This window comes from Lactuca serriola, chromosome 8 (genome assembly GCF_051521515.1).
Source record: "Lactuca serriola cultivar US96UC23 chromosome 8, Lser_US96UC23_V15, whole genome shotgun sequence".
Taxonomy (NCBI): Eukaryota; Viridiplantae; Streptophyta; class Magnoliopsida; order Asterales; family Asteraceae; genus Lactuca; species Lactuca serriola.
Window position 1 is genome coordinate 98,601,824 of NC_136415.1, and position 72,089 is coordinate 98,673,912.

The window sequence follows — 72,089 nt, forward strand, 5'->3', positions numbered from 1 at the left end:
TCTTCTACAATTTTATTACTTTGTGAAACTGAAACGTAGTGCATTCTTTTTCTCATTCATTAACCAGTACACATCTTTAAACAGTGATCTAATGCTTGAGAATTGAACTTTGACATTGTTATCTTCCAGTGTTGATAGAGCCCCCATATATAAGAAAGGTAAAATGCAAACCCCATCTTGAGACTTAATTGGGCTTTTTACCTTGAAAACAGGAATCTTGACAAAAAGATATTATACCATTCAACATTGACATGCCTTGAATCTTGATATATATAGGCTGATATGATTATATGCAAAGATACAATGTTATGCAACATGATCATATATCATGATGCCATCATTATGAGATATATAACCTCTATCAAAGAAATAAGGGCTCAAAGCAACAAATAACAACTACTTTCATTGACTTGGGAATTTTTTTCTTTTATAACAGATGTTTCTAATGGAATACATTATTATTCTTTTTTTATCAAACATGTTTCTCATAAAATGCCTCTTATTCTTTTTTACTGATCATGAAAAGTCATGAATAGCAGAACATGAATAGAAGAACAGGGGATAAAAGCTTGTTATTCACACGCCAATCATTTTGACAGAATTTGATATTATGGAAGTTATTCTAAAAGAATTTATGATCCCAAACATGAAGGTGTGTGGGATGAAGATAAACAATGGTCATTGATTTTTCTAAAAGAAAACAATGTTCATGTCTTATTGCTTTCAAAATGTATCATCACATATATTCTTTTAAAATGGATCAAATTTAGGGGCCGTTTGATAGTTGCTAACTGGGTTAGAGCTGATTGAGTTAGAAGTTCTGACTGGGTTAACTTCTGATTGAAACTTGTTGTTTGATTTTGCATCTGACTGATGTGCAAAATGACTATATTACCCTCAAACAACATTTTTAATAATAATTTCTTTATGATTTACCATTTAATTTATAAGATTTCATTTTTTATAAATGCACAATACCTATATACTACTACTTTTGATCAACTAATTTTCTAATTAGTGGTTGGTGCATATTCATTGAATTCAATTTATCATTGCCCAACAGCCCATGTTTGTTTAAAATATGATGTTTACATAACCATCTATATATGCTTTTTCAAGTTAGGATTTTCAAGATACTTGATCTTTCTTGATCTGCAATGATTTTTTTTAATATTTTGTTTCATTATGATTGTTTTTACCTTTTTTAATAATGTCACATTTTGTTTCATATATGGATGCCACAATTCTTCCACATAAGCTGTGGTAAAAAGAGATTACAAAATTTTATAAAATAAATGATTTGAGATAAACACAATTTGTTACATCACAACAATTTCACTGATCTATACATAAAGATCAAGTGATGAGATGCTGAAATGGTCTACTACTTTTGTATACATCTCATGGAATTGTGCTCTGAAAACACAGGGTTCTTGCAAATGTCATTATGCACTTGGCCTTGTTGTTGTAGTTCATGTTCAGGAACATCCAGATTTGTTAAATGTCTCCTTAGCTATGCCTCTCGAATCTAAATATAAAAAAAAATACAAAAATAAGAATTAGGGAATTAATTCATTGATTTAATTTTTAAGGGTTAAATGAAGTTAAAACAAAAAGGCCAGAATTCAAAAATAAACATCCAAATTCACACCTTGTTTTTCCAATAAAATCAAGAAACTCAAAAACAACCATTGCTTTTTTCCACATCTGTAGTCTGCTCCATTGATATACAATTTACAGGTTTTCTTCAATAATGATGCAGATTATACAACAATCATCCAACTAAAACATTTAATTTTAATAAGTTGAAACAATTTTACCTTTTTTAACATTGTAGCCTGAAGATTTCAAGAAAGGAACCATTTTCGATTCAATTTCATCATACCTACAAAAACAAGCAGAATTTTAGTAAATACAAGAATTAGATTCAGTTATACACGAGATAAAAAATAATGGTTGACTAAAACACCTCTCTTTTGACCAGTTAACAGTTGGATCATCCATTTTATTGACATCAACCAACAACTTAGTGACACCCAAAGTCTTTGCAAGCTGAACAAGTTCACAAGTTTGCCTACCTCTCTCATATCCAGTTTCAAATTCCCCCTTTCGAGTAGATATGACCTAGTAAATAATGTGTGATAACAACTAACAAACATATAATTAAGTTAATTTATCATACTTAAATTGGTTACACATATGGAGAATTGAAGCCTACCGACTAAAGAAAGAAAGTGTTGGGGTGGCGGCTGATGTGCACAAAAGTACTCACTAATTTTAATATTTATAACCTAACAAACTTAACTAACTATGCACTTATAGGCAGTGTACCTAGTCAGATTATAGTATAGCTTGGGTAAGTCGAGTGTCGATCATAGGGAACGGTGTTTTAATTAATTTACTTACTATTAAATTAACCTAATTTATTAACAAGTTTAAAAGGGGTTTTACCTGATTTTACAAGATCAGATGAACTTAAATTCAAATTCAATAGATAAAAACACACTCTTGTTTAGTTTGAATCCACTTCTCCCTTATGGCTAGCTAATGATTACGGATTATTAAGTTGGTTTTTTAGTTGTATTAGTAATTTAGTTCTAACTTTACCAATAATTAACTAATTCATATCAAACCATGTATGTTCACACATAATTAAACACAAAACTAATTATGAATGTAAATATGCTATGTAAGATTTGTTGTATAAACGCAATTATGATCACAATACACGTTCTCTAGCACAGCTAAGCTTATTTATTCTAATTACTAACTAAGATTGGTCAATCCTAGCTCTAACAATTCAATGTTCACTAAATCATTATGTAAACAGGTTCATGCAGTTTAATGGTCGCTAAGGTACACAGAACATGCAATCAATCAAATAGATAAACAAGCAATAGCATGCTAGGTTATACAAATCAAACACAAGCAATTTTTACCAACTAAACTTAATCCATAAGCATATAACTATTCATAAGTTTAAAGCTTCATCTAGCTAAACAAGAGTAGCTAGATTCAGCTGCTCATCATGGCAACTAAACCAACACAGCTAAAAATAATGAAATACATGTTCTTATTTAACTAAAATATAAACCTTTACTTCTTTTGGTGTTGAAAACCCTCTTCTAGAACCTTTCTTTTGCTCTTAATCGTCTCCTGGAACTCTTTTCTTCTGCCAAAAGCTTCTTTCTTTCGCAATAATCAAGAGGACTTATATAATCCTCAAAAACCCGTGCCACGTCGTGGCCAGATGTGCCACGTCGTAGGCTTCAAGCAATCTGTATCCTTCAAGGAAATCCTCCGCATCGCGATGTTTATCTTCTGGAACACCCGTGCCACGTCGTGAACTTCATCGCCACGTCGTGAATTGAGTGTTTATCGTGAATTTATTATTTTCTTGTCTTTCAAGCCTCCCATGTTCCACATTTTGGCACTTTTGGTCCCTCTCTTCGAAAATCCTTTATATTGACTGAAAATAACAATTTAAAGTCATAAGTATCATTATTCTAAACATATTATCAATTTATTAATAAAAATGTACTTAAATATGGCCTAAAAATAAGTATAAATATGGCAATATCAAAATACCCCACACTTACGCTTTGCTTGCCCTCAAGCAAATTTAAACTTAATTCTTAATTATTAACACCACACAGAACAATCCGACTCTAGTTCAACCATTATGCCAAGACCTCAACGCATGCTTTTGTGTCTAAAAGTTTCCTAAAGTACCCCCCCCATACTTTAAATACTCACAATCTTCATAAACACTCGCCCACTTTTTCCGAACAATGCTCATTTTATGCAACCCTCCGAATCTATCCTCAGAAAACCTCCTTATCCTCAAGGTATTTTTAGTTGAGCAACCTAAGCATATATAATCTAGAATTACAATTTTTCGATACCACTATGGAGCTCTTTTGGAATTCTTTATTTCTTTGGCATTTTATCTCTTTGAATTCACCACCTTATTTGATTTGATTTCTGGTATCTTCAACTTTTGAATTTCTTGGAATTTTCATCTTTTGATCTTCACTTTACTTGCTCCAAAATTCTTAACATTTTTCTCGTAATTCTCTCTTTTTTTTCTTTACATGTACCTCACCTTTTTTTCACTCAAACCTACATGCTTAAGCAGAGGCGCTCAATCTCAACCTTTATTGGTTAATGATAATAATTTTCCTGGATACATTTCAGGTTTAGGCTGCTAAACATATTGCATCCCTCAAACCAAGCGGGATTGTGTTTTTGTTCCATGATTTCACTAAAATAAGGGAGGCCACAAATGCACTATAACGTATATTGGCTCAACTAAACATTTGAACTTTCATCGGATCATCCCACATAATACTAGCAATTATAGCTCAAATTATTATTACTAGATTCAATTATTAAAAATTCAAAATTTTCAAAATTTTCAATTTTTTACTATCAAATTCTATGATTATGTAGCAAATTTTTACTTTTTCTACCCCTACCCCACACTTATTTCATACAATGCCCTCATTGTATTCATAAAAATAAATCAAAATTAAAGAAAAGGGAGAAAAAGGAACAGACTCCCCTGGGATAGTGGCGTGAGCATCTCCAAAAGTGTGGAAAACGTGCAATTGGACTTCCAAAAATAGAAACTCGTTGTAGAACTGGTTGAATATGTAAATAAACCACGAACATGACTTGCAACTTCAATTCTTCAAAGTGGGTGTTTGTAAGGAAAAATGTGGGCAATGATAAACTGGGTCACGTCGTGGCAGGTGACTGGCTACGTCGTGATATGGGTTGAAAGCGCGAACACCAAAATGCTGATATTAATACAAACTGCAAGAACACCACGACGTGGTATTAACGATTCCACGTTGTGGAAACTGGGCATCAGCAGAAAATAGCTTATTTGTTTTATTTACTCTAGCAACTTTGACCAATGGCTAACTAGTTTCAGACGCTTCTTTGCAAATATATTTCCCAACTGTAACCTTTCTCCTAATATACCCCACACTTATCATGAATTGTGGGTTCCAACTCACGACTCTAAGCTTCCTTGACTAGACAAACACGACTCGAAAGTTAACCTTTTATGCTCCTTAGAATTCCAATGCTAATCTGAAAAATGGAACAACCCAAAAGAAATAAAGATTAACATCATAGTTTAAGAATGTTTTACATTACACACCAAATTCAACATAAAAAAAACTACTCAAAAACAAAACAAAAGAAAAAGAAATAAAATCAATCATCATCTTGATCTTGTGCTCCACTTGGCCCTGCCCTGTCATTCTGCGGACGCCATAGCTCCTCCCATGTCGGAAAATAGGGATACTGTGGTGGCATAGAAGGTGGTCGGGTCACACCCAAATGAGAATAAATACCCTCAGTAAGCTGGGTATGGTAAATGGCATGCCCCTGCAGATTATCCAAATACGTTCCCACCCGACTCTGAAAAGGGTCGGTGGGCACTCCCTGCACATACTGCGAAGTAGCACGTTCTCTCTCGACTTCACCTCTATCCCGCACATTCCGACGCCGCGGTTTTGCTGGTGGTTGTTGTCCTGGCTGCACCTCCTCCTGCTCGTCATCTATCGGTGGTATAACAAAACGACCCCCGATATTCACCACCGCTCGCATAACACCCAAGACTTGAATGGTCAAGTCTGTGTCCGGGAATCGAGTAAGATTCCTCACAAAGTCATGGGTCAAAATATGATATGACCTAGCCAGGCGAGTAACCAAATGCCCCCCCAGTAATCGGGCTCCCAGGCCTAGAATTGGCCGCTTTCTTCTCCATGAACCTCGCCAACATATAAGGTAAATCACAACAACCTCCCGGGGTAATAAGAGTCCATAAATAAAATAGATTATGAATGGGGACTTTATCACCATGATGCCTGTGATTTATTGAAAAAGTGATAAGGCGGTGCAGAAATCGGAAAATAGGATTCCGAATTTGTGACTCACTCGAGTCACGAATGTTGTACTCATGGTTAGAAATGCCCCGCCAGAATTGCACATCCAAAGTACCGGGAGCAAAATCTCGAACACATCCAAGAAAGAACGGAATGAAAAACGGAGATTGCGTCTCCACTTCTGTATAGAGCCCCATACACCAAGCAAATTCCCGAAGACTAAACTCTCGATATACACCACCCAAACGAAACACAAGTACCCGGCTGTAGGTGAAATCAAGGGTGCGTTCCTCGAAGCATACGGTAGAGAAAAACTCCACCGATAATTCCCGGTACACGGGTTCTTGAATGGCAAATAAATTCCTTCACCCGTGACAAGTGAACGAAAATTGATCTCCAACATAAATCTTTGACCAATAACGTTCCAACTCAGCTACCATTCCCACTCCACCAAGCCATCCCCAATCGATAATTGGGGCTATTGCAAACTCCCTATTATACAGCCATCCAAGCCGATTCTCGTACGTAGTTAGCAACGGTCGGGGAATGTTTTGAGGAAACTGGTATAAGGGATGTATGCTTGCTACATCTATCGGGTTTTCCTCCTGTGGAACAACTCGTCGTGGTCCTATTTCTGCATACAAAAACAAACCAAAGCAGCAAACATCCAAAGCATTAAAACATATTAACGGGTCTGCCAGAGGTCACGACGTGGCCAGGCTACGCCACGTCATGGGCTGCAGTCGCAAACAACTTCTGGATCGGTCATTTTATAAGCGATTTCTACCAAAATTAGTGATTGGGGTTTATTCCTATGGACATTTAAATGACATGCAATCTAAAATCAACCACTAGATTCAACCAATTTCGTGAATCATACAAACCCTAACCATGAAAACTTGAAATTGGAAGAACTAACTACAAAATAATGAGTAAAACACATACCAAGTATATTAATTGGCAAGATCTTGCAAGGAAATTGGAAGTAGATTAAGAAATTGGTTGTGGGGTTTTGTTGTTCTCTTTCATGCAGCAGCTTCTAAATATGATTGGGGCTTATTGGTCAAAGGGTTTTAAGGAAATGGTCCCCCATGATTTTTAGAGGCCATGACATGGCTGGCTATGCCCACGTCGTGGACCTTAAATCCGCTTTATAGTCCCGTGTTTCCATTTCGACCCACGTCGTGGAAACTGCCAAATGCCAAATTTTAATAAACTCTAACATATTAACTAATTACTTTGCATATTATTCATTATTTAAAGTTCCCCACAGCTAATTGTTTACCAATTATCAGTTTTTAGATGATGAATTGATGTCTTTCCTAATTAAAAGCTAAAAAAAAAAATTTAAAAAAAGAAAATGCAAACCAAACTCGGGTTGCCTCCCGAGAAGCGCTTCTTTTTCTTGGAGTCTTGAGCTGGACTCCGTGCCTTCTACGTTGAATCTTCGGAAGTGTCTACCACCAGGATCTTTTGTTCCTTGAACCGCCGTTTGTAAGCTTGAACTCTCCTTTTATACGCCTTCTTTGAATTCTCCTTTTTAGCTTTTCCATCTTCTTCAAGCTTGCGTTTTGTGCCCTTCGTTTGTTCCTTGCACTCCATAGCATTCTCCTCTTCTTTCACCACTGGCTTTGTTACTCTTGAAGTGACCTCCTCTTCATCACTTGTCATTTCATCATCCTCTTTGCTCACCCAAGAAGGCGGACTCTTGTAAGCTATGACTTCAATCAAATACGAAACAAATGCCCTCAGTTTTGTCCTCTTGACTTGATGAACCGTCTTTATCTCTTCTTCCATAAGCTTTTCCAGTTCTTCTAGTTCATTCTCTTCATTAATTGTGAACACCTCTTCTTTATCTTCTTGAAAGTCATCTTTTATCCCAAAGACTTCTTGTTCATCTCCAACCCTTAAAGTGAGCTTAGACTCGCGGATATCAACAAGGGCTCCAGCAGTGTTAAGCAATGGCCGACCAAGGATTATTAGAACATCCGGATCTTCTTTCATGTCTAAGACTACAAAGTCTAATGGAAAACAAATTTTCCAATTTTCACCAAAGTATCCTCCACGATGCCGCGGGGTTGTGTCACCGAACGATTCGCCATGTGAATCTTCATTTTTGTAGCCTTCATCTTCTGAATCTCTAATTTTTGATAAATTGAAAAAGGCATTAGATTAATGCTAGCCCCAGAATCGGCTAAAGCATTAACCTTCATTCTATTCCCAAACTCACATGGAAGAGTAAGGCGTCTAGGATCCCCCATCTTTTCTGATGTTTCTCCTAACACAGCTTTTGAAGTTTGTTCACTTAGAATCACTGTAGACTGCTTCTTTAATTGCCTTCGAGTGTCTATCAAGTCTTGCAGTAATTTCTAGTTCTCGGGAGCTTTGGATAAGGACTCGACAAAGGGGGTATTAATTGGGATCCCCTTCACATGCTTTACAAACTCTAAATGCTCCTTCTCCAGTTGACTGAGTGTAGGTCGTGGCTAGAGGAGTGCCACGTCGTGGCGAGCCTGGTTCAGCAATTTTTCCACTTTTGATCCTTGATTTCTTGGGCTGTTGCGGTTCTTCTTCCAATGCCTCCAGGAACTCAGATATTGCATCTTCTTCAGTATCGATGGCCATTACGAGAGATTGGGTCTTTACTTCGGGATTCTTTGGGGACAATTTTTCATGAACTAGAGTGACTAGTTGACCAAATTGTACTTCAAGGTTATGGATGGAGGCTTTCTGGTTCTTTATCAAAGTTTGTTGTTCCAAAATGGCGGAATCAGTGGCATCGTGTCTTTTTTCTGAAGCCTCTATAAACTTCATCAAAATGGTCTCTAGGTCGGGTTTCTTCTCGGCCGATGGCTGCTCCTTTTGATAAAGGCCTCAACCTGTCTGCCTATATTTCTCTTCTTTTTGCTTCTTATACTCTTCATATGGCAGCCACTCCTTCTTCGGTTTCCTCCAGTCCTCATCAAACTTATCCCCACTAGAGTATCACACTTAAGCTTTTCTATTCCCAAACTCATCTACATGGCAGTCCTTGGTCAAGTGTGGACCACTGCATCTCTCGCACCCCACTCTTATGACATGTATCGACTGGTCCATTTGTGTTATCCTACAATCCATGTTATTCAGCATGGCCATGACAGCTGCAATTTCTTCAGTTTGGGCCCCTCCACCGCCTTTGATTCCATCTTGCCTTGGGTTGTGGTATTCGCGAGAGTGTTTTGCGAATTCTTCAATTAGCTCCTTGACCTCCCTTGGATTTTTCTTTGTCAACGGTCCTTGAGAATCAAGGAGTTGTCTTGTCATCACATTGACCCCATCATAAAAGATTGACATCTCTTGCTGCACATTTAGGTCATGTTGAGGGCAATTTCTGAGCAAGCCCTTGTACCGCTCCCATGCTTCGTATAGTGAATCCCCCGACTGTTGCTCAAAGTTGGCTATTGCCTTCTTGAGTTTGGCTATCTTGGATGATGGGCAAAACTGGTCTGGGAATTGCTCACGCATTTGAGCCCAAGTGGTGATTGTACCCGGTGGGAGTGCTTTCAACCACTCCTTAGCAGCTCCTTTGAAAGTGATGGGAAGCATCCTAAACAAGACTGTGTTTCTGTTGACATTTGGGACATTGAAGTAATCCGCAATGTCGTTGACTTCATCTAGATGCTTAAAAGCATCCTCATGATCTTTCCCGAAAAATGGGATGTCCTTCAGTGCGGTCAATATGTGTCCCTTCAGCTCGAATGTGGCAGTGGCAGGTATTGCGGGGTGGACTAAACCGGGACCCACATCTTCTCGGATCCGCTTCTTGTAAGCTCCTATGGACATTTCCTCAATCGCTGCCATCTCGTTCCTTGGCTCGTTCTCGGGTTCGCTCGTGTGTTCTTCAAATTCTGGCTCGGTATCGCTTTCGGACTCGGTCTGGATGGGTGTATGATCCGAATGCTCAAGATTGCTCTTGTGCTTTGCTGATGAACTTGACTCTCCTGTCTTCTTTCCCGACTTCCTAGAAAAAGTTGACTTCAATTCTTGCAAGGGCGTCTTTTTCTTGTGAAGTGCAGACTCGGGGTCTTCAAGTGGTGGCAGCAAGTGTATGTTTGAGCTTCTGGTCATGAACTCCTGCAACTTGCTAAACTAAAAAACGTAAAACTGAACTAAAATAAGAAAAACTAATTTCAAATTAAAAAAAAATCTAGTTTTTAACTGTCCACGTCGTGGCCAGAGTAGTGCCACGTCGTGGACTCTGTGAATAACAGAAAAATTATTTTGCTGAAAAATTAACTTTTTTTGGGTTTTTACTCCACAAGAAGGATCGATTAATTTAATGCAAATAAATGAGCTAAAAACTCAGCCGTTCCCCGGCAATGGTGCCAAAAACTTGATGTGCACAAAAGTACTAACTAATTTTAATATTTATAACCTAACAAACTTAACTAACTATGCACTTATAGGCAGTGTACCTAGTCAGATTACAGTATAGCTTGGGTAAGTCGGGTGTCGATCACAGGGAACGGTGTTTTAATTAATTTACTTACTATTAAATTAACCTAATTTATTAACAAGTTTAAAAGGGGTTTTACCTGATTTTACAAGATCAGATGAACTTAAATTCAAATTCAATAGATAAAAACACACTCTTGTTTAGTTTGAATCCACTTCTCCCTTATGGCTAGCTAATGATTACGGATTATTAAGTTGGTATTTTAGTTGTGTTAGTAATTTAGTTCTAACTTTACCATTAATTAACTAATTCATGTCAAACCATGTATGTTCACACATAATTAAACACAAAACTAATTATGAATGTAAATATGCTATGTAAGATTTGTTGTATAAACGCAATTATGATCACAATACACGTTCTCTAGCACAGCTAAGCTTATTTATTCTAATTACTAACTAAGATTGGTCAATCCTAGCTCTAACAATTCAATGTTCACTAAATCATTAGGTAAACAGGTTCATGCAGTTTAATGGTCACTAAGCTACACAGAACATGCAATCAATCAAATAGATAAACAAGTAATAGCATGCTAGGTTATACAAATCAAACACAAGCAATTTTTACCAACTAAACTTAATCCATAAGCATATAACTATTCATAAGTTTAAAGCTTCATCTAGCTAAACAAGAGTAGCTAGATTCAGCTGCTCATCATGGCAACTAAACCAACACAGCTAAAAATAATGAAAGACATGTTCTTATTTAACTAAAATATAAACTTTTACTTCTTTTGGTGTTGAAAACCCTCTTCCAGAACCTTTCTTTTGCTCTTAATCGTCTCCTGGAACTCTTTTCTTCTGCCAAAAGCTTCTTTCTTTCGTAATAATCAGGAGGACTTATATAATCCTCAAAAACCCGCGCCACGTCATGGGCTTCAAGCAATCCGTATCCTTCAAGGAAATCCTCCGCGCCGCGATGTTTATCTTCTGGAACACCCGTGCCACGTCGTGAATTGAGTGTTTATCGTGAATTTAATATTTTCTTGTCTTTCAAGCCTCCCATGTTCCACATTTTGGCACTTTTGGTCCCTCTCTTCGAAAATCCTTTATATTGAATGAAAATAACAATTTAAAGTCATAAGTATCATTATTCTAAACATATTATCAATTTATTAATAAAAATGTACTTAAATATTGCCTAAAAATAAGTATAAATATGGAAATATCAGCGGCACTCATGTCTAGTGACCAGATATAATCGTTGGTGTGGCAGCGCATCATAGATGGAATAACGGATGAAGTCGTTAGAATGGGGGAGATGGAGAAGAGAAGCATACTCGACGTCTGACTGTAGAAGGGGTTCCATCGGAGCTGGGTGTCGCTGGAAAGTGGTGGACGACGACAACGGCAAGGGAGGATCGAGATGGGAGGAGATGCTTGAATGATCAAGGTGAGAGGAGTCTGAAGAAAGAAAACGTTGGCAAGAGGGAACTCTTGTTGCTTCGTCGAGGGGAGGTTATCGAGGGGAAGGAATCGACGTGTTTTTGGTTTTTTTCCTCTGTCCATCAAATAGAAAGCAAGGACCGAGTTTGGTGTTTTTATTGGACTGAGTCCCCATATTGGACCAAGTCCTAACATCTATAATCCCTATCAAACATGCTAGTTGGTATTTTATGGACTCAGTCCCTCTTTGGACCCAATTAGATACTATATCAAATGAGCCCTAAATCTTTTAGAATGCATCATCAACATATTCGTATTTTTGTCTGTGTATTTTACTTCGATAATGTTTATTTGGTATCTCCTTCTTCAAGAATGCAAAATAAAAATTGTTCTTTCAAAGATTTTTCAATCTCATAGAATATCATTTTGACATAATTTGATATTATGGAAGTTATTCTAAAAGAATTTATGATCGCAAACATGAAGGTAATAAAGAAAAAGGGTGCATGAAGGGTACGAAGATAAACAATGGTTATTGATTTTTCTAAAAGAAAACAATGTTCATCATCTTATTGCTTTCAAAATATATCATATAACATATATTCTTTTAAAATAGATCAAATTTAATCTTTTGGTATCTCATTCTTCAAGAATGCAAAATAAAAATTGTTCTTTCTAAGATTTTTCAATCTTATAGAATATCGTTCTAACAGAATCAGATCGTTTATGATTAAAAAAATATGTTTGAATTGATTTAACTAAAAAAATCATAATTTTTAAAATTAAAAAATCAATTATCTCTTAAAATTCGATAATTTCCATTTTTAAATATAATTGAATTTAGTAAAAATGCTTGGACCACAAAGAAGTTTTACATCCGCAAAATATTTACAATCCACATTATATATATATATATATATATATATATATATATATATATATATATATATATATATATATATATATATATATATATATATATATATTTTGAATGGACTTGCAACAGTTTAAAATGAAATTAAGAATTTCAATTACTTGGCGGTCTATGTCATTTGCAAGAAAAAATTAAAAGACCAAACCATCCTCCGTTGTGATGGTCTTATCTTTGCATCTTTAATTTTATGTTCTCGTTCAAAAGTCTAACATGTCGTATCATAAAAATGGTGTCTCGCAAACCATTATCGTGTTTTATTAGATGATGACCTTGAATTTATTATAAACTAGAAATCGTTCATTTTCCGCTTGGCGGGGACGCATGTCAAAAGTCTTTTTATGTCTTCTTTGTGGGGGGATAATCCATAAATTTTTTATTAGGCATGGATCACTTTTTTAATGTTTTTTACACATATGGACCATTTGTTGTAATAAAAAACTATGCATATGGACCTATTATGTAAATTACAAGGATAATTTTATAATTTATTTTCTATATATGGACCAAACCCGCCAACATATAAAGGTCGTGTGGCCAAAGTCTAAAAAAAAAACATCGACATTTTCTATAAATTACAAGGACAACTTTTATAATTTATTTTTTTACGACCAACTCTATCAATATACAAAAGTGTAGAGGCCTAATTCCAAAACTCAAATGTAACTTTTCTGTAAATTACACCTTCTAATTTATTTTTTAGATAAGGAACAAACCTACCAACATATTAAACTATTATAGTAAAAATCTAACATCCAAAATAGTTATGGCAAAAGTCTAAAAGACAAGTAAATTATTCAGCTTTTTATTATATATAATAATATTTCACGAAAATTAAATTAAAACGCTACTAGTTTATTGGTGTTCCCTTTTATCACACTAAGAAATAAGAATACACACGAGTTCACAATTCGTGTTTATATATTCAGTAGTTGTGAGTCCTATTTTAATAAAACAAAAAATTAAATACTAAGGTTAAACAAAATTTTATTTAAAATTGAAATTTAAGATTTGAAATTTAAATTTAAAAAACATACAACCTCCTAATATGGTATTGCAAGGTTCGAAGTTTTTGCTAAAAATTGTCTACTTTCTCATGTGTCATTAATGTTCTCTCCGACTTGTTATGCTAGAATCATGCTTTTTAACTCTTTTCTCTAGATTTCTATACAGACAAAACTGCACAAATGGTTCCTATGGTTAGCTAAAAATTGTCATTTTGGTCTAAAAAAGTTTGAACTAGCACCAGAGGTCCAAACTTTTCATTTTGTTGCGAGTTTGGTCCGATTTGCTTTGAACTATTTTATAAAGACAATTTTGTCCTTGCTTTTTGTCTTTTTTAGTTTTTTATTTATTTAAATATTTTTCTAATTAAAAGAAAATTTAAAAAAAAATTGAAAGCCGAAACTCTCTCTCTCTCTGTCTCTCTTTCTCTCTCTTCACCACCACTTCGTTTCTTTTCAAAAAAAAGTACAATCCATGAACACTACTTCAAAAATCCATGAACACCACATTAGAAATTAGAAATCCATGAACACCTACTTCAGAAATCAAAACACATATTTATAGTTATGATTTTCATAAAAATAAAATATCACCACCACCATTGAAGATTTGAACTAGATTTAGGGGAAAGAAATCGATATATTGTCTTCAAACACGAAAACACGCATACATGAACAGATCTCGTTTTGTCTTCAGATCTCGGAGCATATATGACGAGGTAGAGAGATGGATTTTGATTGACCTCCGCTGGTTTGTCTTCTCCGAACCACGACGTAGACATGGAAGACAAAATGATGATAAAATTACATTCTTCTGCATAGTTTCATCTAAATCGATCTCGAAGACGAACTACCGTCAATCTAACCCTTGTCGAAGCCACCTGTTAAAGCAATTCCTACCACCAAAAACCCATCCCTTCACCTCAGGTCTCTCCCCTTGATTTCCAGTCGCAAAACACCGCATCTGAAAACCCTAGCCGGCAAAAAACCCTAACTTCAAATTTCGATCCCCTTTCTCTTGTCTTCGACTATCAAAGTTCAAAGGGAGGGTAGAAACGATCGAAGTGGGTGTTTGGGTTGTTGCTACCTGAACGAAGGGAGGCATAGGGGTGTCCAGGCGGACGCCAACCGCCAATTTCTTCTTCTTTGGATGGTGGTAAGCAAGAAATAAGAAAGAGAGAGAAAGAGAGAGAGAGAGAGAGAGAGAGAGAGAGAGAGAGAGAGAATGGCGATGATGAGGGCTGATCAGGGATGCAGACGACTTGCCTAATTTTTTGTTGGAGATGGAGATGCTCTTTGAGGGTATCTCTTGGCAACAACAGTGAAACACAAAGATGGAAGATGGATGGGGAAGACGGTGGGTGGAGAGAGAGAGAGAGAGAGAGAGAGAGAAAGAAAGAAAGAAAGAAAGAAAGAAAGAGATTGTATATTTTTTTTATTTTTTTTTTTATAAAAAATTATTAAAGTAAAATAGCAAAGACAATTTTTTTCTTTTAAATAGAAAAACATTTAAATAAATTAATAAACAAAAAAAAGTAAGGGCAAAATCCTCATAATGAAAAAGTTCAAAGCAAATTGGACCAAACGGTGGTGTTACTCTGGAGAGAGAGAGAGAGAGAGAGAGAGAGAGAGAGAGATTAAGTAAGTTATTAGGTGCAAGCGGTAGCTGGTGGGCGTTGGTTTTCCTACAGTAAGTGTGAGTGAGAAATAGAGTGATTGTGTGTAAGTCCTAAAAATTGTTTGTGTATCAATCAGATCTAATTGATGGTGCGGAATTCCAATCAATTGGATGATGTCAGATCAATATAGAAGAGAAGGAGAAGAAGAATAACTTGAATCTAATGTATTGATGATATGATTGTTGTTCCTCACAATAGATTCTCACACACACACACACACACACACTTCTTCTCTCTAACTTTCTCTCTCTTCTCTAGCCACTTCTCTTCTTAACTGTACACTCCCACATGCACTCCTCTATTTATATGGACCTCCAGCCATACACATGTGTACAGCCGCACACCCTGTGTACGGTCGTACACACAAACCGCAAACACATACAACATTACATAAAAATATATTTCCCTAGAAAAGCAAAGTATAAACCATATTTTTGACCCAACAAATCTCCTCCTTGGTTTATAGCTTTTTTTTTATGAAAGGGCTATTGTGCGAGGTTGTTGCTTGCGAGGCCGAGGATCCGAGGCGAGGCGAGGCTGCTGCGAAGCAAGGTTGCGATACGAGGACGAGGACCGCACACCGGGTCCGCACACCGAGCCGTATACTCCGTGCCACACACCGAACCGCACTCTGAGCCGCACACACCGAGGCTGCTGAGCCGCACACCTTCAACCAGCCGCACTCCTTCAACCGGGCCGCACACCTTCAACAGATTCGCAAAAAAAAACGACGTTTTTCACCCTTTTTGCTCCAAAACTCGATCAAAAACTCGTTTTTATGAAAAATGCAAAGAAGTAACCCCCCTTATTTTTGCGAGATCTATCCAAAAACACTATTCTCTTTTCAAAATAAGATCAAATAAGCTCCAAATCTGAAAAATTGATTGATACAACCAAACTCTGATACCAATTGTAAGTCCCCAAAATTGCTTGTGTATCAATCAAATCCAATTGATGGTGCGGAATCCCAATCAATTGGATGATGTCAGATCAAAATAGAAGAGAAGGAGAAAAAGAAGAAGAATATGTCACACCCCAAAACCAAGAACGGCGGAAACGTTCTGGGGCGGAGGACGTCATTTATAGTATCACAACACAGTAAATGTAAATAAGCAAACAACATCATCCATTGCATTAAATATATAATTTTAATACAAGCGGGTTCCGTACAGTTTTAGACACCAAAAATATAATGTAAATCAAAATAATATGATGAGTCTTGAATGCGCTCCATCTTCTCAAAAGCTGGCATCGGTACCTGTCTACTGATGACCTGAGAATACAAGTTATTTTGAAAGAGTTTATCAGCATTAAGCTGGTGAGTTCATAAGTATTTTAGTGTCGGTGTTTGTTATCAAAACGTTTGAACGTGTCTCAAGTATAAGTTTGTAAAATGTATGTAAGTGTTTGTAAAAGTTTGAATCTCTCAGAAAAACCTATATTTTCTATTAAAGTAGCCTTCTACCAAGGCTTAACTGTTTTGTATGCTCGTTTGTTGTAAAAGTGTGTAATTTCCCAAGTGTAACTATCATTTAACAAATATAGTTTGTACATTAATGTTTAAGTGAGGTTATCACTAAAAATATGTAATGGGTAAATCATTGTAGTATTGTAGTTTTGTATTATAGGAACTACTGTTGTACTAACTACCTTAAACCGGATTTATATTAAGGTATAATGTGATAATTGCACCATACTATCGACTGGTAACAACGACATACGAATGGTCGCAATAACAGAATGACGTTTGGCACCCGCAGAACTGCAGGTCCGGCTGTAGCTAGCAGCAAGGTGTAGGATAGTCAATCCAGTATAGATCTATACGCAAACTCACGCTCTCCCTCCAAGAGAATTATGGCTACAACTCGGGCCATGACATTTAAGGCATGCTCCGATCCAGTGGATCACAATTGTTATCGTATTCTTGTATGTGTAATGTTTCTCGTTCTAGTATAGTTGTATATGTTCTCCTCCTAGTATAGTTGTATATGTTCTCTTTCTAGTATAGTTGTATGTGTTCTCATCCTAGTATAGTTGTATATGTTCTCTTTCTAGTATAGTTGTATATGTTCTCATAGTAATGTAATGTATAGACTCATGAATGAACTGACTCATTGATCTAACAGTTGTAGTAGTATGATCCTGTGTTACCCCGATGGTAACTTACTAGTAATGTGTATAGTACGCATGAATATGGAAGTACTTTTATGTCTATATATGTATAATTGATATATAACTAATATTGAAACGACCTTCGGATGGTCACCTGAAATCCCACCAGACCACATCCAAATTGAGAAAAAGGAAATAGGGCGGATGGCCTTCCTAAGCCCTTTAAACATTGCTTATATATCTATGCATATATGGGCATGCAATTTATAAGAAGTATAACAAAGTTTAAATAAAAGTATTTGGTAAGTAAAAGAGTTTATAAAACATTTTGAAGTAAAGCAGTTTGATAAACAGTTTGAACAGTGATAAAATCATTGGTTTTCTAGTTATTAATCACATGCGATTAATGCAATCACATGTGATTGATTTCAATAACTATAAGCATTGAACTTGTATTCCCCCCCCATAAAGTATTTAAAACATTTAAAAGTATTTCAAAGGTTAATTAAAGGGGTATGAACTCACATGTGGTGAGTGGTTTGGATTGTAGTGTCAGATACCGTGCTAGGTGGCAAACGGAGACTTGTTCACACGCACGAGCCTAGTTATCATATAATGAGCATATATATAACTTATTAGCCAAATAATAACTTAATGAAATAAGTTGGGACACTCAGGAACATGTAAACACTTGGTATAAGTGTTATAGGTCCTAATGGTTGCATCTAAGTTGCTACGGGACAAGGCTAAAGGGGTTTAATGTACCAAATGACCTTGTATATGAGTTTACCACCCAACAAACCCCACCCTTGGAGTTTACGATCGTAAACCCTTGAGTTTACGGCCGTGAACTCTTGACTTGGTGGTTTTGGGTGTTTTAAAGTGTTAAATGATTTCTAGAATAAGCCTAGCATTGGTGGTTTAATCCTTTAGGTAGTTTAGGGCCTTAGAATGCTCCTTTGAGGATTTTACGGCCTAAAGACCATATACCCTAGAGTTTACGGCCGTAAACTCCTATGGGGTGGGTGTTTTAATTCATTTAAGCCTCTTGCACACAAAGGATAAATTCTAGACTTTTGTTTAAGGCTAAAGGGGACTTTAGGCACACTTTGGTGCCTTTACTTGGAGTTTACGGCCCAAGAGCATTTCTTGGCCATAAACTCCCTTTTAGGGATGATTTTGATGTGATTTACTCCCCATTCAAGCTACAAGTAATAGAGGGTTATTGTCTTAAAGTCTTAGGAGTGTTTAGGGCACTTTAAGCCCTTGAAATTTGGTGTTTACGGTCCAAGAAACTCTTGGGCCGTAAACTCCTAAAACTAGGTGTTCTTGGTTGTGTTCTAGCTTTAAAAGATCATACATAATGTCCTTAACTAGCTACCTAACAAGGAAATGGGACTAGATAGCTCTTAGGCTTCGTTTTGGAGTTTACTCCCCAAGAACGTTCTTGGGCGGTAAACTCCCGGATCTTACATATTTGACATGTAAACTATGTTATTAAGCATAAAACAAGTAATAAAACACAACTAGGGAAGTGGACTCACGACTTGGGATGAAAACCCGAAGATCCGTAAGAGAGAAATTGGCTTTTCTCTAGTTGGAAATGTGAATAATGAATAATTTAGTTCAGAAATCTATTTATAGTCCTGAAATATTTTGGCAGAAAATATTTTATTCTGGAATTGGACTCTAACATGATGAAGTGTTGAAATGCTCAAGTTTCACAAACCCATGAGCATCCTCTCTCCTGATATCTCCTTAAATGTAAACCCTAATGTACACAAACTTATTCGGAAAAGTCTGAAGTTCATTGAAACTGGACTAGCTTCTATTGAATAGTTAGTGTTCGTACAAAATGGAAATTTCGGGTTGTCACATCATCCCCCCGTTAGAAGGAATTTTTGTCCCGAAATTAGAATTTAAGCAAACAAGAAGTTACAAACAATTAAGCGAAAAGATGAGGGTATTTCAGTTTCATTTGATCCTCGCGTTCCCAAGTGAATTCCGGTCCTCGCTTGGCGTTCCAGCGAACTTTCACGATAGGGATACGGCTTTGCTTCGTCTGCTTGACCTCGCGGTCCATGATCTCTACTGGTTCTTCCACAAAGTTGAGGCTCTCGTTGATCTAGATCTCGTCAAGTGGGATTACAAGAGTCTCGTCGGACAGACACTTTTTCAAGTTAGATACGTGGAATGTAGAATGTACGTTACGAAGTGCGTCGGGTAGGTCGAGTTTGTAAGCTACGGGGACGACTCTTGCAAGAATCTCGAAATGCCCTATGTACCTCGGATTAAGCTTCCCACGCCTTCTGAAGCGTATCAAGCCCTTCCAGAGTGAGACTTTGAGAAGGACTCTGTCTCCCACCTGAAATTCCAAAGGTTTTCTTCGTTTATCAGCGTAGCTCTTCTGTCGGTCTCTAGAGGCTTTTAATCGTTCACGGATCTGAACGATTTTCTCTGTCGTTTCCCGAATGATCTCCGGACCGGTGAGAGTACTGTCGGAAGCTTGCCCCCTGGCTAATTGGGTATCACCCACCTCAGCCCAGCACATAGGAGATCTACACTTTCGGCCGTAGAGAGCTTCAAATGGAGCAGCCTTGATGCTCGTGTGATAACTGTTATTATAGGAAAACTCGACAAGGGGTAAATGAGTATCCCATGCCTTCCCAAACTCAATCACGCAGGCTCGCAACATATCTTCCAGTGTTTGGATGGTCCTCTCACTCTGTCCGTCGGTCTGTGGATGGTAGGCTATGCTCATGTCTAGCCTTGTTCCTAAGGAATGTTGTAGTGATTGCCAGAATCTTGAGGTGAACCTACTATCTCTATCGGAGATAATGGACATAGGTACACCATGAAGCCGTACGATTTCCCTAATGTATGTTCTCGTAAGTTTCTCCATCTTGTCAGTTTCTTTGATAGGCAGGAAGTGCGCAGACTTGGTCAATCTATCGACGATGACCCATATGGTATCAAGTCCACCCGTTGTCTTGGGCAACTTGGTTATGAAATCCATAGTGATCCTCTCCCACTTCCATTCTGGAATCTATGGTTGTCGCAGTAAACCAGAGGGCTTCTGGTACTCGACCTTAACCTTTGCGCAAGTAAGGCATTTACTTACGAAGGTAGCAATCTCTGCTTTCATATTAGGCCACCAGTATAGCTTTTTAAGATCCAGATACATCTTATCTGAACCTGGGTGGACGGAATACTGAGTGTTGTGCGCCTCGGTCATGACCAAGTCTCGGAAACCACCGTGTTTCGGTGTCCAGATCCGGTTCATGAAATATAAGGCTTCGTCACCCTTGGCTTCTAAATTCTTGTCCATTCCTCTAAGGGATTCACTCGTCACATTTTCAGATTTCATGGCTTCAAGTTGAGCCGCCTGAATTTGCTTAGACAAGTGTGAATGGATGGTTATTGATAATGACTTGACTTTGCGACCATAGTATTCCTTCCGACTTAGGGCGTCTGCTACTACGTTGGCTTTACCCGGATGATAAAGAATATCGCATTCGTAGTCACTGAGTAGCTCGAACCACCGTCGTTGTCTCATGTTGAGCTCCTTCTGATCGAAAATGTGTTGTAAACTCTTGTGGTCGGTAAAGATAGTGCTTTTCGTTCCGTACAAGTAATGTCTCCAAATCTTCAGAGCAAACACCACTGCTCCTAGTTCAAGATCGTGTGTCATGTAGTTAACCTCGTGTGTCTTCAACTGTCTCGAGGCGTAGGCGATGACCTTACCTCGCTGCATCAGAACACATCCGAGCCCTTGATTCGATGCATCGCAATAGACTACGAAGTCTTCTATCCCTTCGGGGAGGGATAGTATTGGCGCGGTGCACAAGGCTCATTTGAGCGTTTGGAACGCTCTCTCTTGTTTCTCCTCCCAGTCAAAGGCCACGCCTTTCTGGGTCAAGGTTGTAAGGGGTTTCGCTATTCGGGAGAAGTTCTGAATGAATTTGTGGTAGTAGCCAGCGAGGCCTAGAAATTGACGAATTTCAGTAGGTGTCTTGGGTGCTGACCAGTTCTCAATGGCTTTAATTTTGGATGGGTCCACGTGGATTCCCTCTTCGCTTACCACGTGTCCTAAGAATTCGACTCTTCGGATCCAAAACTCACATTTCGAGAACTTCGCATAAAGTTTCTCCTTCCGTAATGTCCCTAGGACTTGTCGCAGGTGATCGCCATGCTCTTCCTTACTTCGGGAGTAGATCAGGATGTCGTCAATGGAAACGATGACGAACTGATCCAAGTAAGGTCGGCATACTCTATTCATCAAATCCATGAAGACTGCAGGCGCATTGGTCAATCCAAATGGCATCACCACGAACTCGTAATGTCCGTAACGAGTTCGGAAGGCTGTCTTCGGCACATCCTCCTCTAGTACTCGTAACTGGTGATATCCGGATCTCAGATCAATTTTGGAACAATAGTTCGCACCTTGCAGTTGGTCAAAAAGATCGTCTATGCGAGGCAGAGGGTAACGATTCTTGACCGTCAGTTTGTTGAGTTCTCTGTAGTCGATACACATACGGAATGATCCGTCTTTCTTCTTAATGAACAAGACTGGTGCTCCCCAAGGTGCGAAACTCGGCCTTATGAAGCCCTTACTGAGCAGTTCGTTAAGTTGACCAGAGAGTTCCTGCATCTCAGCTGGTGCTAAGCGGTAGGGCGACTTGGCTACTGGGGTAGTTCGTGGGACTAAGTCGATTTTGAACTCGACTTGTCGTTGCGGAGGTAATCCAGGTAGCTCTTCTGGGAAAATGTCGGGGAAGTCGCTCACTACTGGGATGTTCTTTAGTTCTTTCGTTTCGAGGCTCGTGTCGACAATGTGAGTAAGGAATGCATGGTATTCTTTACGCAGATATTTCTGTGCTTAAATACTTGATATAATACGAAGATTCGCACCAGGTTTGTCGCCGTAGACTATAAGAGTTTCGTTAGATGGGAGGTTTAGACGGACTGCTTTCTCGAAGCACATGATGTCGGCGTGATGAAGACTTAACCAATCCATGCCGATGATAACGTCGAAGCTTTTAATTGAGACCGGCATGAGGTCGATTGGAATGAATGGTTATCTAGAGTTAGGGTAAAACCTAAGTATATGCTATTCGTACTTTCAGTTTTTCTATTAGCCATTTCTACTGTGAATAGTTCTTTGAGTGCGTGTGGTGGTTGTTTAAGCATGCGAGCAAATTTATGGTTTACGAAGCTTCGCTCCGCTCCACTATCGAACAAAATGCATGCATATGAGTTATCGAGGAGGAACGTACCAGTCACCACTGTCGGGTCAACAACTGCTTCCCCGTGGCCTATAGCTAGTACCCTCCCTGCTCCACCAGCATTCTTTGCTTTGGGGCAGTCCCTCTTAAAGTGGCCTGCTTCGCCACATCCATAGCAGGTCGGGCTCGCGCCAGAGCCAGGGACCTGGGTGATCGGTTGTGCCGGGAACTTATAGAAACGGACAGTGTGTCCTTTCCTGTTGCAGTTAGAGCACTGCATTTCACGGCAGGGGCCGTTGTGGTGGTAGTTGCATTTGTTGCACTTGGGCAAACTTCCAGCATACTGACCCGCCGGAGCAGTAGTAGCAGCAGCAGCAGGGGTTATTGCGGCATGCATTGCCACAATTTGTTGCTTTTTGGCAGCCCGTTGCTTCTTCTTTTCGTCCCAAAATTTCCGCTTAGTGTCAGCGGGTTTGGAGGGTTCCGGGATGGCTAGGGTTGTTGTTGTTGCAGGGGTTTTGACTCCATGGTCAATGAGTCGCTGTGCCAGTCGTTTGGCACTGTCGAAGGTAGCGGGGTTTGATGCTAGGACATTCCCCTGATACGGAGGCACTAGCCCCCATATGTACCTTTCGATCTTTTTCCCTTCAGTGGGAACCATATTGGGGCAGAGGGCCACCAGCTCGCTGAATCGGGCAGTATAAGCGATTACGTTGGTGCCCTTCATAGTCAGGTTCCAAAGTTCCTGTTCCAGTTTCTGGACTTCGCCCCTCGGGCAGTATTCCTCAATCATGAGGTCTTTCATTGTTTCTCAGCCCATGTCGTTGGCTACGACGAGGGTTAGTGCTTTAACGTGGCCGTTCCACCACGTCAGGGCTTTTCCCTCAAAGGTGCATGCGGCATATTTGACTTTGCTCGCCGCAGGGCATGAACAAATTTCGAAGACTGATTCAGTCTTCTCGAACCATTACGAGAGGGCAATGACTCCGCCGGTGCCATAGAAAGGCTTCGGCTTGCAATTGGTGAAATCCTTGTAGGAGCACTCTCTCGAGCGCACAGGGGTTTCAACCGGAATTGATTCCACAAGGGTTCTACCTCTGCTGGCATCAGATGAGTGATACTGAGCCATGGCAGTTGCCACTGCTGCAGCTACGGCAACATTCAGGGCTGCAGTATCGATGACCGGAGGCGGAGGAGGCGGTGGAGGTGCAGGGTTATTCCTGGGAGATTTGCGAGGAGGCATCTTTCAACTATAAGTTTATAAAGATAAGAAAAATGGTAAGAATCACTTTGTAAGCAACGTGAAAGTGTCACATGGACTAACTAACCATAGCCCAACAGTTGAATGAGTGTTTGAAATCACAACAAGGAATATTAGTAGGAAAACACAAGTGTGCAGATTTTTCCCACAGATTAGATAGATTTCAATAATACTGGTATTACTGATGTAATAAGTTCAAGGAAAATCGACCTATCAGTAGGTCTTACATCATACCATACAGATAAGTTTGACAGTTCTTAGATTCCTAATTAGGGTACTGAAAGTTAGGAATATTTTACAGACAAGTGCTACATAGAGCACAGATGTTAAAGGCTATTCCTTAACCAAAAGACAGAGATGTACTAGGCATCATCTAACGGCGATGGGAATTTCTCGGGCGAGACCTGAGGTCGGACACTTGACGAAACACTTCTTGAAGGTGTCACTCCTGAGCCCTCTGACGGGTTCGAAGTTCCAAGACTTCAGCTCGTGAGGCAGCCATCTGTTGCTGCAGGGTTTCATTGGTTCTCCGGGTCTGTTCCATGTCTTCTTCAAGACGGCGGATGTGGACTGTGTTGACACCTGAGTTGGCATCAATCTCCATGACCCGGTCGATGGCTGCTCGACCTTGCTCAGCATTACGAGCTATCCTGCGGATAATGACGGGCAGAGCTCAGTCAGCAGAGCCACCTTCACTGACGTTGTAAAAGCTTCGGTCCCAAAGTATGATGGTAAGGGTTGACCCTGTTCATCACTCCAGCGATTCAAGTTGGTTGCCCATAAGGGAGTAGGACCTGGAAAAGCTGGTCGGGGGTTGTTGTTCGGGGCTTGACCTACTAGCGGTAGGTTGTTGACTTCAGGCTCGAAGTCGGATCCATCAGAAAAGCCTTCTGCGAGGTGATCATCCTAAGGGATTGGATGCTCATCTTCGGGCTCTTCTTCGATCCACCCGGCATTGCCTTCGTTTGGAAAGTACGGGTCGCCGTGATGGAATCCAGCCATTTAAATCTATGCGAGAAGAGAGGTATAAGAATATAGTATACATGTAACTAGTAGTACAAAATACACCTATAGTATTTTAAGTTTACGTTCTACTGATCTTCTTGTGGTATTGTTGGTAAGTTTTTAGACTTGTTAACACATCACAACCATTCTAGGTCATATGCTAATCACTCCTCGGACCAGCATAGTTGATCAGGCTATGTCATTCCCAGAACTGACCATACATCCCTGAGCTCACTTGTGATATTTAACAATCGTAATACTTTTGTTCTTGTCGTTGTGACACTGATTTTAGTATGAATGCAGACTAGTATACTTAATTAAATATTTTAATATTTAAAGTATAGACTCTGGGTCAGAGTGCTTTAATCCCTAATGGGTTTATAGTTTAGTATATCTTTTATGGGTTGATATACTTGATTCACTATAAACAATGCTCTGATACCAATCTGTCACACCCCAAAACCAAGAACGGCGGAAACGTTCTGGGGCGGAGGACGTCATTTATAGTATCACAACACAGTAAATGTAAATAAGCAAACAACATCATCCATTGCATTAAATATATAATTTTAATACAAGCGGGTTGCGTACAGTTTTAGACACCAAAAATATAATGTAAATCAAAATAATATGATGAGTCTTGAATGCGCTCCATCTTCTCAAAAGCTGGCACCGGTACCTGTCTACTGATGACCTGAGAATACAAGTTATTTTGAAAGAGTTTATCAGCATTAAGCTGGTGAGTTCATAAGTATTTTAGTGTCGGTGTTTGTTATCAAAACGTTTGAACGTGTCTCAAGTATAAGTTTGTAAAATGTATGTAAGTGTTTGTAAAAGTTTGAATCTCTCAGAAAAACCTATATTTTCTATTAAAGTAGCCTTCTACCAAGGCTTAACTGTTTTGTATGCTCGTTTGTTGTAAAAGTGTGTAATTTCCCAAGTGTAACTATCATTTAACAAATATAGTTTGTACATTAATGTTTAAGTGAGGTTATCACTAAAAATATGTAATGGGTAAATCATTGTAGTATTGTAGTTTTGTATTATAGGAACTACTGTTGTACTAACTACCTTAAACCGGATTTATATTAAGGTATAATGTGATAATTGCACCATACTATCGACTGGTAACAACGACATACGAATGGTCGCAATAACAGAATGACGTTTGGCACCGGCAGAACTGCAGGTCCGGCTGTAGCTAGCAGCAAGGTGTAGGATAGTCAATCCAGTATAGATCTATACGCAAACTCACGCTCTCCCTCCAAGAGAATTATGGCTACAACTCGGGCCATGACATTTAAGGCATGCTCCGATCCAGTGGATCACAATTGTTATCGTATTCTTGTATGTGTAATGTTTCTCGTTCTAGTATAGTTGTATATGTTCTCCTCCTAGTATAGTTGTATATGTTCTCTTTCTAGTATAGTTGTATATGTTCTCATCCTAGTATAGTTGTATATGTTCTCTTTCTAGTATAGTTGTATATGTTCTCATAGTAATGTAATGTATAGACTCATGAATGAACTGACTCATTGATCTAACAGTTGTAGTAGTATGATCCTGTGTTACCCCGATGGTAACTTACTAGTAATGTGTATAGTACGCATGAATATGGAAGTACTTTTATGTCTATATATGTATAATTGATATATAACTAATATTGAAACGACCTTCGGATGGTCACCTGAAATCCCACCAGACCACATCCAAATTGAGAAAAAGGAAATAGGGCGGATGGCCTTCCTAAGCCCTTTAAACATTGCTTATATATCTATGCATATATGGGCATGCAATTTATAAGAAGTATAACAAAGTTTAAATAAAAGTATTTGGTAAGTAAAAGAGTTTATAAAACATTTTGAAGTAAAGCAGTTTGATAAACAGTTTGAACAGTGATAAAATCATTGGTTTTCTAGTTATTAATCACATGCGATTAATGCAATCACATGTGATTGATTTCAATAACTATAAGCATTGAACTCGTATTCCCCCCCCCCCATAAAGTATTTAAAACATTTAAAAGTATTTCAAAGGTTAATTAAAGGGGTATGAACTCACATGTGGTGAGTGGTTTGGATTGTAGTGTCAGATACCGTGCTAGGTGGCAAACGGAGACTTGTTCACACGCACGAGCCTAGTTATCATATAATGAGCATATATATAACTTATTAGCCAAATAATAACTTAATGAAATAAGTTGGGACACTCAGGAACATGTAAACACTTGGTATAAGTGTTATAGGTCCTAATGGTTGCATCTAAGTTGCTACGGGACAAGGCTAAAGGGGTTTAATGTACCAAATGACCTTGTATATGAGTTTACCACCCAACAAACCCCACCCTTGGAGTTTACGGTCGTAAACCCTTGAGTTTACGGCCGTGAACTCTTGACTTGGTGGTTTTGGGTGTTTTAAAGTGTTAAATGATTTCTAGAATAAGCCTAGCATTGGTGGTTTAATCCTTTAGGTAGTTTAAGGCCTTAGAATGCTCCTTTGAGGAGTTTACGGCCTAAAGACCATATCCCCTAGAGTTTACGGCCATAAACTCCTATGGGGTGGATGTTTTAATTCATTTAAGCCTCTTGCACACAAAGGATAAATTCTAGACTTTTGTTTAAGGCTAAAGGGGACTTTAGGCACACTTTGGTGCCTTTACTTGGAGTTTACAGCCCAAGAGCATTTCTTGGCCGTAAACTCCCTTTTAGGGATGATTTTGATGTGATTTTCTCCCCATTCAAGCTACAAGTAATAGAGGGTTATTGTCTTAAAGTCTTAGGAGTGTTTAGGGCACTTTAAGCCCTTGAAATTTGGTGTTTACGGTCCAAGAAACTCTTGGGATGTAAACTCCTAAAACTAGGTGTTCTTGGTTGTGTTCTAGCTTTAAAAGATCATACATAATGTCCTTAACTAGCTACCTAACAAGGAAATGGGACTAGATAGCTCTTAGGCTTCGTTTTGGAGTTTACTCCCCAAGAACGTTCTTGGGCGGTAAACTCCCGGATCTTACATATTTGACATGTAAACTATGTTATTAAGCATAAAACAAGTAATAAAACACAACTAGGGAAGTGGAATCACAACTTGGGATGAAAACCCGAAGATCCGTGAGAGAGAAATTGGCTTTTCTCTAGTTGGAAATGTGAATAATGAATAATTTAGTTCAGAAATCTATTTATAGTCCTGAAATATTTTGGCAGAAAATATTTTATTCTGGAATTGGACTCTAGCATGATGAAGTGTTGAAATACTCAAGTTTCACAAACCCATGAGCATCCTCTCTCCTGATATCTCCTTAAATGTAAACCCTAATGTACACAAACTTATTCGGAAAAGTCTGAAGTTCATTGAAACTGGAATAGCTTCTATTGAATAGTTAGTGTTCGTACAAAATGGAAATTTCGGGTTGTCACAGAATAACTTGAATCTAATGTATTGATGATATGATTGATGCTTCTTACAATAGATTCTCTCTCTCACACACTTCTTCTATCTTACTTTATTTCTCTTAGCCTTATCTTCTTTTTTTAACCGTACACTCCCACATGCACTCCTCAAATTATATGGACCTCCAGCCATACACATGTGTACAACAGCACACCCTGTGTACGGCCATACACAGGGTGTGCGGCCGTACACACGTGTACAGTCGTACACACAAACTGCAAACACATACAATATTACATAAAAATATATTTTCCTAGAAAAGCAAAGTATAAACCATATTTTTGACCCAACATTGTGTTATAAAGAGAGAGGTGTAGGTTAGTTTGGGCCATTACTATATATTTTTTAAAAATCTAAAATTAGATAAAGAATTAAAAGAAATTGAAAACAAAAATAATAAGGGTAAACAAGTCTTTTCAAGTTCGGTCTAAATTTTTAGGGACCAAATATGCATCGAAATTTCAATTTTGGACCAACTATACATAAAACAAATTAGACTCAAAATATATTTTTTGATAAACCATAGGGACTAGTTTTATAATTTACTCAAAAATAAAACATCTCTCTTTCACAAACTCCAGGAAGTCAAAATGGATGTTTCTGAAGTACAGGAATCAAAATGTAAATATACGCTACAACTCCTGACCTCCACATCTCTCTTGTTCATTATCCGATGATGAAAGCATAGCAATTTACAAAACCCCCTTCTGTGGTTCTGAGAAAGAACCGAAAACATGGTTTCTTCTTCATCTTCACTGTGGTCCGCAAATGGCAATCTTCTTCTCCAACAACAATCCTGTTCATCTTTCTCCAACTATCGACACTCTGCAACACCAACCAGGTAAATTCCACAATTTCCAGTCTCCAATTTCGTCGAATTTTGTTGCTTTAATATTCGTTTAAGTTTTCTTGACTCTGTATGGTTAATTTCAAGAAAAGAGTTCAGAACACAATCGGGTATTCTTGAAATGTGATACTTTTCTTAGCGCATGAAAATTTTATACACAATTGATTAGTTTCCAGTTCAAAATTTTATATCACATTTCAAAAATTATGCTCAATTGATTAGTTTCCAGTTCAGAAATCATATATGTAAGCGTCTCACTAAGCTTCATCTTATAAGACAAGTTTACCAATTCGTGATTTTGAAAGAAAATTGACCTAAAACATCACATATTTTAAGAACTCGTACTAAGAAATCTGCAGGAAGAAAGATACATAGAAAATGGCTCAAACCCTAGAAAAGGAAATTGGTTAAAGTGGTATCTTTATATTAAAATTTATGAATTCTATCTTTTTTTCTTTTTGATTTTTTCCAGATGGGGTTTCAGAAAAGAGATTGATTTGGGACCTGCCATTCGTAGAACCAAAGATGAAGCATTTCGTGTAGCTAATCCTAATGTATGTCATTAAAAACTATAAACCATCATAAAAACGACACACGATGATTAGATTCATGTAATTTGTTGTCTATGGTAGTTTTTAATCAACAAATATATAATGCATAATTGAACATAACTCATTGATCATTGATCTTGAACACGTTATAGGTAAGATAATTTCTAATTTTGGAGATTAATATAGGTTTTTATACATATTTGTTTCTAGAAAATAGTTGTTTTTTTTTTAAATAATGTAGGTTACAATAGCAAGTGGAAGGTCGAGGAAAGAAGTGATCATGGTTGATCCCGTTGAAGCAAAACGTTTAGCCGCTAAACAAATGGAAGCCATTAAAGCAAAACAAAGTTTTCAAGTAATTTTTTGTAATTATTATACACAGTACACAGTATACAGTACACAGTACACAGTCATGTTCTGATAAAACAATGTTGCAGAGGAGACGACAAATAGAAGCCATAAATGGAGCGTGGGCTATGATTGGCCTAACCACAGGCTTAGTCCTCGAAGGTCAAAGTGGAAATGGCATTTTGGCTCAGGTGAGCTCGTTGTGGTTTAGCCGTTTAGCCAGTCGGCTCGTAAAACATGGTTAACCGAGTTTCTTGGTTCATGCAGTTGGCTGGATATTGGGCCACCTTGGTCAGCTTTTTTGTAAGATAATGCACACGGGTTAGGGTTAGCCCATATGGCGTTACATGAAATATATGTTATTTTGTTTATGATACATAGAAGAGGAACCATAATATCATTACACATTGTCACAAAAGTAAAATGTTTGTGATAGGTGACTGCTTTGTGTCGAGGGTAATTTGGTCAAGTACTTTGCTTTGTGCCACCCCTTTGTCATTCACTATACAAAAGATAAAGATTGGATATTGATAAAAGCGAATAAAGGACCCCATTGTTTTTATGTCGATAACTTGGATTTTGGTTAAGTTTATGTTTAATTTGATTTCTCAAGCAAGGTCATTTTCGTCATAGACTTTGAGTAGTTTCCCCGTGTTTGATTGGATGACAATGAAAAATCATAATTTTTTGAGAGATGGTGGAAGATCTGACAAACAATTATCAAATACAAAATCCAGAAAAATCGAAACTTAGATAATAAAAATTATTAGGACCATGTCACTCATCTATGAGACTTTGAGGTAATTTTGACTTCCAATTTGTTTTTTATGTTAAAATTATTGGGTTCTGACTTCTGAATGGTTTTTTATCGGTTTTCAAAGTCTTTAAAGGTTTTACAAATTGCAAATTTGGTTCTGACTTTGGGTGCTACTCCATAGTTCTTTTTAGTTTTATGATTAATTAACCTGAAGGAAATAGGGAGATAACGTTGTCTTTTAATATGTAATTTGGTAAATTTGTGGTTGATAAACTAATTATCGAATGCCAAACTTGGATTTAAAAGTCAAAGATGAAAAAATGGAAGACCTCATCTATGGATTTTTGACCTACCGAGATTCCTGTAGCTATGCGACTTAAATCCCAATTGCTAAGTAATGAAAATGGAGTGATGATGTATTATAGTTATGGTTATAATTATGTAGAAAAGCTAAATTTGTATGGCTAGGATGTTGCATTTTATTTTATTTTATTTATTATTATTATTATTATTTTTTGTTATGAAAATATGTATATTGTTTTGAAAATAGAGTAGAAAGGTAAAATAATCATGTTTATCAAACAACACTTAATAGATCAAGTTGGATTTCAAACCATGTTTCTAACTCAATTAGATTTGACATAATAAACAACTATCAAACAGTCTCTTAGTATTTACTAAATGTTGTTAGTTTATTTTTAGTTTACTAAAATAGGGTTAGTTCAATTGATTATGAAATTTCAGTTTGTAAAATATGATTATTTTGTTTATGTGTTTCAATTTGATATGGTTTGAAAATTATATTGAGCTCATCTTACAAAATGACTAGACTCGTTATCTTTGAGTTATATCAAGGAATATGTTTTAAATGTAATAATGCTTTTACTTCTTATGTCATAATTGTTCATTATCGATAAAATCTCAAAAATTACATATTATATTTACTTTGTCGTTTAATAATTGTTAACTGAGTTAGTATTGACTAAGTTAGAACTCCTGATTGACTCTGTATCTATTGAAACCATGTTGTTTAATTATATTTGTGAATGTCTGTCGTGAATGATGAAAAATGATCATATTATTCTTATATATCTATAGAGCACTTATTGATTAAATTCAACTTCCGTATATATCAAATTCTTCGAAAAACTCATAAGTCACAATATACACATCAATACCACACCCGCTCTACATACAACATTCATACCTCTCTCTCTCTCTCTCTAGATTCTAGTTAAGAAACTATTGGATTTAAAAATTGTTTCTTATCCCAGCTTTATGTAGATTGATTTTTTTAAGAAAGACAAAGAATATATGAATTAAAAAAAAAAAAAAACTAAACTAGCAAGATGCTAGAAATGAAGGTTCAACCAGTTGAAATGAAACTTACACCTACTAGAACACCAAATAAAAGAATGAGAAACTATGTCATCAAAAAAAACTATGTAGATTCATTTAGTTTCCTTGTTTATAACTTAGTTTGTTCCTTTGCTTTGAATTTAAGTCTTTGCTTTTATTCCTTGGTGAATAAGAGAAAATATACATATGATAAAATTTTACATGGTATCAAAGCGGGTTTAACCTAAAAACCCTAAAACTTCATCATCGTCCTTCTCCACCCTGACCGGTGATGAATCAAGATATGTCATAGGTTCGAAGAAGGAGATTAGTCCTAATGCTAACTCTCCACTCTACATACACCCCTTAGATTACCCAAAACAGATGCAGGTTAATGGTGCTCTCACCGATAACAATTACACCGACTAGTTATAGGAGATCATGAACTTCCTGTTTGCCAAAAACAAAGTCGGTTATGTCGATGGGTCCATAAAGAAACCAGAGAAGATGGATGCAAATTACATGGCATGGATGCGTTGTGACGCCATGGTGAAGGGATTACTAACAACAACCATGGAAAAGAACATCCAGAACAGTGTGAAGTATGCAAGCACCGTTAATGAAATATGGAATGACCTTTTGGAATGTTTGGGAAGGAAAGTGCCCCTAGGGCATATGAATTAAAGTGGATTCTATAAGGAACACAACAAGAAGGGGCCTTTGTTTCTGCTTACTACACGAGATTACGAGGAATTTGGGACGAGATGCTAGTGGTACTAGCCATTCTACGATGTGCATGTAATGGTTGTACATGCAATATTAGAAGGAAAATGGTGGAATTCAAGGAAAAAAAGAAAGGCTTTACGAGTTCCTCATGGGACTCAACAACGAGTTTTCAGTCATCTGGACACAAATTCTTGCCATGAATCTGTTTCCCAGCTTGGAAAATGCCTATCACCTTATTGCGAAATATGAATGACATAGAACAATATCTAACTACAAGAAACCCACGACCGAATCTGCTGCCTTCAAAACCTTCACTCAGAAACCGAAAAGAAGGCAACCCTGGTCAGTAACGAAATGTATCCTCGGCCAAAGACAAACGCAACGAACCAGAAGAACATTGTACCTTCTGCGGAAAGGATGGCCACAATCGGGAAGGCTCTTTCAAACATGTTGGATATCCTGACTAGTGGCCAGAGAACAAAAGGCGAGATGAAAACAAGCCAAAGGCAGCTTGCATGGAGACTGGTATGAGTCCTATTCCAGGTTTGACCAATGAGCAGTATGAGACTTTCTTGAAACACTTTCGAGACAACCCTAAGACCACAAAGTGTAATACTACTCTTACTGCCTTCATGACAGGTAAAACCTACTTTGATCACGATTAGGTAATCGATTCAAGGTCCACCGAACATATTACACACAACATCAAGATCCTTGAAAACATAGTCCAAACTAGCAATGAAACTCCTGTTATCATTCCTAATGTAGAATTCATACCCGTCGAAGGGAAGGGTGAATGCACCTTAACAAGAGCGACAAAAATAAAAGATGTTCTTTATATTCCCAAATTCACTTGCAATCTTTTATTAGTCAGTCGACTAAGTAAAGACTTACAATCGACTATAACCTTCTTTCCTGGTTTTTGTGTTATGTAGAAGCTACATACGAGGAACTTGATTGGTACAAGTGAGTGCAGAAAGGGTCTTTATCGAATGGGGATGTTTGGAAATGAGAAGAAGACTTTCTTGGCAACCATAGATGTTTGGCACAAAAGACTTGGTCATGCCTCTAGTGCCAAACTCACCCAAATTTATTTTATTAAGAATGTTTCTTTTAACATGCTTTATGAATCTTGTTCAATGGCAAAACACGATAGATTACATTTTAATCTTAGTGAAATGAAAACCAATGATTGCTTTGAACTGTTTCATGGTGATGTTTGGGGAAAGTGTCATGATGTGGAAATGTTTAGTGATACAACGTTCTGGATGTCAAAATTGAAAAATTAAATAGAATGTATTGACTTAATTGAAAAAGAAACATGGTGTCAAAATCAAACTTTTTCGAAAATTAAGAGTATTTTATACAATTTGTCCTTATTATATCATAATAATCAAGACTTGTTGGAGGTTGGAGACCCGTTGTGGGCAAGCTTTCTAGAGAAAGACAACATAACAAAATTAGTCTCTACACATGTAGTGTCATAACTAGTTTGCATTCTAATTTCCAACATCTTTGATGCTAATGTGGGATGCCATAAAGTTAGTGGATGAAATGAATTCAATGCCTTACATTTGATGTGTCTATCAATTAAACTCTAAAGATCTCAATGGATTATGATTGCACTAAACTTAGTGGACAAAATGAATAATTATATGAAAATAAGTGTTGTTTCGAGTTGTGGATTAATAACAAGCCGGATATTATGACAAGAAGTTATAGTGACCACCATTTGATGATATAAAATCTATGCATTAGTTGCTATCATAAATTGTAACAAACAAATATTCATAACTTTTTATTTTAAAAAGAATGAGACTACCAAACGTACCCTAATAGTCGATAGACAACAAACTATAAGAACTTGTTCATAACTACAAGTGCGCCTATGGAGAAAGTCAATCCAACATTATTACACGTCGATGGAAATTTGAAATAAAACACCATCAACATTAAATATAACCATTTTTTATATGAATTTAACGTCGTAGCAGCACCAATGTGGCTCATCTTCAACTTGAAGATCAAACCCTAATAAAGAGGGACATAGAAGCATAAAAATGGGTGAAGGACTTATAAAACTGCATGTATAGATATCAATTTTGTTATGTTGTCTTACTCTAAAAGCTTGCCTACAAAATGTTTCCAATCATCCAAAAAGTCTTGGTTATTATGTTTAATAAATCGAAATTGCATAAAAGACACTAGGTTTTCAGAAAAGTTTGAATTTCACATTGTGTTTTTTTCAATTAAGTTGCTACATTTTATTTTATTTTTCAATTTTGTCACCCAAAAATTGATGTAACCAAAAAAAAAATGCAACATCATCATCCCATGTCAACACCACGTCATCAAAGAGCAACATGTCACCATGCCAGATCAGATGGCAACTGAATTGACCGGTCAAATGATCAATATTGAAATAAATTGGAAAATAATGTGTCAAAATTACTATATTTAAAAAATAAAGTAGCACAAGGTCAAAATCAAAATTTTGTGTAAACTTAGTGTATTTTATGCATATTACCCTTAGAATTAATAAGAAAACAAACAGAGAGTAAATAGAAGAAGTTGTCAATACACTTTTGAAAAAATTGCACTTTAGTTCATTTTTAGGGCTTTAGAATAGAGTAGTATCAGTTGGCTTAAATTGTCATAGTTTTGTCCATGTGTCGTTAAATTTATTAATTCAACTATGAATTTCTTTAAGAAAAATATGATCATTTTAATCCTATATCAAACTAATTAAAAGGAGAACCATAAGGACTAAATTTGTAATTCATGAAAAGCATGTGGTTGTTGTTGTAACACCCATTTCCTGGATTGGATTTGTTTAGGACGTTAAGGAGTCAACAACTTGGCTTTTAGGGAAAATCGAGTGTCACGACGTAACGATATAGTGGTCACGACTTGACAAGATGAATTGAAGAATATGAATATTGGAGGAGTGGTAATGACGTGACACATAGCTGGTCACGACGTGAAAAGGGATACATCGCAAGTCCATGATCTTTTAGGGTTTGCTTCATATTTAAGCACCCTAAACTCGAATTTATGGTTCATTTCTCAGCCCCCCATCTGCCTTAAACCCCAGAAACCATAACCTTAGTTTATCTTTGTGATTTTGGCTCATTTTTAGTGGTGTTGGTGCTCCTTGTTGAAGAAGATGGTTCATTTGGTGCAATGTTTCAGCAATCAAGCTTCTTCTTCACCACCTTGTATTGTTTCTGGACCTTTGTAAGTCCTAAAGCACTTGCCTTTCTCTCGTAAGCATGTCAGATCTAAGTTTTATGCACTTTTCTTCATGATTGGGTTGGATAGCATGCATGGGATCCATAAAGTTAGCAACTTTATGGATCATTGAGGTCTTTTAATTAGTATATGTATCAGATCTGTGGATATGTGGTGGTTTGATTTCCAAGCATGATTTTGGACCCATTTTCATTTATTTTGACATAGTTAGTGTGCAAGTCATACACTGGACATGCATAACTTTATGGTCCTTTGGCTTGAGGAAAGCCTTCTAGAAGGTTGGATGGTTTGGCTTAAAGGATTAAGGACTCAAACCATTAGGATAATGTTTCAGACAACAGTCACATTGTTACCAGGAGAGTGTCACGACATGACGATGGGAGGTCCCTTGACTAATTTGTCTGGATGTGTTCACGGCGTGACCATGGAAGGCTCATGTCCTGATGTCATCTGTTAGGGTTGTCTGTGACTGTGTTAGCTGAGTTGGAGCGAGATCGAGATGGAATCGGGCTGAGTGCATTCTCACGTCGTGAACAAGGGCTTGTCATGATGTGAGGGCCCATTGTTAGTATTGTTGATTGGTAACTTTGACTTTGATCATTAACTTTCAGCATGGGTTGAATTTTGGCCAAATTAAGGATTTTGGATTGTAGACTGGGAGGGTACTTCTTATTGCTGTTAGGTGCCATATAGGATCAGTCTTTGTTGGGTGAGAGTTGTGGTGTTTAGCTGCTACTTGTGAGGTAAGTCTTCCCACTATACTTGCATGTGCGGTAGTATATGTTGACCAACTAGGTCTTAACTATTGATTATTGTTGTATGCGAACTGAGTTGCTGATAACTCCTGGGTTGTTGTAAGTCCATGGGACTACTGATAGTACCAAGGGTTGTTGATACCCTTTAAGGTGTGTTATTAATCCACAAGGCGTGATGCTAGCCCAAAAGGACTTCTGATAGTCCTTAGAGTTGCTGAGAACCCATAGTTGTTATAATATGGGATGTATGTGATATTCAGGACTACTGATAGTTCCAGGGCTATTGTTATATGTTGTGTTGTATGAGATATTTTGGAGAACTCATTAAGATTCGTACTTACAGTTGTATATTAATCATTTTGCAGGTACTTATCGGATTGCGAAGGCGAGATTATACACATACATCAACAGATTTAGGATTTGAGATTCCACATTGTTTTCTTATAAACTTTGATTTCTGATTATTGGCTTATGAACAAATGGGTTGCCCTAAATGTAATTTCGTTCATTAGATAGTTTTGTTATTTTAAAAATGAAAAAGCAATTAGCATGGGATTATGGGATGTTACAGTCGTGTATCTAATATTAGTTATAAAACCTTAAGGTGAGTAGCTACTTGAAACAAACCCCATATCGGTTGCGAGTGAGAACTAAGCATTCCCTTAAAAATGGGTGTGGATACGTTCTCCATCACAACACGTTTTAAAGTCGTGAGAGCAGCAAATTCTATAAGAACTCTACTGTTAAGCGTTCCTAGGAGAGAGAAAATCTAGGATGGGTGACCCATTATGAAGTTTTCGTGTTAGGTTCCCAAAACGGATAATATAATGATACGTGACATTGGATTTGTCACAACACATTTTAAAATCATGAGACGTTAGGTCCCATTAGGAAGCTTTCGTGTCGGGATGCCCAAATTGGAAAATATTTTGATACGTGTTATTGGGGAGCATTACATCCATAATCAAAAACTTTCTATGAATGGTGTTGATCAAGAAGAAATTAAGGGAAGGAATATTACGGTGGTTTGGACATGTTCGTAGGAGACATCAACTCATGCATTTTAGGAGGATGGAGAAGATTATTATGGATGGTGTGAGGAGAAGAGTATCGATGTAAAGAAATTTGATTGACAATGTGATGTTAGACTTGTACGAAATGGGTCGTCACGACGACATAACTTCATATAGGAGGACATATAGGCATATGATCAAGGTAGTGGAGTAGCCTTTTGAGTTTAACATTGGTTTATACATGTATTCCTTTTAGGGGGAGGCTTTATGAATGTTGTATATATGTCTTCCCTTTGTCCCCCTTTTACCGCATGCTTCTATTTTCTAGTATTTAATCCAACGTCATGGCTAGTGTTTGATCCACGTACAATTGATAATATCTGCCTACAACATTTGTGCTTGTAGCTCGTTCATGGTGACCTTTGATAGTGTTTGCATTCCTATGATTCAATCATTTTCTTCCCTTCTTACAATATGTTGTATTTGCTAGTGTCACAACTCGAAAGTTTTAGACCCAGTGAAGCCTAAACCCTAACCAAACACAAGTGATACTACATTGCAATCCTTGTTGCATTGTATAATCTATAGCCTTAGGGATTGTGAATAGAGCTAACAAAGAAGCATGGATTGAAACCTAAGCTAAATTAGGGTGTTATAAGTGAACATAAGTTGAAAGACTAAGGGTTTAAATCATAAATAACCCTCATATATGTGTTTCGCCCAAAAATCATCAAGATCCAAGGATTTTCGCCCAATGTAATCAATTCAAAGATGGTTTTCGGATTTAGAATCAAGATCAAAGGGGTTTACAGATTGGAAATGACACCAAAAGGGTGTTTTCGGTTTGCCTAGATCTGAAAACACAACCCTAAGGCTCATTTGGGGCAAAAACCCAAAGCCTTGGCCCATCTTAACCGTAAATCCAATCCTATATATATGTTTTCTTCCGAAAACAACCTCATTTCTCATATTTCCATTCGCAAACAACTTCATTCTCTAGTATTTTTAAAGTGTTTACGGTCTAGGATGTGAATAAGACAAGATCAGTTAACTTTAATATGTGATACTCTTCCTATTTCCCATGAAAGTTCCCAGTCTCCCACATAATTAACCACCAAATATCCATGAGTAACCCCATAGATAACCAAGTAGCACCCGTCATATTATCCAATGGCATACTACCACTTTTCCATCTTCTTATCCACGACAGAAAACCTTTTCTCTCTCTATTCATCACATTCTTTACACTTACATTTTCAAGGAAACCTCTGAAGAATAAGCTTGGTTCTTTCCAAAGATCTTCATCATCTAAGTTGTCCTTAGATTTGTGGTAAGTTATCCCATTAATCTAGTAAATCTATACATTATTATGTTGATTCCATCCTATTTACACATAATATTATGTGTTGGCAACCTTAGGGCATCATAATCTTCAAAGGGCTCATCAAACACTCTAAGTGTTTTATGCACAAGATCTTCACTTCATTACTTCAAATCATCCACCAAACCAAACCAAGGTGAGATCATAACCCCATATTTTCAAGATTTTTCTATGTTTTAGGGCGGAATACAAGTCAAATTTTGTTTATCCCACAAATAATTTCATGTTTTTTCACCTTCATGTTGAAGATAAAATCTTATTATATAAGTTTTGGTATAAATATTTGTGATTTTCAACAAACATAATCTATGTCATAAAACCATAAGAAATGTTATGATTTGTAAAACTACATGGCTTTTGGGAACTTATACTAAAAAGATAACTTTACTAGCAGAAATGATACATTATAGTCATATGCTAAACAAATGGGTTTTTAACACCAAAATATTGTGTTTTGAGTTCATTGTTTCATGCTAGAATACACCTTTATATTGATATAAAAGATTATATAAGTAGTTTCAAACCAACAAGATAAACTATAGTTAGTATAGTTTGGAAGTCACAAACGACACCTTTCATAGATACATATAATTATTTAAAGATATAATTCTCTTGTTTTACAAGTAAAAAGAGTCATACTTCACGTAAATCTGTTAATGCTCTTATGAGGCTCCCCTTCGTCATACCTACATAGCGTACACCGGAAGTTCTGTAGTTATAACTAGAGTCTCATGGAGAGAGAGAGAGCGGGGTAATTGTGTATAGATCTATACGGGTTTAACACCCCTACACCTGAGTTGTTCTCTACAGCTAGACGGGCCGGTCTAGGGTGACAAATATCATATTAGAAACCGACACCTTAAGAACGTCAAGACAGGTGCTTTAGTCGCATTAGCATGGTTGTAACGACTCACGTAGGGATTAACGAAAATGATTTTGGTTTAGGGAAAGCTTATACTTCATTGGTTTTATTGAAAGAAACAAAACTATAAACTATTTTCTGTATGATATTCACTTCCATCGTGGTCTTAGGGTGTAAGGCCACAGTTCATCTTTAAGGAAAATGTTGCATTTTCTGGAACTAAATATTTTTACTTTACAAGGAAAAGATACCAAGGAATTACTTTCAATTTCAGTTCATATTAATGAAAATATTGATGGGTTTTGGTCATAATACATCCTATGTGCTCATACAAACCCTAATGCTCGGATCTAGGTTTCTCTATTGTACATGCTTTGAATCCAAGACTATAAACCCTAATTCTAGCATATGGAAATCAATATTAACATATAATTAGGTTTAAGAACTTACCTTGATTGTTATATAGCAATAACAATCCAATTCCTCCTTGAATTGACCTTGGAAAGCTGAGAGTCACAAGTGTCACTCCTCTAATGGCTTACAAACACCATAAGCACGTGGAGAAGGTATAAAGAGAGAGGAGGGAGGTTAGAATTCGTCTCTAAGACTTCTTGGGAAGGGATACACGAATTCATGAGCCAAGGGGTGTTTATATAGGTGTAGAGAAAGGGTTTCAGTCATTATCCTTATCCAGTTGCTTATCCATTAAGCAACTCATAAGATAATCCTTGAATCCTTATCATACTCGAATTCTAAGAGATTTACACCTCAAATTCGTTCACCATATATATAAGATAATCCTTACCTTATTTTGTAACTATCACATAATTACAATTCAGCCCCTCTAGTTTAATTAATTACATTTGATCACAAAACTAATTCTTAATTAATTATTGACCAATATTAATTAAACAAATATGATTTCTCCTTTAATATATTATTCTTATAACATATTAATAAATCATATTATCCTCTCTCTCTTTATCTATTTCTCCAATCAAGTTGCTTTGGTGAAGGCAACCCAAAAGGACCATGCACCATCGGGTCAAGTACATACCAAAATAGTTATGGACTTAGACACTAATCCAACAGTCTCCCACTTGGATAAGTCTAATAACTATTATGCGTATGACTTCAGATCCCGATCTGCAATCGTAGCTTTCCAAAGCCGCTGTCAACTCTGATCATATCAAATACGCGTGTCCTTAGATAAGGGATCATATATTCCTCCATTCTAGATATCATATGAGATATGATTTCAAATCATTCTCTTTGTACTATATCTCGATTTCCGATTTATGACGACTGACTAATTGAACAAATCAAATTAGCCCTAGCCCGGCCGAGCATTTACGTTTGTCATCACTAAACCATCGAGGGGCCCAAAGATATCGCCTTTATCCTACTTTGAATAAAAGGAATGGATAAACTTTGATACAATGCTCGCTTGCACTCACGCACCGAATCACACACAACAATATGTTTTATAACACCAAGTTACTAGTGCGTTTACATATTATCAATGTGTAACCGATTTGCAAGATACAACTCACACATCTCGGTTTCAAGAATATAAGATGTTATCGTCTCACCAATCACTCGTGATACAATTCATGGAGTGATGCAAGTGAGCGTGGGTTTAATCCAATGCTCAAATCATATTCATAAGCACTCATGAACGTTGCAGCAAACATTTGCTTATGTCTAATGCTCTTTAGACAATCCACACACCAATTCACAACAGTCTTCATTCATATCTACTTCCAACATATGAACAACTGTGGCCCGTTCGAATAATTCGATTATTCTTAATAAACTCAATTATTCTGGAAGTCAAAACATGCAAAGTGAAACACAAGAATAATACTAATCCCATATGGCCTTAAACCTTTGAGTATAAATAAAACACCTTTTATTTATCACCATATCGATTACTCATTATTTGTCGTTTCGGGTAATCAACTTCTTACTTGAATTACAACACTTGTCCCATGCTCCTATCATGCACACAATGTTTTCCTATGGTCCTTACTTTGTGAAATAGATCAATTTGAACACATTTCCAATCATTCTCATTTCACAACTCCAAATCCGTTTTTCATAAGTCAAAGAATATCAAATTCTTGTTACTTATAGAATATGCTAGATTCTAACATTCTATGCAACTATCCTTTCGTAATATTACTGCACCAAAGTCACAAAGACTATTGCCAATGATATTACAAAGTCCTCTATCGGAGATTGTTACAAGACAATTCCATAGACGTGATGTCTCTCACTCAAAGTACATTCTTTGAACATCCTTTTGCATAGAAGTTTCTAATCTAGTCATAGATTTCTCAATATTCAATTCCCATTATGGACACACTTTCATATGTTCCATATGACAACTCATTCTTAATAGAATCTTATCTATTCGTAATGATGTCGATATGGTCCATCCAATATGGACACATTTCCATATTTTCCATATTATACTTCCAACTACTCACAAGCGACCAATCCTCGTCGAACTTTGGGTTGTCCTTTGATAGTTGTTTAATTGTTTTAGTCAAAACCAATTCTAGTCCCTTTTCCTTCTAAATGCGCTCGACATTTGGAAAATTTTAGAATGGTCAAACATTAAAGCATTTGCAATCGATCCTATACCCTAAGCGTATGGGACACGACGCATAATGTTTTATTTGCTATGTTCTCAAAATTCGAATTGTGAAGAGGGATGCCGTAATCATAATCGAAATTTTAAGAACACACTATGTACCTTTGACTAAATAAAATAAACATTCCACAACCTAAGCCTTTAGATTTGAAATGAAGCATAATATTCTCTCCCTTAATTATAGCAAAACAACTCTTCAACTATTGCGACTTTGCAAAGTATGACTCATGTTTTCTATAATTAATATTGCTAACCTTGCAATACTTTCCTTAATAATCATACAATCATAACATTTATGCTCCCACTATCATGATGATTATTATAAAACATAACACTTATGCTCCCACTAGCTTCGACATGTATTCATAAACATCTTAACTTTCAGAAAGACAATACTTATTGAATTTCTTAAGTTCATGTTTCTAATACTTAGTGCTTTGATAATCTTTTATCAAGGCTTTTTGAACTTATACACCTTTGCCTTCGATAGTTCATATGTATGTCTAAACAATTAAGACTAATTGCCAAACCTCACAATTCAAATTATGGAAAGGGATACCGTAACCATAATTGAATTCGAGAATGCAATTTTATAATCACTATCTTCTTAAAATCTTTCTTAGTGAAAGCATTTCCTCACAATCATTTTCATGAAGGAGGAAATCTTATGACACTTAGATTTGAGCAGTGTATGTGTTCCTATCCATGTGAATTTGTTAAAACCAAAGTTTACGACAAATTCAAACTCATATGGACCGAACTTTCTTAATCTTGATTTCTTGCCTTTATGTTGGCACAGCTGCCCACCATGTCTTCCAAGTAGTTAAGCAGCTCACCCTTTCCTATCAATGTACCTTTCATTGATTAAGGTGCTTTGCCTTTTATGCGTTCAAAATGAGAACTCATAGAACTCACATGCATAATTAACTTAATTGGAACAACACATAATCAAAATATTGTCAACACGATAGGTTGTAAACCTCAACTCGTGTGCTAGTGATGATCGTTAAGGTTTATTTGATTTGTTCTTGAAACCTTTCAAGACCATTAAGACTCCCACTGACTCCTTGACATATAAGATTCTTTTGTCAATAACCATTTCTTGACACACAAATAATCAAGAGTTAGTGTAGATTTTATCAAAACACTTCATAAATTGGTCCAAGTTGGTCTTTGTCTTATTCAAGACATCACAACTTTCCACATTTTATGAATGTTATAAACCTTTAATACTTTTCACTCATTGCCACAATCTTAACTTTAAGACTTGTTTTGGAACGAAGTATGATTGACTTATTGATTTAACCATTTCTTCAATTTTTGATTCCTCTTCTTAGACATACAATTGTACTAAGACTCACTTAGAGGATCAATTGAGATATGGTTCTTAATCATTAAGACCTATCATAATGCATAAAAGCTACTCTCCCTTCTTCTTAGAATGGAGAAACTTTTATCTTTCTGACTACTTGATTCTTCTTATTCGTTCTGCTATTGATCTAAACATTTTCAATCAATTCAGAATTACACTTAATCTTATAAGCATAATCATATTTACTAAACCTTTAGTAAATCATGACGAATATCTTGTTACTCTTATGGTGGACTTTGATCAACACACAACTTTGTGTACTCGATCTCCTAGTCCTTCACTTGACACTTTGTCAATGAATTAGTCTAATTTCCAAATACGAAATTTCTCATTCATCGTGCAACCAAGTTGCATGATTCCAAGTTTCTGTCCAATTGAAACTTGGGCGATGAGAAACTCTCCCTATTTGGTAAATTCCCGACTTTCCATAAATAACATAATAAGAACCAAATTCATTATTGCTAATAATAGAAACATTTTAACATCAATTTTTCATACACGCCATTGTAAGGATAAATAAATAAAATTTAAAATCAAAATTTATTTTATTGCGGAAAAATTTGTCCTCACAATGCAACTCATTGAAAAACTTATGCTAATACATCTTTCTTAGCAATCTAATTCTAACTCGAAGTAGTAGCTCAAGAATCTAATCTTCGAGAAATGCGATCGAAATCCATTCCTTTACGGTTAGATTTTGCTCACTTCTTCCCTTAAGATCCCTTTCTTTTCTTCGATCCTACAAAACATCAATTGTAATCTTATTACATTATGTATTAAGAATCTAGAATAGAAGCTTAAAAGAGTTAGTCAATGGATTTTACCTATATTAGAGCCATACGTTTCGACTCTCCCATCTCTTAGATCTCTTAGGTAAATAGGGCAGCTTCGTCTCCAATGCCCCTTCTCTTGGCAATAAAACAAATCGACTCTTTTGGAACAACACATGGAACTACTTCAGACATTGCCTTTCTCGATCAAACTTTTCGATCATAGCATGTCTTTCGTTGCTATTGTCTATATCCATAGAGGTCTCGAAGGCAGATTCACCAATCAACTTTGCTTTTCTATTGCGCCAAATCATTGCAGATTCAGCAGCAATAAGCATATAGGTGAGATCTATAAGGGTCACGTCGTAGTTCATCATATAGTACTCTCTTACGAACTCACTATATAAGTTGGGAAGTGACTGAAGAACCCAATCAACAGCCATTTCCTCACAGACAACGGATCCCAACATTCTTAACTTATCAATGTGTGACTTCATCCCTAGGACGTGTGCACACACGAACTTTCCTTCTTTATGTTTACTTGCCAAAAGGGCTTGAGTGATCTTGAACTTTTCAAGCCTTTGAACTTGTGGGTTAGGGAGAATAATTGGAGGAGGAGGAAGTGAAGCATGATCTCTTGTTCCTCGATCGAATCGTGGAATATTATCTTCATGTGGAAACCTTGTTCCGCGGGATTTGAGAAGACCATAGTTGTCGAACTTTGACATCTACAAAACGGGAGAAAAACGAATTCAAGTTAGTTGATTGATTGAGTCCTTAGTAAATCACCCAAATGAGATACTAAGGCTAGGACCCAACACAATATTCTACAACTCGGGAGAGGGATGCCGTAACCCTAATTGCAGAATATTTGAAGGTAAGTGAATGACGATTCACTAATTTCCACCATGAAAAACGAAAAAGAAATTTAAGTTTTAAATCTATGAAAACTCCTAGATCCTTTGAGATACATTGAACTTTCAATGGCATGTTTAAATCTCGATATGCCCCTCTTGTTTGTGACTGGGATGCCGAGGATCACAAAGCGGGTGTGAATAACCATGCAAACTTACATGGTGCCCTCACATGTTACAGTCACCTATTCGATGTGCCGGTAAACCACACACGCTCGACCGAACTATGACAAACATTGAGTCACCCTTTGCTACCTTTGCTTAGACCCATTTAGTGTGCCGGTTAACCACACACGCTCCACTAACGTCTTCGCAAGGGCACAAAGTGTAATTTCATGGAATTGCATCAATTCACTTTTGCCTAAGTAACTAAGATGGGGAATTTTATGAAAACATTTAGTTACTTTAGTAATTCATTATACTTATAATGGAAGGTTTCGTCCTATCCTACCCGTTCGGCTAACGACCCTCCACTAGACAAGAGTGCGGTGGGTAAGAGTGGATACCCATTCAATCGCCATTTTATAGGCAATTTCCTGAAACACCCCTTATAGACTAGCTTCGTGAATGAGGCCTACTAACGGTAAGACTGACTTTTACTCATACATATATATAATGTTAGACCTTTAATGTTATATATAGTATAGGGTGTATTTTATACTTTTAAAATACTAGGTGGTCTAATTTAACAATTATACTTTTAATTCAATTAAATTGTAAACCTAAACTTTTATGGATTTACTAAACCTCTTTTAATTATACACCTTAATTAATTAATAAAACAATAAGGGTGTGATGTGAACTTTTTCAAAACAATACTAGAGTTTTAGAATTTAACATTCCTAATTAAACTTTTAATCAACTTTTAAATTCCAAAACTTGAGGGCAAGTTTTGAAACATTTCAACACATTAGGGTTTCAACTATTTAAATTTCAAAACTACAAAACTATTGGGTTCAAATTTAAACTATAAAACCTAAAGGGAAAAATATGAAACTTTTCATAACAACAAGGATCAAATAACAAATAATCTAAACTAACATTTAATTACATAATTATCCATATTTGATTTGTTTAATGATTTCTTGCAAAACAATTTATCAATTTACTCAAAATAATTAATCAATTATCTTATAAGGAAACAATTATCTTATTAATTGATAAATATCTTCAATTAGATCAAAATTATAGTCAAATATATCATATAATCGGATTAATAATGATCTAACATGATAAGGTAACTATCCATAAGCAAAAACAGCAAGAAATCCCGAAGTACCCTCCTTCTGACGCGTTGACTCGTCGAGTCAGCCTTGGACTCGTCGAGTCACCTTGGACTCGGCGAGTTCAGCTATGGACTCGGCGAGTCCAGCCTCCAGAATGCAAAAAAATCGAATTTTTCAGTTACAACAAGCATCAATACAATTGAAACCAAGCTAGGCTCTGATACCACTGATGGGTTTTGGTCATAATACATCCTATGTGCTCATAAAAACCCTAATGCTCGGATCTAGGTTTCTCTATTGTACATGCTTTGAATCCAAGACTATAAACCCTAATTCTAGCATATGGAAATCAATATTAACATATAATTAGGTTTAAGAACTTACCTTGATTGTTATATAGCAATAACAATCCAATTCCTCCTTGAATTGACCTTGGAAAGCTGAGAGTCACAAGTGTCACTCCTCTAATGGCTTACAAACACCATAAGCACGTGGAGAAGGTATAAAGAGAGAGGAGGGAGGTTAGAATTCGTCTCTAAGACTTCTTGGGAAGGGATACACGAATTCATGAGCCAAGGGGTGTTTATATAGGTGTAGAGAAAGGGTTTCAGTCATTATCCTTATCCAGTTGCTTATCCATTAAGCAACTCATAAGATAATCCTTGAATCCTTATCATACTCGAATTCTAAGAGATTTACACCTCAAATTCGTTCACCATATATATAATATAATCCTTACCTTATTTTGTAACTATCACATAATTACAATTCAGCCCCTCTAGTTTAATTAATTACATTTGATCACAAAACTAATTCTTAATTAATTATTGACCAATATTAATTAAACAAATATGATTTCTCCTTTAATATATTATTCTTATAACATATTAATAAATCATATTATCCTCTCTCTCTTTATCTATTTCTCCAATCAAGTTGCTTTGGTGAAGGCAACCCAAAAGGACCATGCACCATCGGGTCAAGTACATACCAAAATAGTTATGGACTTAGACACCAATCCAACAAATATTGGATTTCTGGGAACACACTTTTTACAAGCATAACAAAAGAAAACAAAGGACATGCATGTATATATTCACGATTTTAGAACGAGGTTTACAAACTCTTTTTTTAGAAAATATCGGAATTTCTGAAAGTACTACGAGAATTATTCTAAACAAATGAAAAACTATTTTATACAAAAATGTTTATGAACTCACCAACTTTTTAGTTTACGCTTTTCAAAACGACTTGTATTCTAAGGGATCTAGTAGGCATGTACTCAACTCTTCTTGAGGGTTGGTGTCGTAATTTCATGTTTTTCCTACTTTTCAGTTATTTGTATTCGACTTTTGAACAAATGTATTTGTAAACAATGTAATACTCAAAATCTAAATGTATGAATGTCTGTGCTGCTATGTTTCATTATTAATCAATTGTTATGATACTGTACATGAAGTCACTCCATCCGCCCCCAGATGTTTCTGCCGTTCTGGTTTGGGGTGTGACAGATTGGTATCAGAGCATTGTTTATAGTGAACTAGTATATCAAACCATACAAGATATACAACTATAAATACAATGGGACCAAAACACTCTGACTAAAAGTATACTTTGAAATATAAGTATTTTATAAAAGTATACATACTAGAACATTGTCATAATAAGAACAAAACAAAAGTATTTTAATGTTGGATACTACAATCAAACCTAGACAGTTATGTAATATTTATTTGAGATACGACCAACATGTGTTTGGGAGTGATAGTGGTGTTGCAATAAGTGTAAAACTTACCAAACCTATATACAAAGGAATACTAGAACCAAACATAAAGCTTAAAATGCTATAGAGGTATTTTAGGATGTTGTATAAGCCCCCCCCCCCCCCCCCTTAAATATTCTACGTATTTCTCATACCTTTATTCTCGCACAGACGAAATAACTAAATTTCATCACAAAGACCCCCATTATCCTTCCTCGGTAGCCGATGAATGGATCGAGGAGGAGCCAGAAGAGGTTCAAGAGGAAAACCCAAAAGGGGGTCCTGAAGAATACCAAGAGATGGACTAAAAGGTGGAGAATTTTGATGAGAAGGCAGACAAGGATGAAGACGCTGGAGAGATCCTTAGCAAGCCTTACCCTTCAAGAGAAATACTGAATCAACATGCAGGGCAAAAGGACGTTACTGACCGTTTACACTCCTTAGGGGAGGAAGTGGACACCTTAAGACAACAACTCATTACAGCCGAGGCTAGGGTAGCCCTAGTAGAATAGAGAGCGAAAGAGGCCACTAGTGAAATGAGTGAAATGGCTAAGCACCTTGTGCGCCATTTTGGTATATGATAGGCTAGGATAGCCAAGTGAGCTAGTGGCCACCCTGCTCATACTATTTCCTAGCTTTATTTTGTCTTTCGTTACAACTAGTAGTATTAAATCAAGGGAGGTACTGATGGGTTTTGAGCATTCTAACACTTCCTAAGTGTACACGCAACCCTAATAACCTTGGATCTATGTTTGTCTAATTATCATGCAAAGTTGAATTCCAAGGTTATATTCCTATCTAGCATACATGGGGAACAATTTTTAACTTGAATGAAAGATAGAATAACTTACCTAGTTGTTGCTTATGTTCCTTGAAACCTTGTGAGCCTAGCACCCCAAGTGTGATGCCTCAAATGCTTCACACAACACCAAATGCTCTTGGAAAGACTTTTGAGAGAACACACACTTCTTAGAATCGGCCTAGCCCTCTTGTTTCATATGTATAGCCGATTTTGGTGGAGAATGGGACTCTTATATAGTATTGACACATCTAGGGTTACACCATGTAAACCCTAATGTTTCATGACTCTTCATTTCCATGACCCATGGGTTTGTAACTCCCATGGAGCATCCTATGGGTGGAACCCAACTTGATAATCCATGGAGCCTCTTAGTCCACTATACAAGATATGGATGATTTACATAATCAACCCATATATTTAATTAGTTATCTTTTGATCACTTAATTAATTCTTAATCAATTCTTGATCAAAGTAATCAAATAATATTATTAATATATTAGAACTTATAATATATTAATAATCTCCAAGTGTTATTTCTATCATTTAGTCTATCCAATTGCATGGTGCCATGCAACCCAAATGGACCATGCCGGGTCGGGTCAAGTACTTACCAAAAATAGTTATGGACTTAGACACCTTATCCAACATGTACGACCTCAAAAAACTCTTGTAATCTGAATCAACTAAGTGTACTGGTATCTATGTACTCTTATGATAGACTTAACATTCGTGCAATACCTACGACTACTTATCACCATAAATATATCATAGGGATGTAGGTCGAAAAAATGATAATCGTACAACAAAACGTGAAATGTATACGAAAATAGATAAAGTACAACTAGATATGACCATAGTTACTTAAGAGCTTACTTCTCATCATGCAACAAAATCATGTCTTCCCACGGAAATAAGCAGCACACCGGTGAGACACCAATTCTGTAGATAGATTCCGCTACATTCCAGGCCGTTGTAACAGCTGCAGTGACAGCTGTCTTGACGCAACTCAACGCTAACAACACCAACGAAAATGGAAACAGTATCGACAATTCCAACCGTAGTAACAACCAAGGAAACCAACGTGTGACAACTTACCAAGACACCCCAAACCCCAATCCTAAGAATATGAAACGAAAGTCTGTGAGTAAGAAAAAGGGACAGTCAACTCAAGAGCCCTCGAAGAAACAACAGATTGTTGTTCATGCTGCCACAACACCTGCCATACCAATACCAGTGAGACAATATGCTGGGATTCGCCCAAAATGCAACAAGTGTAACTTCCATCACTATTGAGTCTGCTGAGAGTTACACTGCAATAGGTGCAACAAGAAAGGGCACACCGCCCGTTTCTGTAGGACTCCGACCCAACACACCACTCTAACCCATGTGGCTGGAATAAGGCCAGTATGCCACAAATGCGGTGAGATGGGACATTTCAAGAGGGAATGTCAAACATAGAGGAATGACGGAGGAGCAGGAGGATTTTAACAACTGGACAAAAAGAAGCAACAAGGAACCCTACCGAGATTTTTGGTATGTCCCCAAACAACAATATTTAAGCATCAGATTTTCACTAAAGTCTTTCTCAAATAAATTAAAAATCATAAATTGTTTCCTCAACAGAATAAAAACATGTCATTCATATAAAAACTAAGGATCCTTACAAGTGAGCTATGATGGCTTAGTGTATACATTAGGGTCATACATAGTTAAGATTCTGCAGGCTTAGAGTGAGTGATTCCGCCTTATTTCCTTTTTCTTATTTGATTGTGGATTTAGGGTAGAGTTACCCAGTCGATTGTCTTCTGGATCTTAATTATACATGAGCTGTATACACCAAGCGATTATAGAGGGAGCTTGTAGGGATTGCATTTTGAAATGTTTACAGTAATAATAACAAGGATAAACCGGAAGCATCAAGGATATATACGTGGAATACACGATTGTTCTAAACAATCATCTCCCTTCCAAATCGACTTAACATTTGTTACAACAAGAAGTCCAACGTCGTCACTTGACCCAGATTGGTTTGATCCTGACCATACCAATTTCAAGCACTATAAAGAGACCTTTCGCCTTACTCGATCGATTAACAAAACTCTTTCAAACTATAAAGACAAATCCCCGAACCCTCTTTAGTATCTAGGCTCGTGAGTACTTAGGTAAGAGGTACCATGCTCCTTCCTATCCCCGCAATAAAGATGGGAAAGAAGAAACAAAAGAGATCAAGGGAATCCTAGAGGTTTATAACCTCCCCGAGATGTTCTTGAAGTTCTTTCGGAAACATCACCCATGTGCTAAGTTGAGTTCGGAATTGACTCGACTCTTGGAACCATTCCAGTAACCAAACCCCCAATACCACTTAGCACCAACACAAAAACAAATATTGCTAATCAATAGAACACCCTAATAAGTAAGGAAATTATCAGACCAAGCCTCTAACCTGAGAGAACACCCGTCTGACTCTTAAGGAGGAAAAGCAGATTACCCATAGGACAACTGACTACTAAGAATCAAGCAAACCCATCGTTAAGGATCGATATAGCCTATTCCGAATCAAATGCCCACTTAGCCAACACTATGAAACAAGAAAAGGTCGACATTCTGCAAGTTCAGGATTCTGTAGGAAGAAAACTCCCAAGACATCCTAGGATTCATAAGGCCAGCTGCACCTCACGTAACCTTAACCTTGGAAACAATAGTAGCAATCCTTAAGGTCTAGGGACACTACCTATAGGACATCAGGAACACAATATTCATTAGACCATGCAAGATGCTCGCAAGGATAGTTCCGTTAACCTATAGACTTCGATTATCATAAGTACTCAACATCGTACATTTCAAATTCCACATATCCAACCCTAATAAGTGTCAAACTGCCAAAGCTCTTGTAGTCCCACTCGACGAAATTCAAGTAAACAAGAATCTACACCCCAAAAAGGAACATGTGGGGATCATGGGAAAGGAAACCAAAAGGACAAAGTCAAATACCAATAGCAAAGGTGTGTTCGAACACTATGCAAAGACCTAAAGCCACCTATGAATGGGGAAACCAGATGAAACAAAGATACCCGCAACTTTCCCCTACTTGCAAGATCCGTCCAAGAAGCTAATTTCGGGACGAAATTCCTTCTAACAGGGGATGATGTCAGAACTCGAAAAATTTTAGACCAAGTGAAGCCTAAACCCTAACCAAACACAAGTGATACTCCATTGCAATCCTTGTTGCATTGTATCATCTATAGCCTTAGGGCTTGTGAATAGAACTAACAAAAAAATATGGATTGAAACATAAGCTAAATTAGGGTGTTATAAATGAACATAAGTTGAAAGACTAAGGGTTTAAATCATAAATAACCCTCATATATGTTTTTTCTCCCAAAAATAATCAAGAACAAAGGGTTTTCGCCCAATGTAATCGGTTCAAAGATGGTTTTTGAATTTGGAGCGTTTAAGGATTGGAAATGACACCAAAAGGGTGTTTTCGGTTTGCTTAGATCCTAAAACACAACCCCAAGGCCCATTTGGGGCAAAAAACCAAAGGTAGGACCAAAAATCCAAAGGCCTTGGCCCATCTTGACCGTAAACCCAATCCTATATATATGTTTGCTTCTGAAAACAACCTCATTTCTCACATTTCCTTCCGAAAACAACTTGGTAATTTTAAAGTGTTTACGGTCTAGGATGTGAATAAGACAAGATCGGTTGACTTTAAGATGTGATACTCTTCCTATTTCCCATGAAAGTTCCCAGTTTCCCACGTAATTAACCACCAAATATCATGAGTAACCCAACTAGGGGTGCAAACGAGCCGAGCCGAGCCCAAGCTTGGTTAGGCTCGGCTCGGGCTCATTTAAGTTATACGAGGCTTGAGCGCGAGCTCGGCTCGATTCAAGCTTCTTGTACCGAGCTCGGATTGAGCTCGTAAGTAAATATACAAGCTCGACTCAGGCTGGGGCTCGACTCTTTTTTTGTCTTACGTGCCTAAATAAGCCTAAGCTCGGCTCGAGCTCGTTTACTAATACCCTAAATACCTAATCCCCAAATATGTTTTTATTTTAATATATAAAAATAATAATTTTTTTTATAAAGGCTCGTTTAGGCTCGCGAGCCTAAACGAGCTTAGTGACATAGGCTCGAGCTCGAGCACGTTTAATAAACAAGCTTAATATTAAGCTCGAGCTCGGCTCGGGCTCGTTTACAATCGGTTTCGAGTCGAGCTTTTAACGATCCGATCCCGAGTAGCTCACGAGTAGCTTGGCTCGTTTGCACCCCTAATCCCAACAGATAAACAAGTAGCACCATTCATATTATCTAGTGGCATACTACCACTGTTCCATCTTCTTATTCACGACAAAAAACCCTTTCTCTCTATTCATCACCTTCTTTACACTTACGTTTTCAAGGAAACCTCCGAAGAACAAGCTTGGTTCTTTCCAAAGATCTTCATCATCTAGGTTGTCCTTAGATTTGTGGTATGTTATCCCATTAATATAGTAAATCTATACATTATTATGTTGATTCCATCCTATTTACACATAATATTAGGTTTTGGCAACCTTAGGGCATCATAATCTTCAAAGGGCTCATCAAACACTCCAAGTGTTTCAGGCTCAAGATCTTCACTTCATTACTTCAAATCATCCACCAAACCAAACCTAGGTGAGATCATACCCCTATATTCTCAAGATTTTTCTATGTTTTAGGGGGGGATACAAGTCAAAGTTTGTTTATCCCACAAATAATTTCATGTTTTTTCACCTTCATGTTGAAGATAAAAGCTCATTATATAAGTTTTGGTATAAATATTTGTGATTTTCAACAAACATAATCTATGTCATAAAACCGTAAGAAAAGTTATGATTTGTAAAACTACATGGCTTTTGGGAACTTATACTAAAAAGAAAACTTTACTAGCATAAATCATACATTATAGTCATTTGCTAAACAAATGGGTTTTTAACACCAAAATATTGTGTTTTGAGTTCATTTTTTCATGCTAGAATACACCTTTATATTGATATAAAAGATTATATAAGTAGTTTCAAACCAACAAGATAAACAATAGTTGGTATAGTTTGGAAGTCACAAACCACACCTTTCGTAGATACATATAATTATTTAAAGATATAATTATGTTGTTTTACAAGTAAAAAGAGTCATACTTCACGTAAGTCTGTTAATGCTCTTATGAGGCTCCCCTTCGTCATACCTACCTAGCGTACACCGGAAGTCCTGTAGTTATAACCAGAGTCTCCTGGAGGGAGAGTGGGGTAATTGTGTATAGATCTATACGGGTTTGACACCCCCACATCTGAGTTGTTCGCTACAGCTAGACGAGCCAGTCCAGGATGACAAATATCATATTAGAAACCGACAACTTAAGAACGTCAAGACAGGTGCTTTATTCGCATTAGCATTGTTGTAACGAATCACGTAGGGATTAACGAAAATGATTTTGGTTTACGGGAAGCTTATACTTCATTGGTTTTATTGAAAGAAACGAAAATATAAACTATTTCCGTATGATATTCACTTCCATCGTGGTCTTAGGGTTTAAGACCACAGTTCATCTTTAAGGAAAATACTGCATTTTATGGAACTATATATTATTACTTTACATGCAAAAGATACCAAGGAATTACTTTCAATTTCAGTTCATATTAATGAAAATATTGGATTTTCTGGGAACACACTTTTTACAATTATAACAAAAGAAAACAAAGGACACGCATACATATATTCACGGTTTTAGAACGAGACTTACAAACTCTTTTTTTAGAAAATATCAGATGTTTTGAAAGTACTACGAGAATTATTCTAAACAAATGCAAAACTATTTTATACAAAAATGTTTATGAACTCACCAACTTTTTAGTTGACGCTTTTCAAAATGGCTTGTATTCTAAGGGATCTAGTAGGCATGTACTCAACTCTTCTTGAGGGTTGGCGTCGTCATTTCATGTTTTTCCTAATTTTCAGTTATTTGTATTCGACTTTTGAAAAAATGTATTTGGAAAAAATATAATTCTAGAAATATAAATGTATGAATGTTTGTGTTGCTATGTTTCATTATTAATTAATTGTTAAGATACTATTCTGAAGTCACTCCATCCGCCCCTAGACATTTCCGTCGTTCTGGTTTGGGGGTGTGACAGCTAGTGTTTGCTCTTTGTCTTATTGTAATTATTTGCTAGCACTATTGTGGATTTGTACAATGTTCACATGTTTAACCTTAAACTTCTTTATTTATGTTTGTATTGTTTATACATTTTTGCATTGTTTATACCTTCTTTTCACCTTCATCATAGTCACAAACCATTACCTATTAAAATTATTTAACCATTCAATTATTTTTATATGCTTAATGGTGGACTAACATGTTGGGCTGAAGTTTATTTTGATGTTGCGTCTTTTGGGCTCGATAGTTTAGCCATGTACACTCCGGTTTGGGCCTGTCCAACCGAGAGCCTTTTATGTATTGTATAGAAGTTAATGCTTGCATGCATATTAGGTTAACGAGATAGAGGTTAACAATTATATAGATTTACGAATAGCGATTCATCTAGAGAACAACAGGTTTCTTTAATCGTTCTTGTAACCTACCAATCCTCTACAGTTGATGTTCTTAATCGAGCTCTTCTGAGGAATTTGTTTTAATCATTCGACTCGTTTGATTCAATCTTGTATTGTTCTTTTTATTGCGTTCTTGTTGTTTTATATCCATATACTTGTTCAAGATCTAATCGATCTTCATAGATTAAAGGTTTTTAATCCCATCAATTGGTATCAGAGCAGGAGGCTGTGTAATCGATACACATCTTTTCTGTGAAAAAGATTTCCATTAGGGTTTTTCCGCAATCATCGATATTTATTGAGCCGTCATCTTTATTGACGTATCTTGATATTTATTGTTTTGCCCTAATCTGCTTTATTACAAGTCTGATCTTTGAACAGGTTTTTACGATCATAATGGACGCGACGCAATCAAACCCTATTAATATTTCCAACAGCATTGGTTCAACGACAAAGATTCCAATCTTATACACCCATGACTACGAAGTATGGGCGCATCACTTTGAAGATTACGTGGTTGGATCGGAGGAAAATGGGTACCTCATATGGGAAGCCATCATCAATGGACCGTTTTCTCATTCTGCTACGTCCAGAATTATCAAGACACAAAAAGAGTACAACGATCTGGTAAAGGACGTGAAGGATATTGCACAAGATGAAAAGGACAAATTCCAGTGCAATATTAAGGCGTTAAGGTTGATCAGATTCGCCCTTCAGTCCGACACATTCAGACTGGTCAGCTCATGCACAACGGCGAAGGAAGTATGGGATAGACTTCGCGAACTGTATTCCACAGACGAAGATCTTGAACATTCTATCCAAACCTTGCTTCTATCTGAGTTTGGAGAATTCAGGCAAGGGGCCGAAGAAACGGTGACCCAGACGTTTGATCGCTTCAATCATCTTCTCAGCAAGATGATCAAACACGACATTGAAAGGAAGCTTATCGAACAGAAGGTTATTTTCTTGAACAGACTGAGGTCTGAGTGGAGAGCAGTGGTTTCCACAGTCAAAGCCCATGAGCAGTTTAAATCATACTCTTTGGCGAAACTGGTGGGCATTCTCAAGTCCCAAGAGAAGATTGTGGTGCAAGAGAAGAACGTCGTTTCTAGTCTTGGTTCGTTGGCCATCCTATCTAAAAGTAAAGCTGTGATGGAGGATGAAGAGCTCAACTTGGAGGAATATGACCTCACGTCTGAGGATTATGCCATGATGGTGTCCAATCCTAAGAGGTTCATAAAGAAGAGATTCCCCAGCAAAAAAAACCGAAACTGGCAGGGGAGTTACAGCTCTGAAAAGGTGAACAATGAACCGAAGGCTGAGGAGTCCAAGAAGGAACCGAAGGCGGATGGCGATTCCGGAGTAAGCTGTTTCTACTGTGGTGGCAAAAATCACTATGCTAAGGACTGTGTTCTTAAGAAAATGGCTGAAAAGGACGATGGAAATGATGAGGAAGCTGTGTTACAGAAGAGACTGGATGAGTTGAGAAAGAAGAAGTCTACCGCTAACCCTTCTATTAATGCTCTTATAGTACAGGGTTCGGTTAATGATGACGAGTTCGGTAGCACGGAAGTTTGGTCTACCGACTCAGAAGATGATGAAGTAAGGAAGCCTACCCATGGAAAGGCGTATGTGGCTAAGGAGGAAAGCAGTGGAGGAAAATGCTTCATGGTGACTGACGTATCACAAATGAGGGGATACAACACCGATGGAGGAAGTGATGGACCGAAGGTACAGGAGGATATGTGCTTTACGGCCAAACCACTCAGCCAGCAATTCAATGAGCTTGATGAACTGATAAAGAAGGTACAATCTGTTTTTATTTCATCTAAAGTACCACCATCCTCATATGAGAAAGAACTAAAAAATGTTAATACAAGAATTTCTCACTTAGATAGTAGCTTAACTCAAACTCGAGTCACCAATTCTAACCTAACTGATCAATTAAGCAGGGTGGCGTCGAAGAGTGAGGAGCGTCGAATGTGGATTGAGTTAAAAGAGTCGGAATTAGTTAAAGTTAAAGACGAAAACATTTATTTGCAGAGAGACAATTTAAAATTGTTAAAACAGCGGAATGTTTTTTGTTTAATTGCTAAACGTTTATATTCTAATATTACTCAAATTCACTTGGATTGTGAGATAGGCCAAAAGATCCATCGCATGATTTTGCCCTTCCTAGAGTTCAAGGAGGATGAAATCGATGCCGAAGCCTACAACTGTGAGAGTGTGATATTGTCTGATGATGTCAATCCAACCTACATGTATGGACTGGACAAAATTGAGTCCTTCATTAAATCCAAGGACCACAAGGACATGCTCAAAAATCTTTTGGATGAAAATGACAGACTTAAACTGAGAACCGAAATCATGCAAAAATTTGACTCTCTAAACGCCAACGTAAGCTCAGAAAACAAAATTGATGTTGAAAATGCATCTGAGCTTAACGAGGACGACAACATGAGTGAAATTTCTGTAGAGGACACGGTTGACTGCTCAGAATTTGTTAAAAGCGAACCTGAAAACCACAAAAATCTAATTTCTGAAAATTCTGTGGAGTTCGCTCGATTGTCCCAACAAAAGTCCCCGAAATTAGTTGAGAAAGCAGTTGTGTATCAAAAGGTCAGGACCACTCCGAATCAAGTATACAAGGTGACAGGAGTAACCGAACATCAAACAGCCGAACTCACAGCTATTGTAAACGAAGACAATGCTGATGGCTGTGATGAGTACTTCTGGGAAGCTCCAATTGATAATGCAAACGAAACCGTTGGCTTATCTGAAAGAACCTCCTGGATGAGCAAAGGAAGATACATCCCTGAACCTTTGAACAAGCCGGATAATTTCAATGAGCCAAGCACCAGTGGTACGAAAGATATTCCTCAGGAGCATGATCGTTCGGCAAAAGAAGACAATCCCTCTACTCCCACAGCTCAAAGTGGAACTTCTTCAGACATTCCTTCTACTCCCTCAGTGCAAACTGGATCTTCTTCAGATATTCCCTCTGCTCCCACAGCTCAAAGTAAGACTCCTGTAGTTCAAAAGGAACCAGCCAAGGAGACAACGAAAACAAAAGCGAATGTTCATCATCAACCTAAGCAAATGAGGAACAGGAAGATAGAAAGGAATCAAAGATACAGGAAAAACCTTTCTGAAAGGAATTAATTCTAGCATTCCCAGAATGCATACTACTCACACCAAGACAAAAATCTGAAGTATGAAAACAATTCTGTGGGAAAGCCTGAAAGTCACAACAACCGAAAGCCAAGGTTCGGTTCACAAGAAAATACCAACTGAAGGCAAAGGTTCGGTTCTGAAAAAGACTTCAACCGAAACCAAAGGTTCGGTTCCAAGAACAACTCCAACCGAACGCAAAGGTTCGGTCCAGAAGTCAAAAGAGAACAAGACTCTAAGGTCAGACCCTCCAATGATCAAAAGCAAAAGGGTCACCTAGAGCCTCCAGCCAGAAAGTCCTCTCCATCCAAACTCTCTCATTCTAATTCTTCTCGTTCTTTTAATTCTTCTACTTCCACCGATTCATCTCCATCTTGCTCTAAAGCGAATCCTGCTTGTTCTCAAAAATCCCATTCATCAGCTGAACAAAAGGGAAAGCAGAAGGTCAATGAATCCAAACCAGAGTCCAAACCAAACACATCCAATCCTAACAAAATAAAAGTTTTTACCATTAAAAAGAAAGATGAAACAACTCTTATAAAACGAACATATCTAGTTGACATCTCTCTTACTGTTCCTCTTCCCATGAAAAGCTCACATGGACCCAAGAAACTTTGGGTTCCTAAATCTACCTAAATTTTGCAGGTTATAAGTGACGAGCAATTCGACGAAGAATGGTACATCGATAGTGGCTGCTCGCGTCACATGACAGGGAGAAAAGAGGAGCTCAGGGAATACAGATCTCTTGTAAATGGTGGCAACGTCAAGTTTGGAAATAACTCTTTCGGCACCATAAAGGGATACGGGATGATAACAAATGGGGACTTTACTATAAGAAAGGTGGCTTATGTGGAAGGACTCCAACACAACCTCATCAGTGTATCTCATCTTGTTGGAGGTACAGGTCTCAAAGTCTCATTCGATGATGAAGGTTCTGAAATCATAGAGAAAAAGACAAAGAAAGTGATTCTCAAGTCAGAGCGAAAGGGTGAAATGTTTCCTCTAAACATGAAACCCATCAAAGGAAACCCAGCCATATGCCTGTTATCAAAAGCTCAATCCGATGAAAGCTGGTTGTGGCACCGAAGACTCTCTCATCTCAATTTCAAAGATATCAACCGACTTGTCACTGGAGGTCATGTTAGGGGTCTTCCATTGCTCAAGTTCGACAGAGAGCATTTGTGTGCTGCATGCGAAATGGGGAAGCAGAGTCGTCAAAGTCACTCATCTGTAATCAACACAAAAGTTGTTGAACCACTCGAATTGCTTCATATCGATTTGTGTGGTCCTTCATCTATCGAAAGCATCGGTGGTAGCAAGTATATTCTTGTTATCGTTGATGACTTTTCACGATTTACATGGGTGTTCTTTCTAAAGCTCAAATCTGAAGCGACTCAAAAGCTGAAAGTGTTTATCAAGCAAATTGAAGTCCAGCTCAAGAAGGTCGTTCGCAACATCAGGAGCGACAATGGTCTTGAATTCAAGAACAGGGAGTTTGAAGAATTTCTTGCAGAAAAAGGAATTAGTCACAATTTCTCAGCTCCCTACACACCACAACAGAACGGAATAGTCGAAAGACGAAACCGATCTTTGTGTGAAGCTGCCCGAACTATGCTAAGTTTCGCTTCCTTACCTCTTTATTTTTGGGCTAACGCTATTTCTGCTGCTTGTTTTACACAGAACAGATCCTATCTCAATAAGCGCTTCACACTCACACCATACGAGATAATAAACAACAGAAAGCCCAATGTGAAATTTTTCCACGTGTTTGGCTCAAGGTGTTTCATCTTTAACTCTAAAGAACACCGCAACAAGTTTGATGTTAAAGCCGACGAGGGAATTTTTCTGGGTTACTCGCTCACATCCAAGGCATACAGGGTCCTAAACAAGCGTTCAAGAAGGATTGAAGAGACATACTACGTGACCTTTGACGATAGCTATGTCAAGAAGCTACAGGCCAAAGAAGACACTGCCGGGGAAATCTTTCCTCAAACTGGCCAAGTCACAGTCTCGATCGCCAATTTATACGAGAAGTTTCTGGAACTCTTTGACGAACCGGAAAAAGCTTCTCTCTCAGAAGCAGGTGCAGCTGACAACAAAGTTGATCATATGAAGCAGATTATCGAAGATGCTGCAAGAAGAATGCATGAAGGAGAATCGCCCACTGATGAATCTCCATCCAACAATGCTTCAGTCGAGGGGGAGCCAAGTTCTCATGTCGAGGGGGAGCCAAGCTCACAAGTCCAGGGGGAGCCAAGCTCTACAACTTCAACCGAAGGTCCTTCACCAACCGAAGGTGCCTCACCAACTGAAGATGCCTCTCCAAACGAAGGTGCTTCAACGCCTGAAAGCCCAGCACCACAAGAAACCCCTGAACATCATATTTCTCAAGACTCATCAATTGAGGGGGAGCATGATGATATGACTCTTGATTACGATAGCCAATCTGAGCCAGAAGAAATGATCAATGCTGAACTAGACCCAACCTTTGATCCGAATTACCCGCCTCTTACCAAATGGACCAGAGATCATCCTATCTCTCAAGTAGTTGGTGATGTATCTGAAAAGGTTCTGATCCGATCTCAACTGAAGGCAAAACAGACATCCTTATTTTCAAAGGTTGAGTTTTGTATGTTTAACTCATTCGTATCAAAAGTTGAACTGAAGACAGTTAACACTGCCCTCAATCACTCTGATTGGGTTCAAGCAATGCAAGACGAACTGAACGAATTTGAAAGGAACAAAGTCTGGCGCCTCATTCCAACTCCTCCAGATGCTTCGGTTGTTGGTCTCAAATGGGTTTTTAGGAACAAAATGGACAAGGAAGGTAATGTCATAAGGAACAAGGCTCGTCTGGTGGTCAAGGGATACTGTCAGGAGGAAGGGATAGACTATGAAGAGACTTTCGCTCCAGTAGCTAGGCTAGAATCTGTTAGAATATTTCTGGCCTATGCTGCTCACAAAAACTTTGAGGTTTTTCAAATGGACGTCAAGTGTGCATTTCTCAATGGAGAACTCGAAGAAACTGTGTATGTGGAGCAACCTCTTGGGTTCGTGAACGAAAAGTATCCAAATCATTGCTATATTCTGGATAAAGCTGTGTACGGCCTCAAACAAGCTCCGAGAGCCTGGTATGAAACGCTTACAAAATTTTTAAAGATGTCTAAATTTAAACAAGGTTCGGTTGACCCAACCTTCTTTCGCAAAAAGGAAGGTAACCACCTTATGATAGTTCAAATTTATGTCGATGACATCATCTTTGGCTCCACGAATCCCAGCTTAACAGCTGAATTCAGAAAGCTGATGGAGACTAAGTTTGAAATGAGCTCAATGGGTCCTATTAACTTTTTTCCTTGGTTTAAACATAAGACAGGGACCCGAAGGCATCTTTATTAATCAGGAAGCTTACACAAAGACTCTCCTAGCGAAGTTTGGCATGACGGGAGACTCAAAAGTCAAAGTCCCAATGGCATTCGGCACCAAGCTAACTCCATCTCTTGACAAACCGGCTGTCGATATCACGCTGTATCGTCAAATGATAGGCTCACTGATGTATCTAACTGCTAGCAGGCCTGATATCATGTTTTTTGTGTGTTATTGTGCTCGATTTCAGGCAAACCCACGCGAACCTCATATGCTTGCAGTGAAGAACATCTTACGCTATCTCAAGCGAACCACCTCCTTAGGTCTATGGTATCCATCCAACTCAGGCTTCTTTGTTCAAGCCTATTCTGATGCTGACCTTGGAGGATGTGGACTCGACCGTAAAAGCACAACTGGTGGCTGTCAATTCCTTGACGGGAAGTTAGTCAGCTGGCAATCCAAGAAACAAACGTGTGTGTCGTTGTCTACTGCCGAAGCGGAATACATTGCCGCTGCATCCTGCACATCACAAATGATTTGGATCCAGAGTCAACTTCGAGACTATGGACTCAATATGAAGAAGATCCCACTATATTGTGACTCTGAAAGTGCAATTAGGATCTGTCATAACCCAGTGCAACACTCTAAAACCAAACACATAGCACTGAGGTATCACTTCATCAAAGATCACGTGGAAGATGGAAACGTCGAAGTTCACTTCGTAAGAACCACTGATCAACTGGCTGACGTCTTTACCAAAGCTCTTCCTGAAGCATCATTCAATAAAATATTGCAAGGGCTAGGTATGATGGAATCAGAGTCAGTACCTCACACTACCTCTCAACCTCAAACATAAGAAGCGAAACCAACCGAACGTTCGGGTTCGGTTCAACCATCTGACTCGCTCATTACTTCAAAGGTAGTTTTTCTGAGTTGTATATTTCTTGTATAATTTTGTTTTTCTTTGTGTTAAAAGTATTTTTCTCTTGTATGTCTAACTTCCTTAATTTCTCAAAACTTTCCAAAACCGAAACCTACCGAAGGTTCGGGTTCGGTGTTTCAAAATTTTCCTAAACCGAAACCAACCGAAGGTTCGGGTTCGGTTATTCAAAATTTTCTAGAACCGAAACCAACCGACCGCTCGGGTTCGGTTTTTGAACTTTTTCCAACCGAAACCAACTGAACGTTCGGGTTCGGTTTTTCATATTTTTTCCAAAGTTTTTTTTTAGTCTTATTTTTTTTCTAACTTATTTTTTTATTATTTTTCGTACTTATTTTTTTTATTATTATTTTTTTATTTTTATTATAAATTTCAAAAACTCCCAAAATATTTTTTTTTGTGTGCTCATTCGTTTGTGAGGATATATTTGCTGAATTACTTAAGTGTCCCTAGAAGCATGCTGCTGTATGTGTCCCAAGCCTCATAAGATTTTGAATAATAGCCTTCATGACCTGGTATACACAAACCTTGTCTTCCCAAAAAGGCTAACCCATTTATTCTAATCGTGAGCTACCTCACCCTTTTCTCAAATGAGTTAAGAGTTTCCTGCTTGGTCCTTATTTTTCGCAGCAGAGGTACTATATCTTCTTACACCATCTCCATAACTCTTCTCCACTACATTCGTTTCATTATCGTAACCCTTGAGACTCTCAGAAACTACCACTGAGGTTTATGGTTACACAACATCTGTGTTTATGATCTTAGTTTCGTGCCACTACGAGCTGAGTGAAACCCAAAATTCAGCACCAACGAAGTGACGGTGAACATGAAATCTCAAATTTTCTTTTGCGTGATTCCGATGAAGTTGTTACATACCATAACATTTCTTCCCAAGGGATCCAGTTTTAAATTTTTATCTGAGATTTTATATTTATCCAAGCCAATACAAAATGAATTCCTACCTACTTGTTCAACAGGCTACACCGGTCTCACAAGTACTTTGTTCACTTTCTTTCTTATATCAAGAATAGAATTGATGAATCAAAGCGAAACCACCCTTCAATAGCCTAATTAAAAGAAGCCTTTCAACATTTATTAATAAATGCTTGATCGTAATTCAACGGGATTCCACACTAACACTTTGAGGTCTCTCTTGACCTTGAAGGAAGAGATTCGTGCCCGGGATCATCAGTTTCGTGTCATTATTGACATCACAGAATATCCTTAAAAGAGTTGCTTTATTTCTTTTTCTTTTACACTCTTTGCACGAAAATCCTTGATTTTCCAAAATTCAGTTACTAATTATTTACAGGCTGGATTATTACTTGATGGTTAATCATGAAGTTGTGGTCAAAAACTATCCACGTGGGTCATTAATTCAAAAATGCCGTTTAAAAGGGATAAGACGAAAGGTTGCTGACTCGGCGGGAGTTAAAGGGATAAAAAAATTCAAACGACGGTAAAAAGGAGGCGCGCGTGAATTTGAAACGGCCGCGCTTTTCCTGACACTTATGGACGCGTGTGCGATATCGAAGCGTCATCACTCTGGCATTAAAGGTGCGTGTGGAAATGGAAACGGTTCCTCTCTCTGAACCGGCGCTTATTGGGCGGCGTGATCCTAGGAACCTGACACTCTCTCTCCTACGTGATCATCGTACGCCCCAACTGTCACCAATCAGTCACTCAAGAACCCGTTTCGTATTTCTATAAGAGATTTGAAACGATTTTTCTCTCTCCTATCACCCACTATAAAAAGCCGTCTACACCACCTTTTACCTCTTTACTGCCTCCAAAATTTCCAAAGCACAAATACTCCCAAACACTCTCCCATTCATCTTCTTCTCCAAACCTGCAACAATGGCTGAATCTTCTTCTGTTCATGCAACTTCACAGATTCTTCCCATCCGACCAAAACAATGTCTAGTCATTGATCTTAACCCACTGGCGTACGATTCCTACATGTCGGCGGTCATAGAATGCCTGAAGTACTCCCAGCTTGCACCTGCACTATCCAGAATTGAAACTGTGCCAATGGTGGCCCTATCGCAGGTCTACGCGACGGCTTACTACGACAAGGCCGTTGACAGGGTATTTTTCGAGCTTGCAGAACACAAGACCTCCGTTTCACGCCAAAGGTTCTGCACTATGCTAGGGTTTGCCGTTGACCCTTCAAGAGTTCATCCGGATACGATTCCGATCGGCCATTTGTATAACATGTTTTACAACATGGGATACACAGAGGTTCTCACCTCTGTCGCCAAGTTTAAGAAGTCTTGCCTGCCGCCCCAGTGGAATGGTCTATTTACAGTCCTTTTCAAGGGCTTGTCGGAGAGGAGCTCAGGATCTGACGGTGCAAGTCGTCTTTTCCTGTCAATAATGTACGGGGTTTACAACGGGATAAACCTAGACTATGGGTTTGTCCTATGGAAACAGCTCATTCAGAGCCTTTCTTCCTCATCCCGACACTCTGAGGTGTCGTTGGCCCGGTTCTGGATCTTGATTACAAGATGGGCCATGGACAAGTTTAATGTTCCAATTGCTGATGGTGCATCGATGTCTTCTGTTGGTACATTCCATACCAAGAAGATCATCGTCTCAGATGCATCGAAATTTTCCTTCATTGGCTCCATTCCGGAGACAATGTATGCAGATGTGCCCTCCGACAGCAGACTGATCAGGACGATCAAGGAGTTTAGGCCAACTGGTCCAAGGGAACTGACACCGGACATGCTAAGGTCGATTCATGATGCCGACAAACTGGTGGGCAGGGGCAAAAAGGCAGAGAAGGGGAAGCAAGTGTCCAAAGCTCCAAAGGGACCTTCTCCCAAAAAAAGGAAACAACCGAAGGCTGCACAGTCCCCACATCCGAAGAGGAGGAATACCCAACAGAAGCGAAAGCTAGTTATTCCCTCCTCTTCAAGCGAATCTGAGGGTGGGAGTTCGGACTCTGAAGGATCTCAAGGAGACGAATCTCCTCAACGAGGCAACACACCACCTCGGTCCCCAACCCCAGAGATGGAACTTCATCAATCTCCAGTTCCTTCACCTCCACCAACAATTCCTATTTCCATTCCCACCATAAACCCCACTATTCCCCCAACCTCTTTCCCTATACCTCCACCCATCTTTACCACATCAACCGAAACACCACCAGTTACCGAAACCCCTCCAGTAACCGAACCACCACAAACCGAAACCCATACCACCCAAACTACCCATACTCAACCACCACCCAAATTTAACCCCACACCCACTCAACCTGAACCCACCAAACCCACAACACCCCCAGCTTCACCACCCCCTCCATCTCCAGAAGACGCCTTCGATGGCGACAACCAATACCTTGGTGGTGATCACATGAACTTCGATTCGGTCTACTATAGTCCGTTTCAAGTTCAGAGTGACGAGGAGGATGATGCTCCAGTGACAAAGAAGCATCTCCGAGAGCTAAACGAGAAGGTTGATCTACTTCTCGCCTCCTCCACCAACCAGCAGTCATCTCTTTCTGAAGTTGCCCTTCAGAAGATTGTTGACGCCTTTTCAAGGGCTCAACATGATTCGGTGGCCTTAGCTACTGCTGCAATCGATGCCTCCACCCGAGCCTGTGAGGCTGCGACCGAAAAAGTCGATAAACTATTCTCTGACGCTTCCGTCCTGCTGAAGTCCTTGCAGGAAAGCGCCGACGCCACTAAGAGAACTCTAGAACCAATTGTTCAACAATTGGCCAAGTTCGTCTCGACGGAGCTGTCTTCGTTCGCTACACTCCGACAACATCTCAGCAACGACAACTCGGCACTTCGTGCCTCCATCGATGCCCGCCTGGCAAAGCTACAAGAGGATCTTGCAGCTGAGAATTCTCTGATGGAAGTTTTGGCGAGCAAGACTACCGCCCTCAAGGTCAAGAGCACGCAACTTTCCAACTCCCAACAACAATTGGAAGCTCTTCGATCCGAAAGGGAGGTGATAAAGACGTGTGTTTCGGATGTCCACGCAGCGTTATCAAACATCCTGGAAGCACACGACCCCATCCTAAACCATTCGGTGAGGCGTACCCTCGCTGAAAAACTCTCTCCGGCCATGGACCTTTTAAGCAAGATTGAAGGCCTACCGAGTTTCGTGTCCATTCCGAAACAAGGGGGAGATGAGAAGAAGGGATCGAAACCACCTCCTTCCTCCAAAGCTACTCACACAACCGAACCACCTTCTGCTGGTCATGCTTCAGGTTCGGGTGTGAAGAACAAGGGCAAAAACATAGCTGAGGAAGATGAAGATGAAGATGAAGACAAGGAGACCATTGCTGACCTGTTGAAAAGAAAGAACAGTCGCAATGCTGAAGACGATGCCAGTCGTGTGGCGCGAGAGGCTGAAGAAGCCGAACACAAGCAAAAAGAAGCCCACGATCTCCTTGAGAGCCGAAAGATGCTCTTCCCTGCCTGGACCAGGGAACGTATGATAAAAGAGGCCATAGAAACTCCAAGCATAATATGGCTCGAGCCGGTTATATCATTCGACTGCAACAACACTGTCGATTCGCAGTTTGATATGCCGCTGACTCGAAAGGCGTTCATCTTCCACGCCTTCTCTAACATTTTTGAAGTCCCGCATCCGAACGATGAGCTTGACAGGGAGCTTATTGACTTCTATCTGGAGGCCGCTCGCCCTCAATACCTTACCTGGAGCGCCCATAAGTTTGTAAATGTTCGGGTGCTGAAGCCTTATGCCGTGGGGAGATTCACAAACGTTAAGTTCAAGCTCGTTCGAGGATCTGCAAGAACTGCTCACATTATCTCCCTGGCGGATCTGCCGAATCTAAATCCTCATGATTGGATTGTCCTGTACAATATCCTTCTGACTGATGAAACCGAATATGGTCCCATCATAGACCATGTCAAAAGGATGTTGGCCTGCTACATCATGGAGGTTGCCCTAATGGATCAGGAGGTCGCCATAGTTTTCAAAAAGAAACCGAAGATAGCACCTGTGGGATCGGCCAGTGATCTAAACCAAATGCAAATGGGCAAGATTGATCCGAGGCGTAACTCAGTAATGTTCACTAGAGCCGAAGGACAGAAATGTCTCTTCGCTTTAGCTGACAAACACCTTTACACCACAGCTTGCTTGGAGCACGTCTTATCGATTATCAAGCGGTGTAAAGAGAATTCGGCTGATGACATCAAGTACTTCAATGATATGATCAATTGGTACATCTGGTTTAGACAGACCATCCTCTCCATAACCAAGTGTCTTTTTAGCACCGTGAAGAAGAAGGTACCAGCTTCAGCTGCCGACCCAAGTAAAAAGTGAAGGTCTCGCTCCAAATTGACGCAAAGGGGGAGATTGTTGGGCTGAAGTTTATTTTGATGTTGCGTCTTTTGGGCTTGATAGTTTAGCCATGTACACTCCGGTTTGGGCCTGTCCAACCGAGAGCCTTTTATGTATTGTATATAAGTTAATGCTTGCATGCATATTAGGTTAACGAGATAGAGGTTAACGATTATAGAGATTTACGAATAGCGATTCATCTAGAGAACAACAAGTTTCTTTAATCGTTCTTGTAACCTACCAATCCTCTACAGTTGATGTTCTTAATCGAGCTCTTCTGAGGATTTTGTTTTAATCATTCGACTCGTTTGATTCAATCTTGTCTTGTTCTTTTTATTGCGTTCTTGCTGTTTTATATTCATATACTTGTTCAAGATCTAATCGATCTTCATAGATTAAAGGTTTTTAATCCCATCATAACATTTGGTATGCATGTAATCATGTTCGAAGAGAAGACATTTTTGTCTTTTTGTCTTTATTTTTTTACACTTTGCGGTTTGTCGGAGATCTTCTTTGAAAACATCTTCAGTTGCCCACCATCTTACCTCCTCGTTACCATATCATTTTTGTAACATACACGTTTAGTTATCGTGTTTTGTAATAAATAATATTATGAAATATTATATGAATTTGATTAATTGAATTCTAATGGATAGTTTTTACTAGAAATGAAGTAAAACTATGTTTAGAGTCAATCGGAAAATATTGGAAGTCATATGAGATTCCGATTAAAAGTCAAATATCGAAATTTAACGAAAATATAAAATTTGAAATAAGTAAAATTTTATTATTTAAAGTTGTAAAGAATCTCGTTAAAAACAATTAGGCGAAAACCTCATCGAAATCCGAGTTATAACGAAGAAGTTACGACCAATCAAAGATCCGCGACAAAATCGGCTTGACGCGTAAAAAGTTAGTTTTTGATAAACTAATTTTTAGCCTTGGTGATTTAAATGAAAGTCGTAGTATTTGTTAAACCAAGAATTTTCATAAAAAGAACGTCCAAATCTGACTTCGTATGAGGAAGTTATGATTTTTCTAAGTTTCAGAATAGCAGTAAACAGCTAAAAACTCAAAATAAAGATCGAGCGATATTTAGCCGAAACAACCTAAATGAGAATAAAAGTTCTCTTCAATATTAGTACAACGGTAAAAAGACAGACGAAAACGGACGTCGGATGAAAAAGTTATGAATTTTTAACGGATTTCCTGTCCCTGTCTGTTAAAAATAATAATATTAAAAATAAACTCAAATTAAGCCGACAAAGTCTAAACGAAAGTTGTAGAGTATATTCTTGCCTACGCGTGCATATAAATAACGTTAAAAACGGTGCTCGTATGCGAAAGTTGTGGATTTTAGAAGTTTGGGACACAAAAATCGAGAAAATCCCAAAAACCGAGAAAAATCGCATGGACCTTAGCCGGCCACGTCACCTCACACGCGAAGATGCCCGGTGTCCGATGCGTGTCACGCTCTCCTCGCATCCGAGACGCAGTCCTCTCCTGATCTGACGCGTGGCTAAGTGTTAGCGCCTTCCGAGCTCCGCCTCGTGTCCCCCTCGCATGCGAGCCACATGCTCGCTTCTCGTTGCTTCGAATCCGAGGCTTGCACCTATATAAAGGGTGCGAGACCTCCCGAGTAATTTTGGAAATTTCACAATTTTTACCCCTAAATCCATTTTTTTTGAATTTCAACTTCCCCCAAAGCCCCGGGATCATTCCCAACACCCGAAACACATCCCGAAGTGCTCGAAGAGCCCGAGAAATTGATCTTTTTGATTTGAAGTTCAACCCTCGTAGGGCCCGATTTTCAATAAAGCTCCCGGTTTTCAGCGAAGAAGGCTATCTATTATAACAAAGTACTGCAAAAATTACTATTTTAACCCCCGATTAATTCACAGTGAGTTCAATATATAGGAACAATTGTATGTTATGTGTTATATGTGCTATGTGCTTTTCCGTGTTAGTATTTCCGCTATTTTAATAGCAAGGTTATACCTTTGACCATGTGATCAGTGAAAGGACATAGATTCATGGTGGTACTGGTATGTAGCCACTGGCCATGTAGTGCATGTCTCGTAAGAGAATGACTTCTATTCTATGGCATTGGCATAAGGTTAGACAGGGCTGAAAGCCTGAAATCTACCAAAATGTTTAATCAGAAATTGTATGTCTTCTGTGCCATTTGGGCCGAAGCTGTATTGATGTATATTAAATTATTAAGTATTGAAATTGTTATGTCTCATTGGTTGAATATCTTCGAATCAAATCATCATTTGATATGGAAAACTTGTCACATGATTCATATATGTCTTTGTTGTTCCTCTTTACTTCTGTCATATTGATGTATACATATGGCATAACATTATATTGTATCTATTATTGAACTCACTAAGTGTCACCACTTACCCCTATGAATGTTTAACAAATTGCAAGAGATAAGTAACCAGTATAGTTGTATACTGTTGGAAGGTTTAGAATAGTTATAATATTACTTTTGTATTTAGGGATCATGTATGTATAAAAGTATAGTATCCTAGGTAGTTGTGTAATATATAACACTTTGTAATAATCGGTTTGTATCCAGTCGTTTGTAAACAAGTTATCAATGTAAAATATTACTACCTCCGTCCCAAATTAATAGTCCATTTTTGACTTTTGGAGTCTTTTTTCTTCAACTTTGACTTTAAATACTTTTGTTTTTGATGGATAATACTTGATGTAAAATATATGAATGGATTGTATTTTCAATGTTTTTTCATTGTTATAAGTTTTATCAAGTAATATATAACACAAATAAAAATAGTTAAGGTCAAAGTTGAAGAGGAAAGACTTCAAAAGTCAAAAGTGGACTATCAATTTGAGACGGAGGGAGTATTTATGAATATGCATGTAGCATGTTTTCGAGTAACAATTGTCAAATATGAAAGTGTGGGTCT

General features: G+C 37.9%; 1 protein-coding gene and 1 non-coding gene across 2 annotated transcripts; both read left to right on the top strand.

Annotated features, from left to right (window-relative positions):
* The first annotated feature begins 9,249 nt into the window (after positions 1–9,249).
* Positions 9,250–9,356, top strand: LOC145071903 (small nucleolar RNA R71). Its single transcript, XR_013690866.1, has one exon. It is a non-coding gene; the product is annotated as a small nucleolar RNA R71 (small nucleolar RNA).
* A 19,719-nt stretch (positions 9,357–29,075) lies between these two features.
* On the top strand, positions 29,076–30,760 carry LOC145070314 (uncharacterized). The gene is made up of 5 exons (XM_079017250.1): positions 29,076–29,284; positions 29,763–29,844; positions 30,083–30,196; positions 30,279–30,380; positions 30,457–30,760. Exons 1-5 carry the CDS (start codon positions 29,178–29,180, stop codon positions 30,499–30,501), a joined length of 450 nt encoding a protein of 149 aa, XP_078873376.1. The 5' UTR covers positions 29,076–29,177; the 3' UTR covers positions 30,502–30,760.
* The last annotated feature ends 41,329 nt before the right edge of the window (positions 30,761–72,089 follow it).

Excerpts from the sequence above, each read along its gene's own strand:
- LOC145070314 (XM_079017250.1), top strand. The coding sequence starts at position 29,178 with ATGGTTTCTTCTTCATCTTCACTGTGGTCCGCAAATGGCAATCTTCTT. Across the intron at positions 29,285-29,762 it reads CACTCTGCAACACCAACCAG|ATGGGGTTTCAGAAAAGAGA; the intron begins GTAAATTCCACA and ends GATTTTTTCCAG. Across the intron at positions 30,197-30,278 it reads AAGCAAAACAAAGTTTTCAA|AGGAGACGACAAATAGAAGC; the intron begins GTAATTTTTTGT and ends ACAATGTTGCAG.